Genomic DNA, 70,077 nt, shown 5'->3' with positions numbered 1-70,077 from the left:
AGGTGTTTAACTGCTTTTGGTCCTAGCAGCAAAACGGAGCAAGGACTAGATCACTAGATCGATTGCATATGTACTGGACATCATACGGGGACAGTAATGATACCTAAAGACACCAAGAATTGGAAGACCCTTTTTCATAGCAACATCCCGTCTCATTAGCAAGACAGCCCCAGCGCCATCGCTCAATTGGCTTGCATTCCCTACAGTTAAACAACAATGAACTTTTGTGTGGATACTACTAATGGACAATCACGAAGCAGGTAGAATTCACTTTTAATTACCAGCAGTGGTGGTGCCATCCTTTGAAAATGCTGGTTTGAGTTTTGACAGGACTGCAAGCGAAGTATCCGCTCGGATTCCATCATCTGCTGAGACTACGATCTTCTTTTCCTCACCAGTTTTTGGATCAATAATCTTTATAAGGTAACATTGTGTTAGCACATAACACAGAAGAATATTTCACCTTTTTAATGTCAGAAATCTTCAACAGTTAGCGTAGTTACTTGACAAAGGTAAATTAAACTACATTACCTTTGTATGAACTGGCACAATTTCCTCTTTGAATTTACCAGCAGCTGCTGCGGCAGCAGCCTTTCTGTGTGACTCAACCTACACAACAGAATAAAGATTAATAAGACTTTAAAAGCAAGAAGCATATTGTGAGACAGCAACCCATAGTCTCATATACACACAAAAACGAACCACAGAACGGGAATCAAGCAACTTACAGCAGCTTGATCTTGCTCCAGTCGTGTTATGCCAAAACGGTGTGCAACATTCTCAGATGTGAGGCCCATTGGGAGAAGGCAATCGCGTGCTTGAGAAAATAGCTCAACCTAAAACAGTAGAAAGATTCCAGACAAAAAATCAATCAGATCAAAGATGTTTGCACATGTATCTAAATATGCAGTTTTGTTGTATTGACCCAACATGTTACACTTACTTTGGGGTTCACTTCCCCAATAAGATTAACTTTATTCACAGTCATGGACTCCAAACCAGCAGCAATACCTTGATTGGAGAAAATAAAACCCAATTCATCAACCAATCCAAAACAAAACAAAGTAACCTAAAATCAGACAGCAACAAATCCTACCAATGTCATAGAGTCCTGCTTTAATAGCAGTAGCAACGTCTGCAACTGCCTGAAGGCCAGAAGAGCATTGCCTGTTTACAGTCTTAAGAGGAACAGTGTCTGCATCCAACCAACAAATTGGTCAAGGCGGGGATGATGGTTGTCCGACATCACAGGAAGATGCAACAGAGAAAATGCCATTACCAGGGAAACCAGCATAGAGTGCAGCCATTCTGCATTCGATTGCCCTCTGGGAACCAGGAGCTAAGACAGTACCGACAACAATGTCGCCAACTTCACTTGGGTCCAGCTTCGTCTTGTCTACCAAAGCCTATGGATGAGAAACAAAATATATGTAAAGTCCCAAGGATAAAGAATTCACGACAAGCAATCAATTCAGTGGTTTAACACTATAAGTTGCATAAAGTGGAACAACGTGAAAAGCACAAACCTTGAAGACAGGAACCAAGAGGTCCTCAGCGAAGGTATCCTTGAAACCACCTCTCTTGGCCTTGCAAATCGCCGTCCTGTAAGCACTGGAGGCAGAAAGGGTATGCAATGAATCATATTTCTTCCATGCTTAAGAGAAATAAGTAACAAAAAAAAACAAGAAAAAAAACAATTCTATCTACAGAATTATTTGAAACTATCAGGTGCCTAAGATTGTAATACGTATATCTACTACTCCTGTACGTCTGAACAATTATTATAGTCAACAAATGAGTCTAGCATGGCTCCCTAATGACTTCCAAAAAAGGGTGATCCCTACCGATTACAGTCAGTTTGACTAACAGGCAGAGCCCAAAATTCGCCGCAATGCATAATTGCATTCGCAGTCGCAGCCACGGGCGCGCTCGACCATACAACGTGTTTGGTTCATCCTCGGGTAATGTGACCGCAAATGAAATCAGCTCACGTGGGTTTGGTTCGTACGTAGAGGCGGGCGGCAGCGCCATAAAATAAGGGCCGGAGGCAAGCCGGTATCAGTGATGAATAGGATGATATCTGATTACGTGGTATTGCATAACGGACAGAACTGAAACAAACGTCTGCAAGGTTATCCAGTCCACCAAGTAAACAGATTACACGTTACATTTCATCAAACCAAACGCCATCTATAATTCTACACGGTCCCTCCTGTCGCTGATTCTCCTAGGAACCATCGCCGGACAAACGGCCACACAAAAATGGCAATATATCAGTGTCCAAACTTAGAAACTAACCATCACGTGATGCTGATCCAAACTTAGAACTACCGATCAGGACCACCAGATGCTGATCCAATGAGGCGAGAGGTGAAATTTTTTTGCGCTTAAACCCCCACCCGCCGACCTTTTTTTTTCGCTTAGCCCCCTCGCCCCATCCATTGGATGGGCATCTGCTGATCTGATGGATAGTTTCTTGCGCATAATATGTTACGACAAAAATAGCCGAAAACAAAGGGAATTCCCGCAGCAGTCCAGTCGCAATCAAAAGCTTTTAACAAAAAAAGAGGCCCGCCTGCGGATCAATCAATCAAAGCACAAAAGGCCAGGGAGCCGAATTTCACTTACGCGACGATGACGACGTCGTCAGCGAAGGCCGGCGTCCGGTGGTACGCCGCGCTGTCCCCCGCCGCGCACGCGCTCGCCTGCCACGCACCCACCCACACACACACAGCACCCTCGTCGGTCAGTAACAGATCTGGGGCCGCATACAACGCCGCCGAAGCGGTCGGACCAGCGATTTGGCCCGAGCGAACGAGAGAGAGAGAGAGAGAGAGAGAGAGAGAGAGAGAGAGAGAGAGAGAGAGAGAGAGAGTTCTCACGGAGATGGCGGGCGGGGCGGGGCTCGCCGCCGCCGCCGCGGGGTTGAGGTGCCGCAGCAGGACCCTCTGCCTGTCGATGGCCTTCTCCATTGCTTAACTCCTTTCCTTGGCTCGCTACTAGTCACTACTTGCTTGCTGCAGCAGCGAGCAGGTACTCTCGTCCTCGCCGAGGGTCGAACGAGGTTGTGGACTTGTGGGGTTATTTGTAGGAGGGGAGGCGAGGGCGACTGCCGTGGTGGGTGGGGAAGGGAAATCGCGGAGGTTTTACCACGAAGTTTTGTGGGGAGGAAGGGCGACGGGCCGGAGAGGAGACCTGGTGGTACGGGAGGCGTGAGTCCCGCGCGCCAGGGAGGCGGGATTGCTGCTGCGCTACTGCCGTACTGTGCGTAGCCTGGCAGAGTTGTTGCTTCTTAAACCCTGTGCTGTGCGTGTGAGGACGGATCGGGCGGACGGACGGGAGTCCTGGTCGCGGTCGCGGTCACGGTCAGTCGTGCACCGACTACCGGAGGAGAGTGTTTTCCACGCGGTGCACGGGCGGGCCCGGCCGGAAAAGTAACACCCAGATCTTCTGAAGTATCTTTCAGCGACCCCGTTCTCTTTCTCTATGAAAAATAACAGCCAATTGTTTAAACACGTCGAATTGTATATGTGGGCAAGATGTGTTGTGGTCGCTACTAGTTAGTTGTTACACAGCAAATAGCTCCAACCAAAACAAAAATCTAGGCCTCGTAGTTACAGCAACCAGTTAAATGTTTTTTTCCCCCAAAACTTCTCATATTCATGCTTCTTCCCGTGGTTTCTATTTAACGTATCATTACAATAGGAAAGAGCGAGTTTTTTAAGAGATGTCTCTGTAGTACTCATTCGATCGAGATGTTATATCAATTATTTTTAAGCGCGCTTATAAGAATACAAGATTTATCGTGGTTGAGCCTATGACGCATAGGCCCCACCTCCCAATACGAGAGACTCTTTGGCCTATGCATGGTGCGTATTATTTTCGAGCGTGATTAGAGGGTACAAGAGTTACTGTGGTTGAGCCTATGACGCATAGGCCCCACCTCTCGATCCTCCACTCCTTATCTGTATCCATCTATCGTCTACTACTCCCTCATGCTATCCTTGTCAGCAGCTCATGGCACCGTCCACGTTGGTCGTTGCCTTTTCCAGTGCCATTGCTCTTGGCGGCTACAATCACCCCTGCCCCAATCCTATATGTGAGCTATCCACCAACGCCTTTCGGTCCTTGAACCACAAGCACCGTTTGAGCCACCCGCTGATACGACATTCTCAAGATAACTACACTTTAGACAACCTTCGAATATATTAGACAAAAGCACCCAATTACTAAGGAGTCTTTCTGGAAAAAGAAAGGTCATGACACATGCCTTGTTTGGATCATTAGTTGTTAATAGTTAGCTAGTTATAATAGCTCATAGCTTATATTAGCTGGTTATTAGCTAGTTTGGCCCAACTAGTAAGGTAATTGTTAAAGAGAGAATTTCTTATTTGACACTGGGAAAATGAGTCGTTCCTTTCTTGGCCCTGAAATTTTCTTCGTTCCCTATTTGACACTGACTTCAATTTTCGTTCCTAATTTGACACTGCCGTCAAATCCGTTAGCTAACGGTGTTAACTGACCGTTAAAAAGACGTTTTTGCCCCTAGAAAAAAAACGGCAAAGCAAATTTGAGAGGAAAAAAAAACCTGCGCCCGCCTCTGATGCATGCGCCCAGCTAAAAAAAAGGCGCAGGTTTTTTTTCCTCTCAAATTTGCTTCGCCGCTTTTTTTTCTAGGGGCAAAAACGTCTTTTTAACGGCCAGTTAACACCGTTAGCTAACGGATTTGACGGCAGTGTCAAATTAGGAACGAAAGTTGAAGTCAGTGTCAAATAGGGAACGAAGAAAATTTCAGGGCCAAGAAAGGAACGACTCATTTTCCCAGTGTCAAATAAGGAATTCTCTCATTGTTAAATGGGTATTAACTAACATTTAGGTAGACGAATCAAATAAGCTATTAGCGACTAACTATTAGCTCTATGAATTCAAATAAGGTCTACGTGCCCTTTTTATTTAGCCCCGAGCAAAGGCGGAGCCTTGTGGAGGACAAACTGTACTCTGCCCTCCCCATTCTCCATGACAGTTTTCAAGCTTGTTACAAGCACACCAACGGCCTGTTCGGTTGACTAGTTTGTATCGTTGCTGGTTCGTTTATGTGAGAGAGAAGTACTGCTGGCTGATTTATATGAATAGTGTCTATGTGAGGGGGCTGGCCAGCCAGCCCTAGCCGATCACGCTGCAAATGCACCACCTCCCCCACACTAGCCCCTATTGATTACTCTTAAATTTAGTATGGGAGTATGTTGCCTCTACCCTCTGCACTCTGAGCATTAATGCAATATGAGACGGTGGTATAATTTGATAACTAAATACTATTAGAGGCCGTTTGGATCATTTTATTTTGAGAAATTGAAATCTACTTAATAAATTAGACTATTTGGCTTTGAATTTGACATTCCACCACTTTTCAAAGTTCACATATATAGCATATCTCAAATTCATAGTGTGGGAGATGGAAATTGATTCTATAGATCACCGTGTTATGTTTCTATTTTGCAACCTATAACACGCTCTTCAACTTCCTCCCCTAAGTGCAACACATAAATATCTCTAACCAACAATGATATACAAATATAATCTATATACAACTATATTAGCTTAATTAATACGTGTCTGAATTATGATTATTAAAATAGATTTAATTTCAAGGATCCAAACGGGTATATTAATAATCATGTTTAGCTCATTTCAAATTCTATATGAGCAAGTACCGTTTTTTTAGAGTACCCATTCTCACTCTCAGACATGCAAGTGCGCACCCGGATCCCAGGAAGTGTTCACCAATAGGCAATATCTATGCTGAGCTTTGATAAGCTGCAAGCTAGCCTGTTGATACAAACTTTTCATTCTTCTTAGGCCCATTACAATCAGACAATGTACAATTTAGCTTCACAAAACATAGCAATTATAAAGTTTCTTTTAATGATCATTTATGTTGTGTAACACTGAAATCCCCCCCCCCCCCAATTTCGCCTCACCCTCCGCCATTGGACCTGAGCATTTTGTGAAGGGCTAATGAAAGGCCAGAAATTTTAGAGAACTAACCGCTCTTTTTTAGTTCGAGGAGGAAATCTGGACTCTAACAATAGTCGAGAGAGGTACATACGTCACCTTTTCCTTACATCAAAATGATTTAGACAATTCAATTTGACGGGGCCGATCTTTCTAGGTTGATCATCTCTATCAAATATGGCCTAAAGTCATAAACAGACGCACGAAAATGATCTTTGATCCAGTGGTAGGGCAATCCAGTGGGACGCTACCCAACAGGGTTTAAACCCTGGTTTCACACTTTTTTCTGTATTGTTTTCAGAAAAGTAAGGTACACATATGTGTGTGATGTGAGTGTGAAGTGGGTGGCCTTTTTGCGTCTAATAATTGTATCTGATAAAAAAAAAGTCCTAAACAGACACGGGCCAGACCTAGCCGTAGGGCTCAGGCTGGGCCGGCCCACGTTCGCTCAGGTCCACTCGGAACAGAAACCAGCAAACGACATCTCTCCCCGACGTCCCCGTCCCTTCACCCATCGCCGCCGTCGTCGCCGCCGCGCTCGTATCTGCGGCTCCCCGCGCCGTATCCTGCGGAAGAAGTGTTTAACGGGCTACACCCCACCACTGCACCATGTCGGCAGCGGCGCAGGTGCTGCCGAAGGCGGTGACCTTCGTGACGGGCAACGCCAAGAAGCTGGAGGAGGTCCGCGCCATCCTCGGCTCTTCCATCCCCTTCCAGTCGCTGAAGCTCGACCGTGAGGGCCTCCTCTCTCTCTTCCCCAATCCATCTTTGTCGCCCGCATCTGCAACCTTACACGAGTAGCAGCCTAGCAGAGAGGGTTTTAGCGCTAGCGGTTCAAGTGCGCGCCACCATGACTCGGTGGCTGAAGGGGGTGGCGTCGCTGAGTTGTGGCCTTTGGGCTTGTGGTTATCTGCCAATCGCGGAATTGAGGATTTGAGATACACTGATACATTAACGCGTGAGCTCCAGGGTCTTGTTATATCTGATTAGCTGATATCGCTGATGGTACCGAATTCTGATTTTTAGTAACTGGAGATTCAGGACAGATAACACCACGTTCCCTTTTCTCTGATCAGTCATATCGTCAGGGTGTCAGTAATTTGATAGCAAAGCTTCGCTGAAGTTTCTCATCTTGCTGTGTGTTATAATCAGGAAATTCATGCAACAGTTAGGTAGCAAACATTGGAAAAATACAGATGTATAGGGGCAGGTGGACTGCATCAGTCGTTCCGGGTTAAATAACCTTGTAGCCAATGTGTTGTTTAGTTACTGATGACCAGAATTCTAAACGGAGCCTTGTGATTCTTTTCTTTTGCTGTCCTGAGATTAATACTGACTAAGAATTTGTTAATAGTTGGGGTTATCAGTGGTGGACACAGGTACACGAATCATATGTAGTTTGGTGCATTGAAATGGAAGTCCGGGCTACCCACATTTGAAAATTCAGATTCTGACATCCTACACTGAGAATTGACATTGCATCTCCAGTGTATTGCCAAATGCCCCAGAATAGCCAAACACATCATATCAAATGTCACAACAATATTTAAAAAAAAAAACTGATGGAACTCATACAAGTTCACTACAACCACATCTAAAACTTCTGATCTTATATCATGCCTTTACTTCCTCCATTCCAAATAGTTCACTTTGGTTCTGTCCTAAATCAAACTTTTCTAACTTTGATCAAGTTTTGGAAAATATATTAACATTTACAAAATCAAATAAATGCACCATCAAGGGATTTCACGGAGAATTTTTTAAAACTAACTTGATATAGTAGATGATGCCTTTTTCTATAAAAAAAGGGCGTACCCAGTGCAGAGAACTCCCGCTCTGTGCGGTGTCTGGGGGTGTCAGTGGCAAGCCTTACCCTCGCCTGCGCAATGCGAGGAGACCACGACTCGAACCCGGGACCTTCCGGTCACAGGCGGTAAGACTCTACCGCTTGCACCAGGCCCGCCCTTCATGCTTTTTTTCTATAAACTCAGTCAAAATTAAAGAAGTTTGATTTAGGACAAAGCCAAAATGAACTATAATTTGGAATGGAGGGATTGCTTCATATTACTTCATGTATTGCTATTATTTTCTTTCTTAATACAGAACATATGATCTCTTTGTACTCTTTGTCTGTTAAATTTGTATTTGGCAGTGCCAGAACTGCAAGGGGAGCCAGAGGACATATCCAAAGAGAAAGCACGAATGGCTGCATCTCAGGTACTTCCATGTTTCTGACCGCTCGCATATTGGGATATACATCCAATGAAATAACTTTCAGGTCTGATTGAAATCTGCCATCTTGTTCTTCATATAATCATATAGGTGAATGGGCCTGTACTGGTGGAGGACACCTGCCTATGTTTTAATGCACTCAAAGGCCTACCAGGTGATTTATTTGCATTGTTCTTCCCTTTGAGTTCTTGTAAATTGATTATGCAGAATTTGACATGCACATCTTTCTGCTGCAGGACCCTACATGTAAGTCCTTTTATTGCTCAAGCATTCTAACCGTACAATCTTATCCCTAAGTCACACTTAATAAACATCCTTTTCCAACATAACTCATTGACAGACTGTATCTTAATCTTGGAGCGTTCGATGCCATTACTAATGTATCTGCTCTTTGTTTGGATATCTTGCATACATGAATGAACAGAAAGTGGTTTCTTGAGAAGATTGGGCATGAAGGTTATAGAGCCAACTGATTCTCATCTCTTGTGTTCCTGGTTCTTTTGTGTTTTGACTAAATAACCTTGTGCACCATTTTTTTTATAGGTCTGAACAATCTGTTAAAAGCTTACGAAGATAAATCAGCGTTTGCAATGTGCATCTTTTCTCTTGCTCTTGGACCTGGAGAGGAACCAATCACATTTGTTGGAAAAACTGCGGTAAGATATCATTTTCTTTTTCTGGAGTTTTGAAGTCCGATGCAGCTGTGGATGAACTGATTTATTAAAATCCTTGCTACAATGCTGCTGTTGGCAAACCTGTATCTTGGGTGTATATTTTAGTAACTTCTTTTTGTTTTAGTAGCAAACCACAGTGGAACTATAATTTAGTAACATGTATACAAATTTTCTATTGGGAGCATAAAGAGAAAAATAATGAACCATTAACTCTATCAGATTGTTAGTTAGCCTTGTTCCAACAGCATGCTTGCCTTATTTCACCCAGATAATTTAATTGTATCATAGCATTTTGATGAATGCCGCAACATATTTATTTTGGAATGTCATGTTTTGAGACTGGCTCTCTTTGTGCAGGGAAAGATTGTACCTGCTAGAGGTCCTAATGATTTTGGATGGGATCCTGTATTCCAGCCAGTGGGTTTTGAACAAACGTGAGTACAGTATTTTCCTGACAGTTCACACTCCTCCTGCATCCTTCTTCACACTAATTGCATTACATGTAATGCAGATATGCTGAGATGCCCAAGTCAGTGAAGAATGAAATATCTCACAGAGGGAAAGCTCTTGCTCTGGTGAAAGAACACTTTGCATCTGCTAGCTATACAGTTCAGAGCGATGACTCAGCTTAAGTTTGACTTTGGTTCCCAGACGAATGAACGTCACATTCTGGAATGTAAACTGAACTAGTTTTAGTGGATACTGTGGTCTACTGTTAAGTTTATTCATAGCTGTACTATAGTTTGTTTGATTGTAATATACTTGGTGCCTATTATCAACTTACGATATTTCTTCACTGGATCAATGACACCTTTATCAAAAAAATGCGTTAGTTCAGCTAATCTTCTTATACCTAGGATAAAAACCCTAGTATAGAAAAAATCTATATAACCACGATTATATGACCAGCTGTATATCTTTTTTTTTACTTCATCCAAAAAGCTCTTTTTTGGATTCTTTTTTACAAGGGAATTTTGAAAATTCAAATTCTGAAAAAAAGAATAAGCAGATCCATAAAAGATATATGCTATGAATAGACCAAAAATTGCTAAACTTACAGAAGAAATTGCATTAGTGAGAAATTCATATGAATTTATGGAAGAATTTGAATTTTCCTGGAACAAGTTTATTGAAGGAGTTAGCCACTTTGATAATATGTTTAACGCCAATATTCTATTATCTTTTACTCTATTTCTATAAGATTTAATAAATAATATAATTGCTATGCTTAGTGTGTGACTCATTAGTTTTCTCTTTAGGGTCAAAAATTGAAAGAGAAAAAAAAACGTTGGCTGAACCCTACTAAAAATAGAAACATTAGAATCTGAAGGAATACATCTTCTGCCCTCGATTATGCATTGCAAAAGAACCAAAGTCACAACCTGGATAAACAAATTATCTTAGCAACCTTCAGTACCAACGCCGATAAGCCAAATGCACACCCAGATTTTCACAAGAGAGACTACACACTATCTTCTGCACTTCAGCAGCTGCAGAAGACATCAAAAGAATCGTTGCAACTCGAAGCCTAAAAACCAACCACTCTCTAGGGCCTCCTGAGCTTAACGTGGAGAGGCATCTCCTTGTAGGTGGTGACTCGTCCCTTGGCCTGCCGCAGCGGCCTTCCAAGAGATGATCTGCGCAAGAACTGGTGCCCAGGCTTCTCACTGCCAGCAGCACTCTCTGGATCGATGTTGCAGCTGCTGATGGCGAGCTGGACGTCCTCTATCTCGAACAAGTCCTCCGTGCGGTTGCTTGGCTGAGGTATTCTCATGGACTTTCTGCAGAAGAAGACCAACGATCTTTAGCAAAACTCAACTGTCAAAACTTTGGCAAGAGTTTTCAGCTTTGGTGTTTTACCGTCTCTGAGAGGCATCCCTATCCTTATCCTTCGGAAGCGCCAGTTTCGCCGATGTCGTAGGTCCTAGAGCTGAAAAACATTGGGCATTCGGTCAGACATTCAGACGAAGTCGATACCAAGGTCATGTGGGATAATCGGGTAACTGAGGATTGGGGATTATTACATCGAGATCTCAGCACCCGTTTCCTGCTGGCGTTCCCGGACCTCTGGATGCTCCTCGCACGCGATGCGTCCGAAGCGGGCTCTGCATCGACCACATCTCCATCCTTGGTCTGCGCAGCTCTGTCAGGACCCAGATGCTGCGTCCTTTGCACAGGTGCGTTGCGCCGCTGCATCGTCTTCTTTACATCCTGTAGCAAGAACACAAGAGTCGGCATCGCACACCGTTGTTCATCAAAAAGGAAAAATGACCGGACATGGAAATGAACTGATTATAGGGAGAAAAAATAGTGTCCTGGATCCGGCGTACCTCCAGTTCAGATGTTTTCGCTTTAAGGCTGGCTCTTGAGCACGCAAGCTCATGTTGCAACGCTTTCAACTTCAGTGAGAAAAGAAATGAAGGCTCAGATTCTTGCTGAACATGCTATGAAGAAATCTACCGTGTCTGACGATGTCAAACTGTACTTACCCTGTTTTTTCCAAGGTTAACCTCCTGCAAAATTAATAAACAAAACGATGAGCGACTAAATACGCCACATGGCGACTAAATATGCTTAGCTGCAAAGACTTCAACAAGAACTGAACATTCTAAGCTTTCTTGGCGATAATTGGAGGACGAAGCAGAGCAACATACCGCCAACATCTGGGAATTGGCCCGGGCAAGCTCCCAGTTGGCAAGGCGCAGCTTCTGAATCTCTGCCCCGCTCAACTGTATGATCTCGCTGCACAGACACCCAAACCAAACCCAATGGAGTCAGACCAAAAGGGGACACCCCAAGATCACTGCCCAAGAACCATGACCGGTAGAATAATTCGGCGGAGCAGAGCGCGCAGAGACTTACTCTCTCTCCGCGAGGAGCCTCACGAGTTCCATGTTCTTCTGTTCCGGTGGAAAGAGAAAAAGAAGAGCCACGTTAGCCATACACGCCAAGACAACTATCAGGAAGAAGAAGACGGGATTATGGAAGGGCGATCTTACCTTGGCTAGCTGCGCAAGCTCCTCAACACCGCCCGCGCTCGCCGGTGCCGGCGCCGCCGGGCACGCCGACTCGTCCGGCACCGGCACGTCGGCCGGGTCGCGCTTGCTCAGGTTGGTGATGTCGCAGAGCGTCTTCCTCCTCGCGGCCCTGCGCTTGGGGGTCGACGCCGCGTCCGACGCCAGCGTCTTCTTGGACAGCGCGGCCGCTGGGGACGAGACGGCCTGTTGGGGCGCGAGGACGGGCGGCTCCACCTCCATGGGCTGTCCGTCAATCATGGTGATGGGGGCGCACCAATCGATGAACAAATCGGAGAGAGAGAGAGAGAGAGAGAGAGAGAGAGAGAGGCGGCGGGTGGAGATCCTGAGATTAGGGGAGCCTTTGGGGGCCGTTTTGCGGGGTTGAAGACGGAAGAGGGGCGGCGCAACGGCTAGTCGGAAGGCAGCGCCCTGTTTGAGGCAGGGCGTATGAAAGGGGACCGGCGCAACGTTCAAACTGGAGGTGTCGCCGTGTGGCCGTGTGGGTGCGGAGATCGGACGTCAGGGTCTTGGGCTGTTTGGTTAGCCGGCTACCCGGTAAAAGTGTTGTCTGAAATTTTAATAAAAACTGTCTTGAAAGAAATTTAATAGAGAGAGAGAATGTTTTCTTGTGTATATAATCTTACTTAATATCATGAGTAATATACATAACTAAAGTAAAGGCAAAAATAAATCAAACGCTTTTATGAATCAATAATATACAAAAAATAATAATTTTATTGTTTTACTTGATAACTATTTATACATATAATTAAGGAATGGATATATAAGGAAACAAAGAAAGGTGTTTTGACCACACCTTTATATCCTGATGTTGAGACAAACAAAAAAAAAGAACAAGATTAAATGACTACATAAAAAAGCAAAAAAAAAAAACACAAAAGAGACAAATATATTACCGTATTGACAGCCCACCCGGGCAGCAGCGTGCTGCAGCCAGGTGGTCATTTTCGGTGGCCTAGCGGAGGGTGCCCTCGCCTGGCTCAAGCACAAATGGAAATATGTGTTTATGCAAGAGAAAGGCCAATTCTACTCAAATCCTTCTCCTTCACTTGGATCTAAGAAGAAGCAAGGCACAAGCTTGAGCTTGGTGACACAAGGTCACCAAACCACGAAAGTTAAGTTTAGCGAGTTCAATTCCATGATTTATCTCTCTTTATTCATGTTTTGCTCAAAGTCCAATGACTAGCTTAAACCTCTTTATGCAAGGCCACTACACAACACCAACACCAACACCTCACCTTGACACTCCTAGATAATCACCAAACACCCCTAGGAAGCATCATCCCTAAGAACAAATCCCAATAATACTAAGGACAACAATCTACATAGGTTCTGTTGATGTTTGCATGGACTGTTCGGAGGAACACCCAGACTATTCGCGAGATCACTTAGAGCCGATGCAACCTTAGGTTCACCCACAAACTGTTATCTTGAACTTTTCGCCGTCCCTCCCCCTCGTACTGTCCGTGGGAACAATGTGACCCCAACCAAGAAGAAAAAACCCTCTTCGGGAATACACCCGCGAACTATCACACCAGACTCTCTAGAAAATAATCATGAATATTTTATGCTACAAACTCTTGAACCCTAGGCATGACCACTCTATTCTATGCCTAAATACCTCTTAGTACAGCACTAAGGGACTGTTTGGATGGAAGTTTAGTCCATGTTTTGGATGCCAATTAGAAGGCCTAAACCTTAACTAATCATGGTTTAACAAAAACTAATAGAGACTAATTGACGAGTAGAACACATTAAAAAAAGAGTTTTAATTAGTCCATGTTTAGCCTAAACATTAGTCTGGTGATCCAAACAAACCCTAATCTACTCTCGGATTATCCAACAAGCTCCCCATTTTGGATTACAAGATTTATATCTCCTACAAACACGAGACACCGGGATGTAGCTGTTCTTGCCAGAAACGGAGGTGCGACTACTCAGGCTCTCTGTAGTGTGAGTGTTGCCTACTACTATTTGCATTTGCCACCACCAAAAAAGTTGCACCGCTCTTCATCAGCTGTAGTGGGCATGTAAACCGGGCATCACTCCCAGGCCCACCATGCGCAGGTGATGGGACTCCCACACAGACTTAAAAAGTACTACCGGACCTGTCACCTCCTATTTTTTTATCGAGTTAGCACCGGCGCAACTACGTGATACGCTCCCAGATTTCTTGGCATCGGTAGAAGTTAGCACCATCTCTTACAATGTGATAGAGTGACTCCTCAATCATCTCTCTCCTCTTCAAGCTTCACTTAGGCGACACACTACAGAAGGCCTCACTTGGTGCGCGCTCCTACAAAATCTAATCAGCCGAACACTCGTGTAGATGTCCAAATGCATGGTGATTACGGAGGCCTACCCTCTCAATGCCTCCGCGCGCAAGAGCTGGGACGAGAAAAGCAGAAAACAAAAGCAATGAAAGAACTACTCCCTCCGTCCCAGAATATCTGTCGCTTTCGCTTCCCGAGAAACAACTTTGATAAAATATATATTACAAAAATATTAATATTTATGGTACATAATTAGTATCATTAGAAAGATCTTTGAATCTAGTTTTTTAATAAATTTATTTGGAGATACAAATGTTGTACGTATTTTCTATAAATCGAGTTAAACTTGTGGCACGGAAATCGGAAACGACAAATAATATGGGACAGAGGGAGTATGTTGAGTAGGTGCTTTTGGGTATAGGAGCTAAAGGTGGAAGACAAAAAGAGGAGAATGAACCTAAATGTTATGAAAGCGTTTATCTTTTACCAGTAACCAAAATAGTTACTAGTAATCATAGTTATTATCATGATTGCTACAAATCTACCCCATTTGTTGCAAATTATGTCACTTTCACTTTTTATATATCAATTTTGTTATCTATCTAGATATAATATATGTCTAAATACATAGCAAAATCTATAATAAAAAAAGTCAAAGTAACTTATAATTTAGAATGAAGAGAGTATATATAGCCATCAATTATAATAAACTTACGATAAATCCATCACCAATCAGCTAAGTGTCGAAGCCAGCACATCCTCACCATGTCGATCCGGGTCGGCCTGATCAGTCCGAACCCGTGCGCGTCATGCCCATGCCAAGGCTCAGCCAAGCCTCCAAAGAAAAGCAACGAACATGATTATCTTATCCCAAGCCATGGATGGATACCTCCTTTTTTTGTGTTGGTGTGGTGAATGAATCTACGGAAGCAAAGGATTTTGTAGCTTACGTGCCGCCCATTCTTGGTCCTCGGTGGATGCAAGGGAAACGGGTTCTGGGTTTTGGCACGTAAAGATGGGACTTGGATCAGGTGCAGTTACAACTGCCACCGCAACTTTAGCAGTAGCACCCGATCGTAGCACCCGATCGTAGCACCTAGCAAAGATTCAACGTCTATGATCAACCGCACATGACCTCTGTAACTTCATAGCTGCTGATCTACTGCAGGATGACTAAGGGGGTGTTTGGTTTTTCACCCTAAACTTTAATCATTGTTCTATCGAATGTTTGACACATGCATGGAGTATTAAATATAGATTAATTATGAAACTGATTGCACAGCTTGCGACTAATTTGGGAGACGAATCTTTTAAGCCTAATTAGTCCATGATTTGATAATGTAGTGCTACAGTAACCATGTGCTAATGATGGATTAATTAGGCTTAATAAATTTGTCTCGTGGAGTACCGACGGATTCTGTAATTTATTTTTTTATTAGTATCCGAACACCTCATACGATACCCTCACGTGACACCTCCTAAATTTTAGTCACCGGATCCAAACACCCCCTAAGTAAAGCTACTGCTGTTAGCAATCTGATGGGATGTCATGGATATTTAAAAATTGTAGGTAATAAACAACATTAAAGAATATATCATATTATAATAATATAATTTGCTCTAAATTGAGAGGTTAATGTTATCTAAAGTAGAATTGTTTTTGAAGTCGTTGTAACGTAAAGTACATGGAGTACTCCCATGAATGTAACCATCAACTCTAGGAGAAAAAAATGCAAACATCAACCTAGGGTTAGTGCGATCTTTTTCCTGACCAACTGAAACATAGCAGAAATTATTTTTCACCGTGGAGGAAAATCTGGGCATGTATGATTTGTATATTATATTTGCTGTAAATTTTCCTTACTTCTTGATATTGTGTAAATGTTGTTTTCTGGCCTGGCCCTAGACGCTGGACCAAATGTTTTAGATCCTCCGGCCCAGCACAGAGAGGAACACAGGCAGAGAGCAGCCATCGTGATTCGCGACCATGAGCGCCGCGCCCTAGGACTCCTCGTTCCTGCTTCTCTCCGTAGTCCGCTCTCTCTATCGGGCACTAGGGCTCACCACTGCTAACCCTACCGCCAACCGCCATCCTCTGCCGGTCCTCTACCTCGTTGAGCATCGGCCGCCGCCCAGAGCCCCTGAAGGCTGATGCGGTGACGCCAGTTAGCCACTGCCGCACGGCGCTTGCCAAGGCCTGGCCGTTGGACGCAGTTGACAGCGCTAGCCGACTGGGCGCGGCGACCCGATGCCAACAGGCTAGCATCTGCATCTCGGCGTGACCACCGTGTGGGCTGGCTGCAGGAGGTAGGCCACACACCGTAGCTAGGCTCTGTGTCCGTGCCTCTATGAAAGTGCATCTAGCCTTTTAGTGGGGTTTGGATGATTGAATGACAACGCGATTAAAGGTCTAACCAGTTTGTTAAGTGTGGATAGGAAATAGGTTATCTCACTGGTACTTAATGAAAGCAAAAAATGATGTATTATTGGAAACAATCTAGTTCAAACACAAGACAACAATGCAAATGTTATTCATGCAAGACTTACTCAATTGTGGGATTTTTATGGCTTATGTGAAAGCAAGCACGTTGAAAAACTTATTAATGAGACATAAGTGATTGCATATGGAATGGTCTCACATTCTAAAGCTTGCTACTTTGAAAAACATTTATATAAACGATCTAAATGGATGATTGTAATACCCTCGGTGTTACACCATAATAACCTACTTAACCATGTCATGAGCATCATATTTATGTGGTAATGCATGTGATAAAGTGTGTAGATAAATTTCTTGTAACCTAAAATGAATAATAAAAATGTTAAATGAAAGTTGATTCAATAGCTCGTGTATATCATGTAGGGTTGAAAACCAATTTTTATTGAGTAAAAATATTATAGAACATGTGTGTGGTACCTAAATAAAGCTTAATGTACAAACTTTGTAGATGGCAATGCAACCTTTACTGTAGAAAAATAACATTGCTAGCCAATACTTCTAACAACCTAGAAATGGAACTTGGAATCAAAATTCAGCTTAAAGACTCGAAAGATTTTTAAGTATATAGATAGCAAGACAATGCCATAGTTGGGAATTTATTTTGTGGAATTGAGTTAAGAGGTGGTGTCATGTTTTAGCTCGGGTTGGTAGCCTGATATGCCCTTTTGAGCATGGTGAAGGTGGTTTGGTTCCAAGAGCAACAATTTAGTTTTTATAGACGCTTTAAAATTCGTGCACGACACGATTTCGGGCTGGTTGGCCAGGTGGGCGCGGTTACCACATCCTGGGGGCGCGACGTCGCCACGCTGGCTCGCCCCGCGTGCGCACGTGCGCTGCCACGTGTGGTGGGCCAAGGCCGCCTCCGGCCTAGCCATGGCCTGGCAATAGCCGGGCGCTGCGGGCCGCTACTTTGCTGCTCCACTTGCCACCATGCCGTCGTCACCGCCGTTGTCGCCTTGCCGAGCTACTAGGGCACACTCATTGCCGTACTTAGCCGCTGCCGTGCGATGCTGCTGCCACCGTGATGCCGTGCTACACTGCTGCTACTTGCCTTGCCACCGTGTGCACGTGGGCTATCCTGACTGCTCGCGTCGTCACCTCACCTTAATGGCACTACGACCGCATAGGCCGTGCCCCCACCTGCCTCCTCGCGCGCGTACGTGGTCTAGCCGTGTTGTCGGGTAGTGAGTGCGTGGACGCTACCTCGGGTTTGGCCGACCGCTTGCCGCCAAGCCAAGGACGACCAGAGCTCGGACCCATCTCCTCTCCCTACCGCTTCCATCATCGGAGCCATGCCCCACGCAATTAGCCAGTGAGAGATCACCTTAATCCAATTCAGCGCGTCTGCAGTTCCGTCACCAAGCCCTCTTGCTTCCTAACCCCACCTAGCCTTGAAGCGTGCACGACCAAGCTCCAATTTGGAGTCTTCCCCGCCATCGTGCCGATAAGGCCACGCTCGGCCATAGCTGAGGGCAGTCCTCTACCTGTCCGTCCTGAACCAATTCCAGTGCACCGCTAGCTTCGCTTCCATCCTATCTTTACCCTGCGCATCTTAGCTAAACCTCTACTACTTCCACGGCGTCACTAACGTGACCGTGTTGTCGCCCAGCTCGGCTGCATGTGGCCAGCCCTCCTCTGTCATCCTCCACTCCAACCATCACCTCGGGTAGACCCGTGGTAGTTTCCTGATGTTCGCTCGCCAACTGTCTAGGCCTATAGTTGCTCGAGCTCACCAGAGCAGTTACAGCCTTCCTAGACGAGTCCCGCCACCCCTCACCACCATCTAGTGTAGCCACCATGGTCGAGGATGGTGACTGACCTGATAGGTGGGCCGACACATGTCCCAGGTGGCCGGCGTGACCACGCTATGTCATCATCGGCCGCGCCGCTGTGCGCTGAGCTAGGGGTGCACGCGGGGGAATTCTAGAAAGGTCTTGGGTTAAGTAAGAGGGTCTGAGAGAGGGGGAAATAGTGTTAGGACTTAGATGTGATTCAGAAGGAAACCGAGGATCTTGTTGCAAAAGCGCCCGCATGCACGGACTTCCCTGTCGTGGGCCACCTCGTGTGCGTGGGCCGCGTTGCACGAGCCTCGCATGTGGGCCGCGCGGGAAATTTGCTTTTCTTTTTTCTAGGGAATTAGTAAGAGTTTTCTAATTTAATTTCTGAACTGATCTTTGGTAATTAATAGAAAATCATGTAGGTGTCCAAAAATTATGAAACAAATTTTGTTAGGTTCCTAAAATTATGATCTATCTGTTGATGTATTTAGTTCATATTTATATGTGTTGACACTAGAAGCTATTAAATCTTTTGAAAGTGCTTCATATTATTAAGTTAATCATTGTAGGATTTTTGTCGTAAATTGGTGATAGCTTTTGTCCTAAAATATTTATGGTAGCTTCATTGTATTATTATGTGCTCACTGTAATTTTTATGGTCTTAGAATAGACTAAGCATTGCGGTAGTTAAATGTTCTTTGTTTCAAAATACATTAAATCTTTAGTAGAAATAAAGATATACCCTTAATTTACAAAGCTAAGTGTTTGTTAGTGAACTCAACATTTTGCTTGGTGAAGATGATAGTTAGCTTAGTATCTTAGTCATTAGAGCTAACTTAGTAGCTTGATAGGTGTATTCTTATTTTAAGAGTTGCTGTTGCCTAAATACTAAATAGCTGCATTACTATAATCGCATGCATATAGAGAACGAGTCGGTAGAGATTGTGATCATCGGCGAGCATGAGTTCGAGAAGATTGTCGAGGAATACGAGGAGGAGGTCCCAGAGCTGCCACTGACTAACTTAGCTGACACCATGCCTGCCCAAGGCAAGCCCCGATGCATAATTCCTATTTTTCATATTCACCGTATATATATGTGTTGTGCATTTTTGTTGCAGGAATTTTATGGAAACCACATGCATATATATATATATATATATATATATATATATATATATATATATCTACCCTATGAGTCCCACTAATATAGGTTCGAGTAGCTACTATGCTTAGGGTGTCGGTAGCGTGAGTAACCTATCGTTACTCACAATAGGTGAACATTATTACTCTCATAATAAAATGATGAAGATAAAAATGGAGACCGAGAAGAGATATGGTATGGGTATTGGTGGGTGTAACAAGTTGTGTCCCATGGTCATGGGGCTTAGCTTGGTTAAGCTATTTTCCCTGTCTGTGTCGATTGAGGACTGTCCGATGCTGTGGATGGTAGTCAAGTCACAGACTTATTATCCTAAGCACATACTTGCTTATGAGAGCGGGAAGGCTCATTGCGCTCTTGTCATGGGTTCTGACTCTTTCTGGACCAACTGATTGGAGGTTTAAAAAGGTGGAGGTCTAAGCACCACACTGAGACCAGGTCTCAAGTGTGGAGGCTTAGAGTCCAAGTTTGGATAGGGACCTAGACCCCTCGATAGGAGTGGAATGGGTTGGTCACGTTTGTGCCTAGGGTACAAGCGGGACGTGTGTTTCGAGGCACCCAGCTAGGATACATTGGTTCGCAAATCGCCATTTCTATGAGACAATACGACTTGGCTATGGTCTAGCACCACAGTAAGAACTTGAAGATGAAAGATGGCAAAATAGTTCTGATTGCTCCCCCTTGCTTGAAAGTAGAATAGGTGCTTACCTAGAATGGTTAGCTAATATAGTAATCATGGCTGCTAATAAAACTTGACCTTAAGGATGTACTATTAGTAATGCTTTTCGCAAATAAAAGAAAACAACAAACCATATTGCCTATCGTATCCTTGAGAGTTGGGAAAGTATTTCCATGAGTCGGGTAAGTCTTACGAGTACATTGTGTACTCAGGGTTTATTTTACCCCTGTTGTAGGTGCAGATTGAGGAGTAGCCTTATGTGGAGGATTCTTCTAGTGGGTACAGATGGATCCTTGTATCGTTTTTGCTAGTGTTTATTTTAATTCTGTTGTTTAATTATCGCACTCTGAACTCTGGTATTATAATAAATAATTTTTAAGAACTCTATGTTGTATGAAATGGATTAAGTGATGGAAGCTCGTACTCATTATTAGATTCTAGAGGTAAAAGATGGATTGTTTCGAGTTCTCCTTTGGGGTGGGCTCAACAGAACTATTCGGTTTAGCCACTTCTAGGGTGCTTAGTGTCTAGTGGAAGATAAGCGCCTCTGAAAGTGTGTTATTTTGGGCAGTTCTGCCACAATGATTCAACACTAAGTGTGACTTGATGACTAGAGATGGTGCAAATAGCAAGGAAAGGCTTCGAGGTACTAAGCAAGGGTGAAGGGCAAGTGACGGCTTAACGACCGAGAAACCTAGCTAGAGTGAAGAAGGAAGTACTTGCATTTAGTTGGTACCAATCAAATCATGTCGGACACATTAAAGTGGAGAATCAAATCTTGAATGTATTAGTGTAAAGTGACTTGATACATTTGGAGTCAACTCACATTTATTGAATGCAACCAAGTCACATGCTCAAGATGGCTATGCTCAAGGAGAAAATCAAGATTGACATGATTGACATCCTCACTTGATGATCATTGAAGTATATGGCATTTCTGTTCAAGGGAAATCAACTTAAGCGCTTTAAATTTCATTTTCATTTGATCTTGAGTTTATAGGTATGCCTACTATTAGGAGGGATGCATCATGTTGATAGATATTTATTCACAAGTGCTCAAGCCAACCCATGTGAGTGTTTTTGAGAGCCAAAAGAACTAACCCGTCTTGCTAAGTCTGTCAATACCAGACGTGTCCGGTATTTGCCCAGGCACAGTGATCTTCTCGGTTTTCTTGGGTTGGTTCGTCGGGAGTTCCGACACAAGTCGGGAGTTTCGGGAGTCGAAAGTCCCGGCAATCATCGGGAGTTCCAATGCCTCGTAGCTTTACTAACGTTATGTCCGTTGGGGTTGTACGACCAATAATGGACGTGTCCGGTATTCACCAGTGGCTACATAACGGCTAGTTTTTCAAAGGGGCTATAAATAACCCTTAGCCTCCACCTATGGAGGCTGCTGAATCTGCTGACTCTCTCCCATGTTTTTGAGCCTTAAGAACACTCTCCAACCCTCTCTTAGTGAGTGATTGATTCAAAATTGCAAAATCCATCTTGTGGGTTGAGAGAGATTCAAATTTGAGAGCAATCCACCCTTGAGCACTTATGCATATTGTCGATCTTGTGATTTTCATTTGTTACTCTTAGACTCTTTAGTTCTAGATAGCTAGGCGTCGCCGAAGAGCATCCAAGACATTGTGGTGTGCCTCGAAAAGTTTGTACCAGTTCGATTCCATCACCGCAAGGGAAGGAATCAAGCTAATGGAAGGAGGAAAAAGGGGTTGGAAAAGACTCCGGCTAGAGTGACCTTTGTGGTCCTCTAGAGCTAACCTTCACTGGGTCACTCGCAGCCCCCTCAATGGAGATTAGGACTCGATAGAGTCCGAACTTTGGTAAAACAAATACCATGTCTCAATCTTCTTTTTCATTTGGTATTTGTGATCCTTGTGTGTGTTGCTTAAGCTTGTATATAGGTTGCTAGATAGCGCCTGCAGCTTGGAAGCAAGGAGGAACCAAAAGGAGCATTTCAGGGGCTAACGTGCCTAGCCCATGAATATCCATACCGGACGTGTCCAGTATTTCACCCCTGTGCTAAATTTGTTTATTCACTGCTCAAACTTTGTATTGCAGGGTTGTAGCTCCTAGATATACTTTATATACCTTGTTTACTCTATTGGCTAACTCGTGAGGGGTTTATTTCTCTGATTAGGAGTTTCCAAGTGTTTGGAAACTTCAACACTAATAGTTTCTGCATTTTGAAGGGTTAAATTTTTAGAAACACCTATTCACCCCCCTCTAGGTGGCATGCTCGGTCCTTTCAATTGGTATCAAAGCAAGGACTCACTAAAAGCTTCACCGTTGTGAGAAAAGGATATCGACGCCTAACGAGTTGGAGCCGGTGCTTCTCTAAAATGATGGTTCAAACTTTCTATCTTGGTTAATTCATGTACTCAATGCTTTTAGGGATATTAGTTCTCTTGTTGAGCATATTGTGGATGCAAGCATCCCTCTTCCAGTAGTTGATTGGAGCAACTACAAAAATATTCCAAAAGAGGAAGAGAGATGCGTGCAACTTAATGCTCAAGCAATTAATATCATGTTGAGTACATTGAGTGCAGAGGTTCTAGATGAGGCAATCTTCAATGGACAAACACCTCTAGAGAGTGCTCATCTCATTTGGATTAGACTCATTGATTTGTATGGAAAATCCAAATATGATGATGCATATGAGCTCGAGTCAATGGAAAGTATGTCCATTATGTCCTCATGTAGTGAAAAGGCCCCACAAGACCTCAAGCACACCAAGCCAGAGCAAGAAGTGCAACCAGCAGATGCTATGCTATCTGGCTACGCATACCAGACGTGTCTGGTATCTATACCGGATGTGTCCGGTATTGCTGAGACAGCAAGGCAGATAACAGACTCTTGCAACGATGATCAAGCTCGATGGAGGCCAAGTGATGAATCATGTTCAGTATCTCAAGACACTCATCACTTGTGTTTCATGACCAAGAAAAGCAAGAAGAAAGCCTCCAAGAAAGATCAAGTGAAGGAGAAATCACAAGTAGATGATCAAGATGAAAGTGATATAGAAGTAGAAGACAACTACAACCTTGATCATCTCAACTGCAAAGACAAGTTCATCATCATGAAGATAGTTGAAAAGAATAATGAACTTGAAGAAGAGAATGAGAAACAAGAACAATCACTTTAAAAGTAGGAAAAGTTTCTCATCTCCAAGTTGGAAGAACTAAAGGCATTAAATGAAAGGTATGAATAATTATTAATTGAGCATGCTTTAGTTACTAACTCCTCTTCTAGTGTGACACAACTAGAAAAGGAAAACTTTGAGCTCGAGACAAGATTAGATGAACTTTCAAGCAAATACAATGTTCTCCAAGCCAACCATGTTCATCTCAAGTGCTCACATGAAAAGTAAGTGGAATCACATTTCATGCTTGAGGTGGCTCAGGAGGTTGTGATCACATCGGTAAAATCATTTCAACCTTCCACCCACACACTCACTTGCACACCCTCTCAATTAAATATTCCTTGTACTAATGAGTGTGCTTCTCAAGCAAGCCAATCTTTGATTGAGCAAAATCTCTTAGAAAATAATGAGCTCAAAGAAAAAGTAGAAAGGCTAAGAAAGGATGTGATTTGGTTGAAGGATAAGGAGGAAGCACAACCTTCTTAAGATAACCGTGAAAACATGGTGAAAAAGCTTGAGAAGAGTTCAAACCTTGCTCCCTCCAAAACCCAACAAAAGAATCACAACTCAAGTAATGTCAAAGCAACTAAGAGCAAGAAACATGAAAAAAATTATGCTATGGTTGTGGATTGTATGGACATGAGTGGACTATATGTGCACATAAGAGTTGGGCCAACAAGATTGAAGTTGCCGATCAAAGGGCTTCTACCAAGGTGGCCAAGCAAGTAAAGATCAATGAGCCAAGTGCTTGTCTCATGTGCAAGTTGGGCCATCCTACCAAGCATTGGCCCTTGTACAAAGAGGCAAGAAATAAGGCCCAAGTTACAACAAGAAGATGATATGGATGCAATGAGATGAGGCACATGATTGATAGGTGTCACAACAAGCAAAATAAGCATAGAGCAAATCAAGGCCGCATATGCTATGCTTGTAGGAGAAAGGGGCATCTAAGCTATGATTGCCCAAATGGTAACATTCCTAAGCCGAACACATTTGGTTATGATAATATGCTTAGGATGGCTACAAATGGAGTTAGCACTAGCAAGGTGATATGTTCACCACTAGCTAGTACTAAGGCCATTTGGGTACCTAAGCACTTGTTGACTAACGCAAAAGGACCCAACAAGAGTTGGGTACCAAAGTGTGCTTAGAATGTTGATGTAGGTACTTAGTGGTGAGATGAAGCCTTCGGGGTGGTTGAGCGATCAAATTGGAAATATTCACTCAATCTATCAACCAATCCTAATCATAATCTCTTATACGGTTGACCCGAAGAACAATAATTGATCATATCCTTTGCTTCATCATTCACTATTGGTAATAATTACCTAAACCTTGTAAGATAGCCACTTTGTGTAGAACTTGCTCAATAGCTCACAAATAGGCATATTTGTGAAATATTGAAAGTGGCTAATTAGATCTATTTGAGAATCCTAGTGCTTGTCGTACGGTGCTTTTAATGGCTCTCTTATAGAGCAATTTATTTGTTGAGATGCAGGTATACACAAGAAGTATTATGTTGCAGAACCATCCAGAATAGCATGCTTATGGAGGCGCTCGTCTTCCACCAAACACTAAGCACCCCAAAAGCAAGCTACAATGGGCGGTATCCATCGGGCACACCTCAAGGGAGAACCCGAAAGATCCACATTTTTCCTAAGGATCCAATAATGAGAACGAGTTACAATACTAGTCCATTTCATACATCAGAGTTTCTTAAAAAGCGCAATATTACAATACCAAATATCAGAGTGCGGAATGATAAACAACAGAATTTAAAAATAAACATCTAGTGATAGGGACGAGGATCTGTCTAAGCCCACCAGAAGCATCCTCCACACAAGGTACATCTCATGCATCACCTGCAATAGGGGTAAATAAACCCTGAGTACACAATATACTCGCAAGACTTACCCGACTAGTGGGAATAATTTCCCGACTCCAAGGAATATGAGAAGCTTTATGGCTTGCTAGTTTATTTTTAGCAGAAAGCAATACTAATAGTGAGTCCTTATTTAGGTTGTTATTATTAGCCACATTAAGTTATTATCTATGTAGTCTATATAAGCACTTATTCTACTTTCAAGCAAGAGTTGAGTAATCAGTTCCATTTCATCACCTTCCATCTTTCAGTTCTTACTACGATGCTAGAGTTAAGACAAGTCGTACCGACTCAGCGGTGATTCGTTAACCAATGTGCCTAGCTGGGTGCCCCAAAAACACACACCCCGCTTGTACCCAAAGCACAAGCAGGGCTAACCCATCACTCTCCTGTCCCGGGTGTCTAGGTCCCCATCCAAACTTGGACTCCAAGCCCCCACACCTGAGTCCTAGACTCAGGGTGGTGCCAGGACCTCCACCATCTCTGCCTCCAATCAGTCGGTCCGAAAAGAGCCAGATCCGTGACAAGAGAGCAACAAGTCTTCCCTATGCCCATACCCAATTATGCGCTCAGGACAATAGATCTGTGACTTGCCTAGCATCCATTGCAACGACCAGTTCTTAATCAACATGAACAGGGAAAAAGTATAACCAAGTCATGCCCTATTGGCCATAGGACACAACCCCTTACACCCACCAGTATCCAAACCATATCCATGTTCGGTCACCATTTTCTTTCCACCATTTTATCATGAGTGATCATATTTTATCACATATTTGTGAGTAACGGTAGGTTACTCATGCTACCGATATCCTGAGCATAGCAGCTACTCGACCTGTACTAGTAGGACTCATGGGTAGATATATTTATGCAAGTAGTTTCCCATAAAATGCATGTAACTTAAATGCACATCACACACACACACACACACACACACACACACACACACACACACACACACACACACACACACACATATATATATATATATATATATATATATATATATATATATATATATATATATATATATATTCAGCGATCATTAAAAATAGGGGTTATGCACCAGGGCTTTCCTTGGACAAGCGATGGGTCAGTAGGCCCAGCACCAAACGGCTCTGGGGTCCTTCCTGCACGAGGATCTCCTCCTCATACTCCTCAATGACCTCGTCGTACTCCTGTTCGTCGATGGGCACGACTTCTACCACCTCGTGATCTACATGTATGAAGTGATGATGTAATACTTAGTAATCTAGCCACAACAGCTCTTACAATAAAGTACCTCTGTCTAACTACTACGCTAGTGCTACCGACCACGGTATTAAGTTATCTATTGCTATCAACAAGTATGAAGCATGACATTTATCATTATCGCAACTACAACTATCCTTACTCCTAATGCTGATTTACGCTATATACAGTAAAGCAAGGATAATCAGCCTGTTTGCTTGCTCGTAAATGATCGTAAATTTCCAGCCAGGAACAGTATTTTTCTCTCATACCAAACCAGCCAGCAGTAAATAATCCACTATCATTTACGGCCTCCCGAACAGGCTAAATAGCTACTCTACTTATCAACCTACCCTAGTGCTACAAATTTTTATAGTGAGTACCTACCAACCTAGCAAGCCTACTGTAAAATTCTTATATCTATAGATATCACCAATCTTCCACAAATATTCCTATAATTATTAACCTACATAATATTAGCTCTCTAGTTTTGAATTTATGACCCAACCCTTATCATAGCTAACTGCAATCTAACTGTACTAACAAGTAGATGGTATTTTTGTAAACCTAACAAAATTAGTCTCACTATTTTTGGACCACTACACAATTTACTACAAATTACCAAAGTTTAGCTAAAATCTTTATTGAATAAACACTTCCTATTTTACTGGAAATTAGAAAACGCCATTCTATTGCGTGGCCCACTCGGTTTGGCTTGGCCCACCCTGGCTTCCCACCCACGCACAGGCGTAGAGACTAGTGCAGCCTGCACAGCGTCGCGTGACGCGGCCCAACGCAGACGGCCCACAGCGGAGCCACGCGTGGCTGGCGCATTTAGCGAATAAGCCCTCGTTCGTTACCCTATTCTTAAAACTAACATGAGCACTATTATACTGAGTCATAGATTTTTCAGCTGCCACCCCCTCCTTTCCCTTCTTCGCCGCGACGACGTCCCTCGGCACCCGTGCACGCATCGGCGCGATGGCGCGGCACCGGGCAGCCACGCTGGCCACACTCGACCCCCCAATCCCAACCTAAGGAGCCGATGCTCACCTTGACTTCAATGCATAATGATTGGAGGTGATACGGCGAACGGGGATGCTATCCTGAGCTCCCTCCCCGGTGATGGCCCTTTCCCTGCGACAGCGGACGTGTTCCCGTGAGCCACAACCTCAACAGCGTGAACCAACTCATGGGTAGGCAATAGAGACTCACCCCATGCTCACCGGTCGTGGTGGCTTGACCGAAGACGGCTCAAGTGGGCTTGGCCACATGCACCCGGTGGGCCTTGCGGCGGTGGCTATGGCGAGACTATAGTGGCAGCGCTAGGCAGGCCACGGTAGGGTGAACTAGGGCGAGCACGCGGTAGAGTGGAGTAGGGCAAAGGTGCGGTGACAACCAACTGGACAGCGATGGACGTGGGTAAAGGAATTTCACGGTGCGGTTGCGGGTCTTAAAACGATCGACGACGATGGAACGGTCCAACTAAGCATGGCAAAGGCTAGTGAAAGCTCTAGTTTGGTTTCGGTAAATTGATGAAACCCTATGTGCTAACCTAGTTTATCAAGTGATCATGAGATAGGTAGCACACTCCAAGTGGTGAAGCAAATGAAGATCATATCATGATGAAGATAATGCCATGATGATGATGAAGTGCTTGGACTTGGAAAGAAGAAAGAGAAAAATAAAAAGCACAAAGCAAAGGTATAAACCATAGGAGCTATTTTGTTTTGGTGATCAAGACACTTAGAGAGTGTGATCACATTTAGGTTTGATAGCCGTACTATTAAGAGGAGTGAAACTCACATTGGAATGCGGTTATCAAAGTGCCACTAGATGCTCTAACTCATTGCATATGCATTTAGGATCTAGTAGAATGCTGACACCCTTGAAAATGTTTGTGAAAATATGCTAACATATGTGCATAAGGTGATATACTTGGTTGTTGGCATATTTGAGCAAGGGTGAAGAAGTTAAAGGTGAAAAGGAGTTAGTCTTGCTGGTCACTGAGTGACCGGACGCTGGTCTCAGAAGGACCGGTGCGTCTGGTCAAGTGTGGTAGCAAAGACGCTAGCGTCGGTCAAACGACCAGACGCTAGGTCTTGGATTGACCGGACGCTGAGGTCTAGGGTCCGGTCCTATTGTCGGACAGCGCTGAGGAAAGTCACTGTGTGACCAAATGCTGTCAGGGTCCGGTCAAGCATGACCGGACACGTTCGGTCGAAGAAATCTATTTCTGAAACCTTACTGGAAACGACCGGATGCTGGAGGCTGAGTGTCCAGTCAGTTTGTGCGTTGTGCCAGGTCAACAGATGACCGTTGAAATCTAATGAACACTATTTGAAGCAGGGGACACGTGGCGTGAATCACGTGACCGGATGCTGAGGGCCAGCGTCCGGTCGATCGGACTGGAGTGTTCGATCACCCCACATTGTGCCCAGTGAAGGGGTACAACGGCTCTATTTCGTGGAGGCTTCTATTTAAGCCCCATGGCCAGTTGAAGCTCACACCTTTGGCCATTTGCATTGACATAGCAACCTTGTGAGCTTAGCCAAAGTTCTCCCACTCATCTCCATCATTGATTCATCATCTTTGTGAGATTGGGAGCGAATCCAAGTGCATTGCTTGAGTGATTGCATCTAGAGGCACTTGGTGTTTGTGTTGCGCTGCGCTATCTCGGCGTGGCCTGACGACGGTGGAACAGGGGAACGTAGGCACGATGGCTTGGCGCTATCGCCGTAGAGGCTAGCAGGGTAGAGGAGACATTGGCGTAGCATGGCAGTGGACACTGACGCACTGGCAAAGTAGGCAATCACCCCATGCACATGCAACTGTGTGGCATCAACGGCAATAGTGCTGAGTAGGCGGTACTCATGAGCGCGCCTGGTGAGTGGTGACACCAGCTCGGCGAGCGGAAAGGCGCAAGTAGACGTGACGGCGCAGTGTGCGTGCGTGCACGCGTGGTGTGCTATGCAGCCACGACAGCGCGAGCTGCAGCACAGGACCCGATGGCTCAGCTGACACGTGCGAGGGTAGGATGCAGGTAGGCATCCAGGACGCAGCACTATAGCAGCGGCGGTGCTAGCTGCGCGCCCATGTGTGGTGGCAGGCGGCCATGGCCCGTTGTGCAAGGGCCATGCGCATGCGTACGTGCCTAGGCATGGCATTGGGAGCACGGCTGGCATGGCAACACATGTTGGCAAGCCAGCAGTGGTGCCAGGCCAAGCAGGGGGTGGTGACTGCGCTTGGAGGTGGACCATGTGCCGTGCATGTATTTTAAAGTGGCCCAAAAACTCACATCCGATGCTACAACCGCCCAACCAGATGTTCTACATAGAAAAGGGTACCTAAGGCTAGCCAATCATGCCAAAACATCTCACCACTTCTTAACCCGGTCGCTCTACAAACTTTGCTGAACATGGGTTCGTCGACCCCTTTTTAAACCTACGCGAAATGACTTAAACTTCGAACGGTTTCACGTCGAATTCCAATTTTGACCTACTAGGTATATTAGCTAGAGAACCTCGTCCTCAACCACACCTATTTCATCATCGCCTATGAAGTATGTACTACAAACTCTATCAAAGTTCGCATAAACGTGTTGTAGCATTTTTGTTCGATAAAAATTCACTTAGAATACTAAACAACATGAAACGTAACATCTGTTTCTTGTTTCGGATAAACTTTTCAAGTGCTGGACATTGATTTATGCATCCTGTTACACACTATTGTAGATAAGTATGATGCTCATGCATCATTTTAGCAAAAATAGTACAATATAACACCGAGGGTGTTACATACTAGGACCTAACGAAGAATCGCAATCCAAAAGGTTCATTGTTTCTGTCCTGAGTATACCTACCGGACATGTTCGGTATTCCTAGGGTCAGAACAACAAGTGTGGTTGCTACTGAGTTTTGATCATTGTGACTTCATATATTCTTAAGATCACTCAGAAGCTTTGTGATTCATTATACCTAAGTGGTTTGTGAGTGTTTCTCAACACAATCCAAATATGACACCTTTTCTATGTGTTGGTCAAAATAGGAAATTGACTCTCTCATGTTCATAATTGAGTAAAGTGCTTGTGGCAAGTTATTCAAATTACTTGTGGCACTTATTAAGGGGGAGCTTATATTTCTATTTTGCACCTTTGGGGACTAACAATAGAGAGTTTGCTCAGTTTCTTTAAAGATAGGAGCAGCAGTAGGGTCAGCAGCAGCAGGAGCAGGCACCAGAGCACCCTGACACCTTACCTCTATAGGCTTAGGTGCCTACTCACTCTTAGCCACATCCTGTGTTGCAGATGGGTATGCTTCAGACTGGTGGGGTGACCTTATAGGTGGATACAACTACTATGGGCATGGTGGATACTACCCTTCTGGCGAGGGTGGTTCTCGTCTAGCTGGTGCTCCATGTTCTGAGGATGAGGATGATGGTCAACAGGATGACGATGATGATGATGAGTGATCTCATGTGTTAGATATAGCTTGTAGCCCCTTTGTTTACTTTGTTGATCTTTTGAGGACCTTTGTGGTGACAGATGACAAAGGGAGAGAGAGACCGATTGAAGCTTTAGACGTGTGTTTCATGCTTTATCTTTATTCCTGGAGATATGTACTGCAGAGCTATAGTTTTCTTTGTCTGTGAGCTTCATTGATGTATCATTTTGAGTTGAGATAGATTATATGTGCTTTATCGTTGTATCATGTATGAGATGAGATTTGTACTTCATGGATGTATCTTTTGAGACTCATGTGACAAGATCCTTATCTTGCAATATAATCTATCTTAGTGGTTTGTGGACTTGAGAAAATTTATGACGAGTGCTATGTGTGTGATATACATGTGTTGTACTTATTTTTATAAGGACCCTACATGTTTAGAATGGATTTGAATTGTGTGATGCCTTTTTACTTTTCTTCTTTGTGTGATATATCTTATCATATGCATCACAGATTTATTTTGTCACACAAACTTGCACTCCACGGATGCAATGATTTAGGGGGAGTCTTCTATGTGTTTAAATATGTGCAATTAACATTTGAGGTCATTTTGTGAATTTCATTCGTAAGCACATATTAAGGGGGAGCCTCTCATAAATCATTGAACCCAAAATTAATATTTAATATCCTCTTATAAGATTTAATCAAGTTGTCATCAATCACCAAAAAGGGGGAGATTGAAAGTGCATCTAGCCCTTTAGTGGGTTTTGAATGATTGAATACGACGTGATTAAAGGTTGCTAAGTGTGGACATAAAATAGGTTATCTCACAGGTACTTAATGAAAGCAAAAAATGATGTATTGTTGGAAACAATCTAGTTCAAACATAAGACAACAATGCAAATATAGTTCATGCAACGCTTACTCAATTGTGGAATTTCTATGGCTTATGTGAAAGCAAGCACATTGAAGAACTTATTAATGAGACATAAGGGATTGCATATGGAATGGTCTCACATTCTAAATCTTGCCACTTTGAAAGATATTTGTACAAATGATCTAATTGGATGATTCAACACTAAGTGTGACTTGATGGCTTGAGATGGGCAAATAGCAAGGAAAGGCTTCAAGGTACTAAGCAAGGGTGAAGGGCAAGTGATGGCTTGATGACCGAGGAACCTAGCTAGTGTAAAGAAGGAAGTACTTGCATTTAGGTTGTACCAATCAAATCATGATGGACACATTAAAGTGGAGAATCAAATCTTGAATGTATTAGTGTAAAGTGACTTGATACATTTGGAGTCAACTCATATTTATTGAATGCAACCAAGTCACATGCTCAAAATGGCTATGCTCAAGGAGAAAATCAAGATCGACATGATTGACACCCTCACTTGATGATCATTGAAGTATATGGCATTTTGGTTCAAGGGAAATCAACTCAAGCGCTTTAAATTTTGTTTTCATTTGATCTTGAGTTTATAGGTATGCTTACTATTAGGAGGGATGCATCATGTTGATAGATATTTATTCACAAGTGCTCAGGCCAACCCATGTGAGTGTTTTTGTGAGCCAAAAGAACTAACTCGTCTTGCTCAGTCTGTTAATACCGGACGTGTCCGGTATTTGCTCAGGCACAGTGATCTTCTCGGTTTTCTCGGGTTGGTTCGTCGGGAGTTCCAACACAAGTTGGGGGTTTTAGGAGTCAGAAGTCCCGGCAATCGTTGGGAGTCCTGACGCCTCGCAGCTTTACTAACAATGTGTCCGTTGGGGCTGTACAACCAATACTAGACGTGTCCGGTATTCGCCATGGGCTACATAACAGCCAACTTTTCAAAGGGGCAATAAGTACCCCTTAGCCTCCACCTTTGGAGGCTGCTGTCAATGAAATATGGTCGGCAGTCTACCTAGGAGTATGTCCAAGGTAGTAGATTATCGGTAGACAGATGCACAAGCTACAAACAAGATGGTGATGCAAGACAGACATGAGGTTTTATCTAGGTTCGATCGCCGTGAAGGCGTAATACCCACATCCTGCATCTGATTGTATTGTTGTATGTCAATGAGATGTTTTGAGAGGGGTCCCCTGCCTGCCTTATATAGTCTGGGAAGCAGAGTTACAGATCTAGAAACTAATCCTAACTAGTTACAATTACCATAGGTGGTTGCATAAGGATTCCTATTCTAACCGACCAGGATCTTGCTTGATCTCCAAGTCTGCCTTGATATCTTGCGTAGGACTCCGAGCAGATTGGCCGGGCCACGTGTCGTCTTCTAGTGGGCCAGACCCCATGGTCTGGGCCGGCCCAAGCCTAGCCGTAAGGGTATAGGGGTTAATACCCCCATAGCTAGTCCCCGAGCACCATGTATTATGCTGCGACACGCCGTTCGATCTCCTTCGGCTAATGCGATCCGTCTTCATGTCATCTCCAACAGGTTGAAACATTGACCAAGCGAATGTGCTAGTATTCTGGTTAGAATAGAGAGCAGTAGACCACGATTATAGCTAAAGATTCTGGTTGTCCAAAGAATGCATGGTGCTCAAAAGAAAAAAGAAAAAGATTTCTTTCCTGATCAAGTGTGCCCACTTGTATTTCTGAAAAGAAATGTAAGTGACCCTTACACAGTAGTAGTTATGACCAACAGTCAGAGCGTAGGGGTCGATAAAATTAGCACATTCACCGCAAGGTGAAGTGTGCCCACTTAGTCTCCGAGCCTGGTAGTAGGTGATGCAGGCACGTGGTGCTAGGGTCTAAAAAGAATTCCTAATTAAGTTGAGAATCCAATCATCGTACAAGCGACACGAGATGCACCGGCAGGTGCATCGTACTGATGTAGTCCCCGAGCTTGCTGGAAGGCGAGGTATCAGCCTTGTAGCAAGGTCTAAGTGAGAAAAAATAAATGCCTCTCAACTATATGTGAGTACTAATCACATGTAGCCGAGGAGAGCGGTCTCCGAGTAATAGTCGTAGAGTGATCGGGGCAGTCCCTGAGTGAAGCATGGGTAAACGAAGAATCCCCAAGAATAACTGTAGTCAGTTTAGTCCTTGAGCACGAGGGCGATCGAGACAGTCCCGAGCATGAGAGTGGTCGAAACAGTCCCCGAACACGATGGTGGTCTGGATAGTCCCCGAGCACGATGGTGGTCTAGATAGTCTCCGAGCACGATGGTGGTCTGGACAGTCCCCGAGCACGATAGTGGTCTAGACAGTCTCCAAGTACAAGGATAGTCGCGACAGTCCCCGAGCATGAGGGTGGGTGGGATAATCCCCAAGCACAAAAAGTGTGGCAAAAAACCATATGCCACTTGTACTATTATTTCATTTAGTTATTTTTTTTTGCTCTGACAAGTCCGATCTGACACGTATGGTTAAAGAAGTAGACGGGTATAGCACATCATACTATCTTTTTGTCTTGTCAAGCAAACAGTTGCGTGGCACCTGTCAGTAGGTTCGTTAGCGTGGGCCCTCCTACACTGGCAACAAAGAGGCGCATATATTGGCATAGATCACGAGGCTGTGAAAACAACCGTCTACGGCGTATGCGCACATCTCCCAAGAATCCTGGGCAGACGAAACGGCATAACTCTTGGGTTAAATATAGTATAGGATAGGTAAGTTACTATTTACTGAACCCTATTGCCATTCACAACTGCAGCTTTCTTCTTCCTCTTGCCAACCCTAATACATCCAAAATCACCACCAATCAATCCACTGTCATTTCCCTGTTTGAAAGGTCCTAATATGGCTAGAGAGGGGATGAATAGCCTATTTAAAATCTACAAATCAACTAGAGCAATTTGATTAGTATGATAAATAGCGTAAGCAAACTTGCTCTAGCTCTACAAGGGTTGCAAGCCACCTATCCAACAATTCTAGTTGTAATGATTACTTAGGCACACAAACTTGCTATGTAATTACTCTCTAAGAGCTCTCAACCTTGCTACTCTAAAGAGCTCAACTAGATGAATATAAATAATAAAGCAAGCTCTCAATTCTAATTACACTGAAGAGCTTGTGTCAACTAGTTTGCAAGAATGTAAATAAGTGAGTAAGGTGATTATACCAACATGTAGGGGATGAACCAATCATAAGATGAATATATAGTCAATCACCAGGAGAATGCCAAAGACAAGAGACAATCGATTTTCTCTCGAGGTTCACGTGTTTGCCAACACGCTACATCCCCGTTGTGTCGACCAACACTTGGTGGTTCGATGGGTAAGAGGTGTTTCACAAACCTCGTCCACATGATTGGACACCGCAAGAACCGACCCACAAGTGAGGTAACTCAATGACACGAGCAATTTACTAGAGTTACCTTTCGGCGCTCCACCGGGGAAGGTACAACTCCCCTCACAATCACTGGAGACGGCCACAAACAATCATCAACTCGTGCCGATCCTCCACCGCTGCTCCAACCGTCTAGGTGATGGCAACCACCAAGAGAAATAAGCAAAATCCGCAGCGCAACACGAATACCAAGTGCCTCTAGATGCAATCACTCAAGCAATGCACTTGGATTCTCTCCCAATCTCACAATGATGATGGATCAATGATGGAGATGAGTGGGAGGGATTTGGCTAAGCTCACAAGGTTGCTATGTCAATGAAAATGTGCAAAAGTACACCCTTGAGCTGGCCATGGGGCTATAAATAGAGCCCCCATCAAATAGAGCCGTTATACCCCTTCACTAGACAAAACGCGCTCTGACCGGATGCTCAGGTCATACTGACCGGATGCTGGCCCTCAGCGTCCGGTCGCCCGATGGACGCCACGCGTCACCAGCTTTAAACGCTGTTCATCAGATTTCAATGGCTACGAAGCTGACCAGACGCTCCGATAAAACTGATTGGACGCTGAAGCCCTAGCGTCTGGTCGTTTCTAGTAAGCTCCCTAAGGCATATTTTTTCGACCGGACGTGTCTGGTCCACCTTGACCGGACACAGACCAACGTCCGGTGCAATACCCTTGTCACTGTGTCGCCATGTTAGTTTGACCGGACATAGAAACCAGCGTCCGGTGCATCTCAGGTGCAGCGTCCGGTCAGTTGACCAATGCCAGCAACTTCGCGATCAACTCATTTTCACTTCTAACTTCTTCACCCTTGCTCCAAAGGGCCAACCACAAGAATTTGCATCTGGCGCAATAGAAAATAGGCATTTCATTTTCTCGAAAGCGCCGAATCCCACCGAGCTTGCGAGGTGGGAGGGAGAGAGGGACCCCAAACCCATCTCATCCCTGCAAACACCACCTCCTATGTAGATGTGCCAACACTACCAAGTGTATCACCTTGTGCACAAGTGTTAGCATATTTTCACAAACATTTTCAAGGGAGTTAGCACTCCACTAGATCCTAAATACATATGCAATGAGTTAGAGCATCTAGTGGCACTTTGATAATCGCATTCCGATACGAGTTTCACTCCTCTTAATAGTACGGCTATCTATCCTAAATGTGATCACACTCTCTAAGTGTCTTGATCACCAAAACAAAATAGCTCCTACATTTTATACCTTTGCCTTGAGTCTTTTGTTTTTCTCTTTCTTCTTTTCCAAGTTTAAGCATTTGACCATCACCATGCCATCACCATTGTCATGATCTTCACCATTGCTTCATCACTTGGAGTAGTGCTACCTATCTCGTAATCATCTTGATCAACTAGGTTAGCACTTAGGGTTTCATCAATTAACCAAAACCAAACTAGAGCTTTCACCGTTCACCAGCAAGGGTAGAGTCATGGTGAAAAGTGATGCATAGAAGAAAGCAGGGGTCATGGCGAAGGAATGGTGGAAATCGAAAAGCAATGAGCAGACCATTGAAGACCTCGTCACCATGGGGGTACTCCACAACAAGGAGCTCGTAGGATGGCATGCACCGAAGGGCGAGGGGTACCCCAATCCACAACTAGGTGAGATCATGGTGTTCAAGGATTTCTTTAAATGGGGATTTGGGGTTCTGGTACATCCGTTTCTTTAGGGGCTATCTTTACTATGAGATTGGGATTTGCAATCTGCATCCCAACTCGATCCTCCTTGTCGCCACTTTCATACATCTCTGCGAAGCATATGGCGGCTTCTAGCCCCATTTCGATTTTTTCTGCCATCTTTTCTGTCTACAGAAGAAAGGAAGGGGCGGTTCGAAGATAGCTAGGGGTGTGTACCTCAACCTCCATGATGGCATGAAAGCCCAGTACCTGCACAGCCCATGGAACACGTCGCTAGATGACTGGTACAAGAAATGGCTCTACATTCACGAAGAGCCGAACATGATCACGTTGTGTGACATGGGGTACATTCTGGAGAAGAGGACAAGCTAGTCAGAGAAGCCTAAGCACCTAGAACAGATTCTAGAAATATTTGGAATGATCCTATGGAAAAAACTGGATGGTCCGAGCGTGGTCGGGAGCTTCATCAGCCGACGGATCCAGCCTTGCCAGAGGAGGGTACATTCTGGCTATGAGTATTAAGGTAGCATGGACCCGACGAGGAGAGGCAAGGGGCGCTTGACAAAATTGAAGTCAAAGCTAGAATTGGCGAGCTATTTAACTTAGCTGACCCAAATTATGCCAGAATGAGCGGCATCGAGCACGCTTTCAAGCTTGCCCGACCTCCCCCAAAGGTAACTCATCTTGCCTTGTACCCATAGTCTTATATTGTGGTAGGATAAGTGGAAACTTACTGTGTTCACTCCCATTTGCTACCTAGATTAATGGTCGGGATAGAGCGACAGTGTTTATGTCACCACCCCCTAGAGTAGAGTGGCCATAAGGAGCTGATCCCACCACCCAAACCAGCATCGAGATCGAGGATGAGGACGTCGATTGGGCGGTGCTCGGAGTGGGAGAGGAGGCAGCAGCCAAAACCACTAGTAAACGACCGGCTGCCCCCAAACAGTCGATGAAGAGATCAGTAACCACCCTACTCACCAGGGGGCACTAAATATCAATGAGCTCGAGGGGGACCCGGAGGAGAACCCGGCCGGCAAGCATCGGTAGGCGATTTTTGCCTGGCCAGACGATGGCACAGAGGAGGGAGAAGATGCAGACATAACTAGAGTCAATGGAGTAAGGAACAAGACCGGCGACGGGAGCGACAACTCGACCGAGCACACCACCAACCACCTTAGCAATTTGCATTTAATATGATTGCTTTCTGAACTTATCTCAGATGTACTAGCTTAGCGTCCACCGAAAGTCTAGACCAGCTAGCCGAAAGTGGCGTGGCACCGCCAATAAGTGTGGAGCAGACTGCCCAATGGCCGACCATCGAGGAACCCATAGTAGATGATCCGTCAGGGCCTCAGCAAGCAAACAGTCAGACAACAGTCCCCGAGCAGGTGGTCGAGGGAAGAGCCGAGCTGGGCACAAGTGCTCCGAGCGTAAAACCTACTGAGGGCAACACCTCAGCATCGAGGGTAACAGAGCAGACCAAGGAGCAGTGGCCGGAGGTGAGAGCACAGACCATGTTTATCGACACAGCAACCCATGGGAAGGCTGTGGTGATCACAGATGCTGCTGACGTCGGACCAGCATCGGGACCCGAAGAAGAGCCCGAAGAGGACGAAGTGGAGGAGGTCCTGGGCCATCCATAAGACAAGTGACAACATGTGTATATGTCGCATTGGCGGAATGACCAATGGGTTGTCCATGAGGAAATCCTGGATGTCGAAGAAACCAAGAAAGTTGAATGGGTGGTGAAACGGCTTGTGACGGAGGTACCGGTAAGCTTCGCTTCACCCCCTGATCTTGTTGTCTAGTCGTAGCTGTCTTACTTAGCTATCTACACACAAGACTTAATGAAGACCGCAAGGTACCACAAGAAATGCTTCGACTAGATCGAGGGGATCGCTGCAAGCAACAAGGAGCTAACAACGGAGGTGGAACGCTTGCGCCAGCGACTTGAAGCCACCAATCATGAAAAGACATTGCAAGAGTCCTAGAACCAGAACCTGGTCATCCAGCTCAGTAATAAAGAGCGGAAAAGAGCAAGTAAGTAGCCATTTTATCATACCTACTACTAACAAGTGCCGTTGCGTTGTTGGTAGTAACAGCTGTAGTGCAGGCTTAGAAGCTGAAGTGATCCATCTCTGAGAGGAGAACAGTCGTGTGGTCAGGGAGTGTGATTGCTTAAACGAGGACAACAGTAAACTGGCACAAGACTAGTCATAGCTTTGAGACCACATGACCAAGATGACAGAGGAGCTGAAAGGTAAGTTGTCCAACCACCTTTGCTCATTTTTGTTGCCAACCATAGTTTGGCATAGTATAGCGTCTTAACAGCATTTGCGGTTTGCAGTTATAAAAATTAATGCAAAGAAGCATCTAGAGGCCGTGATGAAAGACCGTGACGGCTAGAAGGCGCAATGCCAAGAGATCACCAAAGACCGTGACACCTAGAGAAGCCAGTGCCAGGAGGTGGTAAAGGGCATTTTGCTAGTCCTTAACCTCATTGATCCAGCGCTAGCAGAAGATGTGCTAAGAATACCATAGCTGGGATTGATTGAGAGATGCCAAAAGGTATGGGGATGGTTCCAGGAGTTTGTGAAGGAGGCGGGAGAGTACGCAGGTGCACATGTGCTAAGCATGGTACATGCTCACTACCCCTTGATCAATCTCAAGCGCCTGGAGGCTGGATACCCAAAGGAGGTAGGTCCAGACAAGGCCGAGGAGCTACGGATGACCTAGCTAGACTTGTCGGCAAAAATAATTGGCGATATTAACCTGTGTGGAGGTGCGACACCACCCATATAAGGAATGCCGTCAACAAGTCAGCTAGGAGCACCATCATTTTCAAGCCAACTGGTGAAGCCTACGGTCTTGACCAGCCAGACATTGGCGGGGCCATCTTCTTTAGCTCGATCAGTGCCAGAGTCCCCGAGACCCTTGCACGATGTCAGGCCCGGCGAGCAGCAGGTGCCACGTGCCCCGACCAGCCAATAGTATAGGCTATAGCTGTAGAAGAAGATGTAGTTGTGTTATTGTAAACTTGAACCTTTTCAAGTAAGCTTGTAATAACGTAATTGTATATCAACATAAGCTTGTTTGTTTTGTAGAAAATGTGTTTAAGCTCGGATATCGTGTTGATGTAACTAAGTTAGAACGTGTTGGCGTTCTGTTTAGTTGTACTAGTTTAGTCGACACGTCATCCTAAAAGGTTTGTATGGCCCTAGTTTGTCTTTTGGTCGGAGTGTAAGGTGCGTAGCTTGTGCACACGTAGAAACACACAAGTCAAACCAGAGAGCACCTGCTGATCACCCGTAGCGTAGAGAGCGGATCCCGTGCACGCATTGGGAGGAACCGGAGATAGGGCCTGCTCCGAGAACCCAAGAAGGAATGGTGGTCAGTTTTAACTGGTAGAGTTAGAATAATAAAAGACTTCAAAGTGACACATTAGAGTGGTCAGAGAAATCATAATAGCTTTATTGAAATAAATCGAAAGTACAAGAGGGGTACATATCTTAGTAGTTAAGCATAGAAATGCCTAAGCTTGTCGATGTGCCATAAATTGAGTACGTCTGTTCCATCTAGGTGAGCTAACCTGTAAGATGTAGGGCGTGTAACCTCCTTGATCATGAAGGGCCCTTCCCATGGGGTTGCGAGTTTGTGGACGCCAGCCTGATTCATCTTCCACTTCAGGACTAGGTCCCCAACCATGAATGACGTTCTTGTTGTAGTACCTGCGCAACACAGCAAGGTATTTGGCTGTACGTACACAAGAATCGAGCCGCTTCTCTTCTGCACTATTCACTTCTAGCTCCCATACTTCATTGGCCTTGTCTTCATCGAAGTTCTCTACCTGTGCTGATCTGAAGGCTATATCTGCTGGGAGCACTGCCTCAACGCCATAAACCATAAAGTATGGTGATACGCCGGTATTGCGACTGGGCTAGGTTCTGAGACCTCAGACCATGGCTGGTAACTCTTTGAGCCATCTTCCGAGAGCTTTGACATTCTCTCTATACATCCTCTTCTTAAGTGCGTCCAGGATCATACCATTTGCCTACTCGACCTGTCCATTAGCTCTAGGGTGTGCCACCGAGACGTATTTTACTACTATGCTCCTTTCATCGTAGAAGTCCCAAAAAGCGTTCCCGGTGAACTGAGTACCCAGATCAGTGATGATGCTGTTGGGTATGCCGAAGTGATGGATTACCTGGTCGAGGAACATGATAGCCTTTTCTGAAGATGTCTTGACCAGGGGCATGTACTCTATCCACTTGGAGAATTTGTCGATTAGCACAAAGACGCATGTAAATTTCCTAGGGGCCAGTTTGAAAGGCCCGATCATATCTAGTCCCTATCATGCAAAGGGCCAAGAGGCTGGTATAGTCTAAATCTCGTGTGCTGGTACGTGGATTCTCTTGGCGAAGAACTGACAACCTTCATAATGGCGGACTAGCCTCTCTACATCGGCTACGGCCGATGACCAATAGAACCCTGCTCAGAAAGACTTGTCCACCAGCGATCTCGAGGCCGCGTGATTGCCGCAGGAGCCAGAATAGATTTTGTCTAGGAGATGTTCACCACCCTCCTGGGTTATACACTTCATCAAGATTTTCTCCTTCGCGTTCTTGCGCCATAATTTGCCATCGACGAGAAGATACTGCTTATTGCGACGCATCAGGCGTTCATTTTCTGTCTGATCGGTGTAACCACTGCCATCTATTAGGTATTTGATGAAAGGTACTCTCCAGTCGGGCTCCTTAGTGGTTGGAGGTGATTTGGTGGTGTTTGACGTCGAAACCGTAGCCACCAATAGCTAGTCTGGAGGCTTGTCGACCATGGGATCCTCTTCTTTGATGGAGGGCGTGAGACGGTCTTGAACAAATACGCCATGTGGTACTTTGGATTGGGATGATCCTAACTTTGACAGCGCATCTGTTGCTTGGTTTTTGTCCTGGACCACATGTGTGTACTCGATGCCATAGAACTTGCCTTCTAGCTTTCTGATCGCTTTGCAGTATGCGTCCATCTTTTTGCTGGTCGTATCCTAGTCCTTGTTGAGTTGGTTGATGACTAGAGCCGAGTCTCCATAGACATAGAGACGTTTGACACCGAGCTTGACCGCAATGCGCAGACCGTGTAGGCATGCTTCGTACTTGGTGGCATTATTAGACATCGAGAAATGAATCCTGAGGACATATTGGAGCTGCTCCTTAGATGGTGATACAAAAAGGACTCCTGCTCCTACGCCATCGATGTTGAGAGAGCCGTTGAAGTACATCTTCCAATACTCGGTAGGCCCCTGAGAGGCAGGTGTGCTTAAGTCTGTCCACTCGACGATGAAATCGACAAGTGCCTGAGACTTGATTGTAGTGCGGCTTGCAAATTCCAAGGAGAAAGGGCATAGCTCCATTGCCTATTTGACGATGCGCCCATTTGCATCCTTGTTGTGAATGATGTCTCCCAGAGGGTACTTAGTCATGACCACCACACGATATCCGTCGAAGTAGTGTTTCAACTTTTAGGATGTAATTAGTATGGCGTAGATCAGTTTCTGAATCTATGGGTACCTGGTCTTGGATTCATTGAGCACCTCACTGATGAAATAAATTAGTCACTGTACCTTGTAAACATGATCGGGCTCGTCATGCTCGACCACTATGATAGTGGAGACCACTCGATTAGTTGTCGCAATGTAAAGCAGCAGGGTTTCATCTTCTCTGGGAGCAGTGAGAACCGAAGGGGATGTAAGGAATTGTTTCAGCTGTGTAAAGGTAGCGTCTGCTTCCTTCGACCACTCAAACTTCTCGGATGCTTTGAGCAGCTTGAAAAATAGTAGTCCTTTTTCGCCTAATCTTGATATAAAACGACTGAGGGGAGCCATGCATCCAGTAAGCTTCTAAACATCCTTCACCTTTTTGGGTGGCTTCATGTCCGAGACAGCTTTTACCTTCTCTGGGTTAGGGCGTATGCCGTCGTGACTGACGACGTTGCCGAGTAATATACCAGATGGAACACCAAAGATGCACTTCATTGGGTTTAATTTCTATTGGAATGTGTTAAGGGCTGCAAAGGTACGTTACAAGTTGTCAACAAGGGTGTATGCTTCCTTGGTTTTAACAACTACATCATCAACATAAGCCTCAATGAGGTCGTCTTTTATCTCGTCTTTGAGGTAGGCCTATATGGCATGTTGGTAGGTAGCCTCGGCATTCTTGAGCCCGAACGACATGGTCATGTAGCAGTAGGCGCCGAAGGGCGTGATGAAGGATGTCTTGATCTGGTCGTCCTTTTTGAGAGCGATCTGGTGATAACCAGAGTAGCAATCGAGAAAGGAAAGCAACTCGCAACCGGTAGTTGAATCTATGACCTCATCTATGTGAGGTAAGCCAAAGGGGTCTTTAGGATAGTGTTTGTTGAGATCAGTGTAATCAACGCATATTCTCCATTCATTATTCTTTTTGCATATAAGAATGGGTTGGCTAACCACTCTGGATTATACACTTCTTTGATAAATCCGACTGCCAAAAGCCGTGTAACTTCTACCCTAATAGCCTCCTTTTTGTCACGAGCGAATCATCATAGCTTCTTCTTGATAGGTTTGGCCTTGCCATCAACATTTAAGGAGTGATCGATCAAGTTCCGAGGTACACCAGGCATGTCAGCGGGTTTCCATATGAACACACTCACGTTGCTCCTCAAGAACCTAATGAGCGCGTCTTCCTATTTAGGATCCAGGTTGGCCCCAATAAGGGCCATTTTGCTGGGATCACCATCGGCCAGCTGGATCGCTTTGTGCTCTTTGGACTTGATGTTCTTGCGTGGGGCCTCGAGCTCTAGGATCTCCAGGTGGTTAGTTGGGGTCTTCTTGGCATCGAGCGTGGTCTCAGCCATGCAAATAGAGAGGTCGTGAGCCTCTGCTATTTTGAAGCTACCATCCTCGTAGGTGTAAGCTACGTATACGTTGCCCTTGAGAGTTAGAACCCCCTTCTCAGTAGGCATCTTGAGCATCAAATACCTATAGCGAGGTATGGCCATGAACTTGGTGAGCGCTGGTCGGCCAAGGATAGCATGGTAGGTGCCTTCGAAGTCAGCGACCATGAAGTTGATGTTTTCAGTGCGGAAGTGGTCTGGGGTACCAAATTGCACAAGTAGCATGATCTGCCCAAGAGGTGTGGAGCTCTGTCCGAGGAGAACACTCTAGAACTGTGCCTCGTATGGCTTGAGATCAGCTTGGGTTATCTTTAGGGCTGGCAAACTATTCTTGAACAGTATATCGATGGAACTGCTGCCATCAATCAGCACTCTATTGAACTGAACCTTGTTGATACAAGGATCGAGATCCAGAGGAAAATGCCCTGGCTTAGGTATTGCAGCCCATTGGTCCTTTCTGCTGAAGGAGATCTCGTGGTGAGACCAAGGAGGGAGCCGTGGATCGGCGATGAGGTTGTCGGTGTTGGCCACGTTCAAGCAAGCATGGGCGAGCAGCTTGCATTCTTGTTTGGTCACAATGGACACTTTGCCCCCAATGATAGTGTGGATGCGGTCAGTTGGCTTGATGTACTTGTGACGGGGATCTATGTCTTCATCATCGTTGTTCTCGTTACGCTACTCCCCTACATTGTTAGGCTTGTTGGATGTATCCGGAGCCTGTTGGCGCGTGTAGATAGATTTGAGAACACGACAATTCTCCATGATATGGTTTGACTTGGGATGGAGCTGGTAGGGTCCTTTCAATGCTTTGGCATAGTCTTCTTCATAGTTGCGACGTCCGCCACCTTTTTTAATAGTGTTGACTTCGCTGTCATCTCCCCGAGCAAGCTTGCCCATGTAATCGTCATGGCGATTACGCTGGTCACGGTGGTCGTGGGAATCGTTGCGCTGGTTGCAGCGATCAAAATTATCGTTCTGACCACGGTTGCCGCAGTAGTCGTCGTGGTGTGGGGGTGGTTGGAGCGTGGAACCCTTGTTGCTTCTTCGATGATTATCTTTTTAGCATCATCGGCATCTGCATATTTTTTAGCAGTGGCTAGAAGCGCTGTGACCGATTCAGGTCTTTTGCGGAGGAGCTTGTCCCTTAGGGCATCGTGGAAGCGGAGACCAGTGATGAAAGCTTCGATTGCCTCATTGTCGGAGATTGATGGGACCTTGATGCGCATCTCCGAGAAGCGTCGGACGTACTCGTGTAGTGGCTCATCTTTGCGATCTCGAATCTGCTGCAGATCATATTTGTTGCCGGGTTATTCGCAAGTAGCGATGAAGTTGTCGATGAAAGCTTGCTTGAGCTCTTGCCAAGAATCAAAGTAGTTCACCGACAAGCTGACCAACCATTGGTGGCCTACATGGCCGATGGCGACTGGGAAATAATTAGACATGACATGCTCGTCAGCCATGGCTGATCTGCACGTGGTTTCGTAGAGCATGACCCATAACTCGGGGTTCTCCTTGCCGTCATACTTCTGGAGTTTTTTGAGCTTGAAGTTTTTGGGCCATATGACTTGATGAAGGTGAGGAGTAAACTGCTTCAGACCCGGAGGGCCATGGGTAGTATCATATTCCATACGGCGATAGCTTTCGTGGGATGCACGATCATTGGCCCTTTGGTTAATGCGATCGCGCAGATCGCGTTCTTTGAGTGAATGGTGGAGATCGTTATTGCCGTCATGGCGATCTCGATTGCCATGCTGGTTGACCCTATGATCGTGGTTATCATGGCGATTATCGCGATTGTCTCGTCAATTATCGTCCCAGTTGTTGCGGCGGTTGTCATCCCGACCACCATCATGACCACCATTTCCGCCTTGATAGTTGTCTGATGGGTCATTGTTGCGCGAGCCACGTTGGTTGGGTGACTGTGGGCGACTTGAGTACTGGCGACTACGGCTTGATTTGACTGAGACGGATGGAGTCTGGGCTTGGTTTGCAATCTCTGCGGTCTGGGCTATAGCAGCCGTCAGGTAGGCTTGTACATCATCACGAATTGTCTAGATTTCTGGGGTATTGGGTAGTCGTTGCATTGTCGCCATAGCAACAGTTATGTTGGCGCTTGGAGTCCTGAAGACCTGCTTTTCCCCTACCCTATCAAAGGCATTGTTGAGATCGTGTGGCTGGAACCTTATGCGTTGTGCCTCCTCTTTTGCCTTGACTTTGGCTTGTCTGCGATTAAACCAGTCAATATTGCGTGCTTCGTGTGCTAGCCTTTCTTGTTCTATTTCGCCAACTATCGGTGGTTCATCATTACTTACAACATTGATCAAGTCTCCTCACCTTGGTGGGAAGGATGAGAATCGTGGGAACCCCGGGGCGTGGTCTCGGATATCCAGATCGTATTCAACTCCTTCATTGTCATGATGATGGAGCTTGGTGTGGATGGAGCCATTAGATGCAATGCCGGACGGGGAGCTTGAGCCACCCTCTTGAACTATGTGGACCGATCCTTCTTAATACTCCTCAATCCAGACCATGTTGACGAAGTTGCGCAGGCCATAGGGCTGAGCCTGGTAATTCTCCATCAAGGCTTCGCACTCGGAGAGCTGGAGACCCATCGCGGGGGCTAGTCGGCGACGAACAGAGCGCCCTTTGGGAGTAGATGTGACCACGAGATCCGTACCGAGTAGATCTGTTGTGGGTAGTTGTTACCTGCTCGGTAGGTTGATTTTGAATTGAATCTACCAGAGCTAGGGTTTCAGCAAGCTTGGTGCCGACCTGATCGATGGAGTCGAGCAGGTCGGTGTTGTCGATCTGCCTCCCTTTGTAGCAAGGAAGTGGACGATGGGTTGTCGGCGTGGCTGAAGACGATGCTGGTGTGGCCAAATCTAGATCCAACGTGGTTAGAGCCATAGCTGATGCTGGTGAAGCAGTGGTCGACGCAGATTGGATCTGCGCCTCCTCCGTGGTCATGGCGATGAAGTTGTCGGAGCCAGTGGTCCAGGTGATCTGGCCGATGGTGAACGTGAGGCCGTTCGGCATAGCCATGGAACCGAGGATGATGACCATCTTGTTTGTCTGGAGAGCAGTACGCACACCCCCTACCTAGTGTGCCACTATCGACGAAATATGGTCAGCAGTCTACCTAGGGGTATGCCCAAGGTAGTAGATTATCGACAGACAGATGCGCAAGCTACAAACAAGATGGTGACGCAAGACAGACATGAGGTTTTATCCAGGTTCGGCCGTTGTGAAGGCATAATACCTACGTCCTGCGTCTGATTGTATTGTTGTATGTCAATGAGATGTTTTGAGAGGGGTCCCCTGCCCGCCTTATATAGTCTAGGGAGCAGAGTTATAGATCTGGAAACTAATCCTAACCAGTTACAATTGCCATAGGTGGCCGGATAAGGATTCCTATTCTAACCGACCAAGATCTTGCTTGATCTCCAAGTCTGCCTTGATTCCTTGCGTGGGACTCCGAGCAGATTGACCAGGCCGCGCGTCGTCTTCTAGTGGGCCAGACCCCGTGGTCCGGGCCGGCCCAAGCCTAGCTGTAAGGGTATAGGGGTTAATACCTCCATAGCTGCTGATTCTACTGAGTCTCTCCCACGTTTTTGAGCATTGAGAACACTCTCCAACCCTCTCTTAGTGAGTGATTAATTGAAAATTGCAAAATCCATCATGTGGGTTGAGTGAGATTCAAATTTGAGAGCAAGCCACCCTTGAGCACTTGTGCATATTATCGATCTCGTGATTTTGCATTTGTTACTCTTGGATTCTTCGGTCCTAGACGGCTAGGCGTCGCTGGAGGGCACCCAAGACATTCTGGTGTGCCTCGAAAAGTTTGTACCGGTTCGATTCCACCACCGCAAGGGAAGGAATCAAGCTAATGGAAGGAGGAAAAATGAGTTGGAAAAGACTACGGCTAGAGTGACCTTCGTGGTCCTCTAAAACTGACCTTCACTGGATCGCTCGTAGCCCCCTCAACAGAGAGTAGGACTCGACGAAGTCCGAACTTCGGTAAAACAAACACTGTGTCTCAATCTTCTTTTTCATTTGGCATTTGAGATCCTTGTGTGTGTTGCTTAAACTTGTATACAGGTTGCTAGAAAGTGCCTGCAGCTTGCTAGATAGTGCCTCCAACTTGGAAGCAAGGAGGAACCAAAAGGAGCATTTCGGGGGCTAACGCGCCCAGCACGTGAATATTCATACCGAACGTGTCTGGTATTTCAGCCCTACGCTGAATTTGTTTATTCACTCCTTTAACTTTGTGTTACATGGTTGTAGCTCCTAGATATACTCTATATACCTTGTTTACTCTGTTGGTTAACTCATGAGTGGTTTATTTCTCTGATCAAGAGTTTCCAAGTCCAACACTAATAGTTTTCGCATTTTAAAAGGTTGAATTTTTAGAAACATCTATTCATCCCCTCTAGACGGCATCCTCGGTCCTTACTGCCTGATTGTGAGTCTGTGTATCATGTTATTGCCTCTGGGACTCTGCTCTCTGTGGCTCTGTTCATTGCCAATGCAAAGCAATTATGCAATCGAAGAACACCGACTGAAGCTGGGTAATAGCACATTCTCAAATTTAAGTGCTATTTTAATGTTCTCTTTCCGATCTAGTAGAAATTGCAATGATTAATTGATTATATCATTTTTTAGAGTTGCAGAATGAAGAGACAAGGGCAAACCAAACCTATTTTCACGTTTCCACCACTTATACTATGGATTCAAGTATGGAATTATGATAATATTATAAACTTATGTATTTATGAGCTGTTTTGTTATCTATCTTTATTAGAACTTGTATTTTGACTCTATATGAATGCTATATATACGCTTGTACAGTGGCCTAAGGCGTCAAAATTGACGAGCTCCGCCGGCCAAGCCTCCAAAGAAAAGCAACGAACATGATTAATCTTATCCCAAGCCATGGATGGATATCTCCTTTTTTGTGTTGGTATGGTGAATGAATCTACGGAAGCAAAGGATTTTGTAGCTTACGCGCCGTCCATTCTTGGTCCTCGGTGGATGCAAGGGAAACGGGTTTTGGGTTTTGGCACGTAAAGATCTTGCACCTCCAGATTATACTTTCCTTCGCTCCACTCAACAAGACATGAGAAATCGGAAACAACAATTATACCACACTACGGAATGGATCGCGTCATTCAAAAAAAAAAGTAGAGAAACAAAGAAGCACTCAATTTTGCATTTATCTACCGTTTTGGTGCTAGCATCTCCGCCCCACGCAACTCTCTCATCCTCAAACCCTTCCCTTTACGTCTTTTAACAAGCAAGCAAGCAAGCAATCTCCCCAAGGTGATTCCAAATCACCACCTCCCTCTTTCTCTCTCTTCCCCCGGTTTCAGGTTTCTCCCTCCCCTCCCCTGTCTGCGCCTCAGACAGACCTCGGTTCGTTCATCCCCTTCCCCATTCACACTCGCTGCTCCCATAACCACTTGCCCCCGCTGCCATTGGTGCCCCAATCCCAAGCTCCAAATCTCAGGAGCTTCGTCCCGGGCCCTGAATCCATGCCCCCACTAGCCTCACCCCGCTGCCACTCCCCTGCATTGCTATAAATTCCACTGCATCTTGGCTCTGGCCCATCTAATCCGCCAAGGAACCATGGCCCGAGCTCCCAAATCCACCGGCATTGCCCTCTCCCTCCTCCTGCTGGCAGCCGCCGCCGCCGCCTCGGCCCTCCCTCTCCTCAACTCGTCGCTCCCCGACCCCGCTGCCGTCGTCGCCGACTTCCACAGGTACAGTTCACCCAAATTCAGTCTTTTTCAAGCCGTTGCTGCTGCAAAGCTGCGGCCTTTATAAAAGGTGGGTTCTGCTGATGCTGAATGCGATGCCCTGTCGTCTATCTCCGGCAGCAAGGTGGCGACGTCGCGGCGGCGTATGCAGGAGGCCGGGGCTGCCGGCGGCGGCGGGTGCATGACGGGCAACCCAATCGACGACTGCTGGCGGTGCGCGGGGACGGACTGGCGCCAGGACCGGCAGCGCCTGGCGGACTGCGGCATCGGGTTCGGGCGCAACGCGCTGGGCGGCAAGGGCGGGCCGGTGTACGTGGTGACGGACTCCTCCGACCGCGACCCCGTGAACCCGGTCCCGGGCACGCTCCGCCACGCCGCCATCCAGGAAGGCCCGCTGTGGATCGTGTTCGCGTCGGACATGGCCATCCGCCTGAACGAGGAGCTGCTGATGAACAGCTACAAGACCATCGACGGGCGCGGCGCCAACGTGCACATCGGCGGCGGCGGCGCGTGCATCACGCTGCAGTACGTGTCCAACGTCATCATCCACAACGTGCACGTCCACGACTGCGTCCCCGCCGGGAACGCCAACGTGCGGTCGTCGCCGACGCACTACGGGTGGCGCACGCGGTCGGACGGCGACGGCATCTCGCTGTTCGGCGCCCGGGACGTGTGGGTGGACCACTGCGCGCTGTGGCGGTGCGCCGACGGGCTGGTGGACGCCATCATGGGATCCACGGCCATCACCGTGTCCAACAGCTACTTCGCGCACCACGACGAGGTGATGCTGCTGGGCGCTAGCGACGCGTACCTCCCGGACTCCGGAATGCAGGTCACCATCGCCTTCAACCGCTTCGGCCCCGGGCTGGTGCAGCGGATGCCCCGCTGCCGCCGGGGGTACTTCCACATCGTCAACAACGACTACACGTCGTGGGAGATGTACGCCATCGGCGGCAGCGCCACCCCCACCATCAACAGCCAGGGCAACCGCTACATCGCTCCCGCCGACCCAAACGCCAAGGAGGTGAGCATGCCATGCCCCTTCGCCCTCGCCATCAGAGCTGCTGCTGGCTTCTTGCCGTCATGCCGTGCCGTGTGCTCGCGCTGCTTTGGCCGTTGCCGTTCTGGCCTTCTGGGTTACCTACGTGCTGCTCTGTTCTTTGCTCCGCTTGGGGGGCAGAGGCGCAGAGCACGGGCAGCAAGCACGCACGACTTTCCTCGCGTTGCCTTCTCCTGCCTGTGTCTTTCCAATGTTTTTTTTTGGGCTTGGTTTTCATTCTTTTATTTTGGATCGTGACCACTGTCCCAAGTCCCAGCCTTGTTTTGTTTGTGTTTTCCAACTCAAAGTCGAGTTGCAAGAGAGAGAGAGAGAGAGAGAGAGAGGCATTTCTAGGCATGTTTGCAGCATTTTGACCTGTTTGTTCGATCCGGATTGAAAGAGGCCGTTGTTGTTGCCTGGGGCTGTGGGGAATGTTTGGTGGCGCATCTTCCTCATCCTCAACCCTTTTTTGATACAAACACCACCTCGCATCATGTTTTCCCCAATTGCCCAATCGGTGGTCCCGGCCAGTCTGCCAGTGTCCCCATCCCCAGCAGCAGCACCCGAGGCGCGTCACGCGTGCAGCTGGCAGTGTTCCCGTCGCCCGTGCGCGCGGGCAGCAAGCAGCACGGGAGAGTTGGAAGTTGATGAATGCGACGGTACGTGACGTGCAATGTCTCTGTGTGTGTGTGTGGCATGGCACTATGGCAGGTGACGAAGCGGGTGGACACGGCGGAGGGGCAGTGGGCGGGGTGGAACTGGCGGACGGAGGGCGACATGATGGTGAACGGCGCCTTCTTCGTGCCGTCCGGCGAGGGGCTGGAGGACATCTACGACAAGGCGTCCAGCACCGACCCCAAGTCGTCGGCGCTCGTCGACGTGCTCACGCAGAACGCCGGCGTCCTCGGCGATCCCAGGTACGTACGCCGGATCACGTCACCGTCACCCCGTGAACTCTTCTTGTTCTTCGTGACTGCCGTGGGAGCTTTCTCTCTCCCTCTGACCCTCCTCTCCTTGCTGGAATTCGGAAATATCTCTCGGACGGGTGGACCCCGCCACCACTGGTATGTGGGCCCGCGTAAGGACGCCATCGCGCGTCTTTTTATACACGGTGCTTTTGACTTTTGTTAACTTCCTCCAACGGCCATCGGTCTGACGCCCGGACTGGGGCCCTGCTAATGCTAGTGCTCGACAGACTGCTCCGCGCGCTTCACGGCGGCCCGGACCATCGGTTCTTTGTTCCTCGGTCCTTTGTTCTACATATATAGACGCTCTGGCCTCTGGGCGAGAGAACTCTCCGGCGGAATTCGCCGTTCCGGCTCCCGCGTGCGCCGTGCGCGTGGTGGAAAGCTGGAAACAAAACCCCTCCCCTCGTTTATATGGCTTTCCCTGATCCATCAAAATCCTGCCGATCCAGTACACCAGTTCGAGCAGTGCAGTTCACTGCAGAGGACGCTCATCCATCCCTACCGGCCACCGCATTCCTCCAGACCAGACGACAAACCTGGGTCCTTGGTGCATGGGCGGTAGTAGAGTAGTTTGCCTGGCCGTGCTAGTTCCAAAATTTTTGGCAAAATGGGTACCGTAGCATTTTCGTTGTTATTTGACAAATAGTGTCCAATCATAGTCTAATTAGGCTTAAAAGATTCGTCTCGTGGATTTCGTCTAAACTGTGTAATTAGTTTTATTTTTTATTTATATTTAATGCTTTATACATGTGTTCAAAGATTCGATGTGACGAGGAATATGAAAAATTTTGTAAAATTTTTTGCAAACTAAACTGAGCCCAGGCTTGGCAGAGCATTAGACTTCCAAGGGATGCCAGATGCTCCAACTCCGATCCTCGTGTCCTTCACATTTCTTCTAGGGCCACGTTTAGATTGCAAATATTTTTAACCTGATGAACAGTAGCATTTTTGTCTTATTTGATAAATATTGTCCAATCGTGGACCAACTAGGCTCAAAAGATTCATCTCGTGATTTTCAACTAAATTGTGCAATTAGTTATTTTTTTTACCTATATTTAATGCTCTATGTAAGCGGCTAAAAATTGATGTGATGGAAAGAGAGTGAAAAAACTTAAAATTTGGAGGTGATCTAAACAAGGCAATTCCTTTCTTTGCCCCTTTCTCTCTGCACACCTGTGGCCCCCTCCCCTTCTAAAAAAACATATACCTAGACAAAAAGATCCTTGCACGCTCAAGAGCATCTGCTGCTATTTTGCCGGGAAGCGAGGACGAAATAGTCCCCGCCGCCGCCGGGTAGTATGCATGGGACATCGAGTGCGGCGGTAGGCAGTCGTAGTCACTCTGCGCCTCCACATGCGCGCCACTGGTCGATGGTTTTGGTTTTGTCCCCCGGATCCTGCGCTGTTTTGCATATATAAACAAATTAACAATGCCCTTTTGTTAACTTGTCCACTCACCCTTGTCCTGTTAGTGTGTGTGAGTGACCTTGTGCTGTGGAATGTGGACCAGCACCGTCGCCGGTTGGGGTTGGGGAGAGGCTGCTCTCGGCGGTATGACTGGCTATGATGATTCCGGGCTCCGATGGTCACTTTGATTCCAGACCACTCAGACCTGTCATCTGAACAAGCAACGAGTCCATGCACATGGCCTAGAATATAGCAATTATCCTTCTACTGGTACTGGGATGCTATACACTTTTAGCGTTCTTGATCCCAATAGTGTCCTTTGCTAAAATAGTGAATCTTGCTGCTAGCATCATTGTTATCCTAGTACAAGTGGCCTTTTAGGAACGGTCCAACCAGAACGACCGAATGGTTCACTCCTGCCCCCACTGTCTCCCAATGGCGAGAGTCCATGTCCAGCCCAGCGAAAAACTTGTGGCTTTTGGCTTTTTCGGACGTTGTATTCCATCACCCTCCCTCTCCCAGTCCTAGAGACCACGTTCCTCGGAATCGAATTCCTATTCCTTGTGCGCTCGTGACAGCTGTGGTAGATATCTAAGCTTCACCAGCACTTAAACGCACTGTCACGTTCAGTTTGCACTTGTAGATGCTATTCTCGCGGTGTATATTTGTTTATGCATGTGTTTTGTTTTTGTAACGAGCAGTGAGTTACTCATTCTGTTTTGGCAGGAACGACGCCGAAGAAACCGGGTACAGGGGCGTCGACTACGCCGGCGTGGGGACTGGCGGTGGCGGCAACGGCTACGGCTACCTCGGGATGGTCTACGCCAACGGCGGCGGCGATCAGAGATGCAGATCACACTCGGCGCTGTCATTGATTTCTTCAGTTATCACCCTCATTGCGCTCGGATGCTGCTTGCGCTTGTTGTAACATATATATATCTAGCAGCGCTGAAGCATCACTATGATTCTCAATTGGAAAGGTAGTAGCAAAATGGGAGAAGGGAAAGTTTGTAGCTGTGGGGTGGTAGTAGTAGTAGCAGCAGCCTAGTAGGGAGGTAGGCAGGCAACAGAAACCATGTGTAAAGTTGCACATGGGTGGGAGGATATTGCCAGGCTAGTCACTGTACTTCTTACAAGGAGAAATGGACGATTCATTCTACCTCTGGTCTCTGGTCTCTGGTCTCTCTGTGATATCTAAGACATTATAATTCTGGGAATAAAAATGAAATGGAAAAGCAAGTTCAACCAACAAAAAGGTGACAGAGAAGTAGCACCATGATTAAATCATGGTTAGCCACATAATAACACTATAACACTACAACACTTGTTCAAAATTTCCAAAACTCACTGCTTCGTCGACTATATAAAAGCCATGGCATATGAAAAATATAAAAATAGCAACAGAGCATCTAAATCAGATCAGGACTATAAATTCAAACAGAGTTTCTATTGCCGCTTGCACCACTGGTGATACCGATCATATCTAGCAGCGCTGAAGCATCTGGAACTACCTTTCTACCCTCCCATCAAGTGCATCACAACCACGATCTAATCTAAGAGCTAAAAGTTGGCTAAAATTATGACCCAAATAGCTTTGTTTGAAATTCCCACCTTCAATAATTCAGTGGCAACAGAACATGCGTCGTGATCATTCTAAACGTATCATGGCATCAGAGAACACAAAAAGTGAGCAGGCAATCCCAATTCATTCATCTTCAACATAACATAAATAGTTGTTAATCTTGAGGTTGTATCTGTCAGGTAAACTCTGAAATCTCATTTTCACCCAGTGTTGACAAGTTACAGGGAAGATATATGAAAGGAACCAGCATCCTTAGTCTACAGTTACAGCTTGCACATTGACCAGACGGTACTTTCCTTTGCATGTGCTTAACCAGATGGTGGTGGAGGCGGTGGCGGCATAGACATGGGAGGCGGAGGCATTCCACCTTGTTGTGGCGGGGGTGGGGGTGGCATCCACATAGGTGGTGCTGACATACCAGTGGGAGGAGGTGGCGGCCTTACCATGCCAACCGGAGGGGGCATCATATTTGGTGGTGGTGGCCTCACTGGGAGCCTGTACTGGAGTTGCGATGTCATGGGGGGCGGCATAGATTGTTGAGGCATAGATTGTTGAGGAGCGGGCCAAGCAGGTTGCCCATGCATCTGCATTGGAGGGGGGAATTGTCCAACAGGTGGAGGTGGTAGTCGAATGTGTTGAATCTGTCCCGGAATTGTGCCATTGCCATAAGGCCGTGGCACAGGGGGACCACCATTTGGAAGACCTTGGGTCGGCGGACCACTTGCAAACATTGTGTGTGGCCTATTCTTCTGAGATCCTGGATTGTTTGCTGCCAGCAGTCGCTCTGCCAATGGTAAACAACATATTAGATCATTGTGAGTGTAAAAATATTCATGAAGGAACTCTAGAATGTAAAAGGATAAGTCAGTTCAAGAATTTCATATGTATCCAGTTTTTAAGAGCTAAAATAACTTCTTCGCGAACTAGCTCCTGTTTGGCGGAGCTTCAGCTCAATTTTTTTTAAAGCTGAACCAAGCAGATCTCAAGACCAAGAATGGAAATTTGTCTTGGATATACATATAATACAATTTGCTTGGAGACTGTTTGGACTAGGATGAAATATAAGTATTGAAGTGAACTGAAGAGTAACCCATGTGCTGGTAGCCAGGGAATCAACTGGATCAATTAGACCACACATTACCTGCTGGTGTGCCATGGCGCTCTCCTTTCGTGTCTTTCTTGTAAGCATAAGAGACAGTGATTGGCCGGTTGCATAAATGTTGGTTGTTCATGGCCTGAAAAATATAGCAGAGAAAGTAGCATGAAACAAATGCCAGACAGCCAGAACCACTGCAAATTGAAATACAGGAAATCAGTGTGATGGATACATTACCTCTATTGCTTGATCAGATGATTCAAAGGAGTCATAGCTCACAAAACCAAAGCCTCTAGAATTTCCAGTTTCAGGATCTCGCATTATCTTTGACAAAAGAAAAAGAAGATCAATAAATTACTGCAGGTGACAACTAGTTTCATCAGAAAATAACAGACACTGCATACAGATGATGTGTTACTCCTAAAACCATCAATTTTATAATAGACACATGACATCTTACAAGACGACTGGTTAGATGAGTTTATCTCAGGGACATGCACAGAATACCCAAAAAGATCTATGAGCAATATCAAACGGGATAATCTCTCAGCTATTATTGTATTTTGTACAAATGAAAGCAGATAGTGCTATCATCTGATGAGCGCTTAATAATTTCAAAATGACTAAACACTGTTACACAGAAGTTCCAGTGACACAAGACCTTGAAAGTAATTGAATTATGAAATGACTATAGTGAATTCATTTGATTCTATGCATAAACTATCACTTGTATTTGCTTCAGGCGTTTATATAAGACTGCTGCTCGTAAATCAGATATTATGCTTGGCTGCTAGATCATTAGCAGAAAACAACAAATCAATATAACTTTGCATGAAGATAAAAGTTGCTGTGTGTCACCTTAGGATTAGTTACAATCACTCCAAATGCACTGAAGGTATCATATAGCAGCTTCTCATCAACATCCTGTTAACAAAGCAAACATGAAAATATTACTCAGTATTCAGATGAATTGAAGAGCGGATAATAAAGAAAGTAGGATTTAGGCCTTCACCGGATCAAGATTGCCAATAAACAGATTTGCTCCAACGTCCAAGCTCTTCTTATCCTGGGAAGCCTGGAATAAGAAAACACAATCATTTTATGTTCAAATGATACTTGTTTTTTCAAAGCCATAATGATAAAGTACTACAGATGAAGGGAAAATACCTTGTTTACTCTTATGGGCTTACCATATAGTTTAATCATGTTCAAAATCTTAATGGCCTGTGGAAAGCAAACAATTAGATAAAAGGGTAACTAAATATGGATGTGGCGATCTGCTAGAGGAAATATAAGAGGTCAACTATGACTTCGCAAAATAATAGACTTACATAATCTGCATCTTCCTCACTCCTGAATTCTACAAATCCATATCCCTGGTGTAAATTCGTAACTCTGTCTTTTGGGACATACACATTAACTACAAATGGAAGAATGTTAATTCTGTTAATAAAACCAAAAACAAATGTATTTGTTTGATATCCAAAATAAAAAAACTTCAATTACATAATAATAATAATATAGACCGTCAAAAACCAAAAGAAACCAAGAATACGAAATGCTGAAAGGCAATTATGCAACAAAACACACAAATGCTATTATAGGGCAAGACAAAAGTGTTACATACAGAAAAACTCTCATCTCACTACAGAAAAATATATACATAAAAAGTCCACTTACCAACAGGGCCTGCTTGGACAAACAATTCCCATAGAAGCTCCTCGGAAACCTATCAGATATGGAAGAACTATCAGCATCAGTTCATGGATTTACAGAAACCGGAGAAACAATATATGACCATATACTACAGGATGTTCATTGTTTCCTATACAGGAGAAGGAGCAAAGTTGTGCTCCATCAGGTAACTGTCAATGTGATTACTATGTGTATTCCGGATCTATGGTTCTATTTGTATAGAGCGTACAGAGAAATTGATATGAATCTGAAAGAGTAAACAGCAATGTTCATCCCAACCTAACAAATAAGCAGTACACTTCACATATAGTCTAGATGCAATGTACTTTAACAACAACGATTGTAACATTACCACCTAGCAAAACACGCACAATTTTCCCAGCGACCGTTCAATCGCAGTCTCATTACTTGTTAACATCTAGCGTCTGCCGTCACTCACGCTGTCCTTGCAAAATGGTTGCGCCACCGCCACTGTACCTTCGATTAAGGAGCAGCGACTTACTCATCCGGTCACCAGTTCACACAAGTAATTCTGTGCTTTAGGGATATTTTATCGTGGGCGGGGATCTACTAAGCGTCGCAATAGCGAGAGGTTGTGGGGAACCCTAACCTGAGGGTCGAGGTTGCCGACGTAGGTGGTGGCGTCCTGGTTGCGCTCCGCCGAGTGCTGCCCGAGCAGGTTCGCGCCCACGCCCGGCGCTATGCGGGTCGTCATGGCTGGCTGGCTGGCCCCTCCGTCGCCGCTGCAAGGAGCGGCGGGGTCACTGGATGGCGGCGGAGCTGGACGGGGCGCGGAGCGTCGCGGCGGTGCCGAGGTGAGGTTTTGGTTGAGGTTCTCGTGTCGGGCCTGAGTCCCTTGATTACTGGCCCAGTTTCCACCTCGAGTCGGTGCGGAGAAGGCGGTAAGTGATTTTGGGCCAGGCTGTTAGCACCGTGGTCCATGGGCCTTCCAAATGTTTAAAGACGACCCGAAATGAAGAAGATAAAAACTTTGCAGCTCTGAAAAAAGATAAAGCAAAAAAAAAAAAAAAGATCACCAACTAACCTACACAGTAGATTTCAATTTGAAAACCTAAAATATTTGGCTGAAAGATAAAAAAAAACAAGTTAAGAGAAGTAGCACTCCCAATTCATTTGCATAATGGCTACAATAGTTGCATGTGGTGAGGTGGTTTAGTTTAACGAAAGGGGCTAGTACGAATCTTCGGAGCACCATTTAGCAAGTTTAATAACATAGAAATACATTTATCAAAGTTTATGGATCTAAGTGTTACCTCTTGACAGTTTTAGAGTCCTCTTATGCATTTAAATATTCTTTTAATGTGATTTTTATTGCATATGTTAGATTCAGATATCTTATTTCCATCATTTTATCCTATATTTTTATGCTATAAAATATGCGGCTTACAAATAGTTAGTGTGTCTTGCTTTTTCTCTGTGTTTTGCAAAAAAAAAAAAAACTAGTAGGCTAACTTGCTCTTATATTATATATACAGTGGTCTTGAATGCTTGAAATATATAATGAATCAATGATTCTTCAATTTTGATTTTAAGCTTACACTTAAATGTGGCTTTACCTGCCAGAGGTTAATATACCTATAATCACGGATTAATTCAAGGCACGGTGATTTCTAGACATTGCCATGGTCCATGGACCTTTCATTTGGTATGCATGATATTTATTTGAAACAAGAACTGATTTTTTATTTAATTTCTGTGTGTTCATAGAATGTAGAGATACTTGTAAAATTGATAAATGGAGAGGATAGCAAATATACCCCCGGTTAAAGGAAAAAATAACGAAGTTCCTTGGCCAACCATAGTGGCGAAGCTATACATTAGTGTAGGTGCGCTCACAGTACTGAGTAGATCAATTTCCCACCGTGGTTGACTTAAGTATACAGTATACGAGGCAGGTCCATCCTCCTCTGATTCTGTAACGATACTAGTGCTACGAGATCACTTTAGAACTGAAAATATGTACGTGGATACAAACTACGGCGGAATTGGTAGTCGCCGGCAATTCTCGAGCCGCAGCTCAACGCCAGTTCCGACGCCAACCAAGTAAGTCCCCTGCTCTTCTCCTCCCCTCTCTTAATACTCTCTGTTACAGCTGCCAAGCAGCACACGCTGAGTTGGTGAAAGCTCTAATTTGGCTTTGGTAAATTGATGAAACCCTATGTACTAACCTATTTACTCTAAGTGAATATGAGATAGGGTAGCACATTCTAAGTGGTGGAGCAAATGATGATGATCAAGATGATGGTGGAGGCCATGGTGATGAAGTGCTTCTGATGCATGCGCCCAGCTGCAAAAGAAAAAGGTGCAGGTTTTTTTTCCTCTCAAATTTGCTTCGCCGCTTTTTTTTCTAGGGGCAAAAACGTCTTTTTAACAGCCAGTTAACACCGTTAGCTAACGGATTTGACGGTAGTGTCAAATTAGGGATGAAAGTTGAAGTGAGTGTCAAATAGGAAACGAAGAAAATTTTAGGGCCAAGAAAGGAACGACTCATTTTCTCAGTGTCAAATAAGGAATTCTCTCATAATTTTTACACGTACAAATACTTTCAGCATGATGATACCGTTAGTTCGCAGGTTCCTTTCAATCTCCCTCATGTTTAGGTTAATCCCCAATCTCGACAAACAATCATCCTGCATCGAAACATTCCTGCTGCATACTTTTAGTGCATAAATTACATCCTTAATTTTTCCCACTATATGATTCTAAAGGTTTACACACTATGCAATTTGGTGTCTTGCTTTCGAACACGTGCATGACTAACTTTTGTGCTTATTTTCTTACCATCGGCCTCTGCGACAGAGTACATGAATTTGGTTTTACATGCTAAGCACCGATTGCATTTATTATTGTTTTGCAGGCTGCCATCTGCATGCGTGGAGGACTAGCATGTACATGTACATATGTTTTGGTGACATGGTGCAGCCTGCCAGAACCATAAGGCTCATGGACCATACATTTGATGACAAGGTAGCACCACCTGTGCCTTAAGACGTTTTGCCTCTACATATACATCATCCCCCGTTGATGATATATATTCAGTTTATACGTTTCAGAGCGACATAAATATTTAACAGTTTTTTTAGCTGCAATAAACAATCTTATCGATCTATCCGTGTTTTAAATAATCTCGTCGACATAGTTTGATGCACTACAGCTATTAATTTCCCAGATAGCTAATCTTCACAAACACACTCTTTTTTTGGGTGCATGATCAGACCATGCTTGCTGAAAAACCAACTCAGTCATGCTTCAGTTTCAAGGCTGCCTGCAGCAAGGTAATAATATGAGCATCGTTAGTTTCGTGGTTGCATGGTTATTATTTTCAGCACCCATATCGTTATTATTTTCAGGTAGAATGATGTCTTTGGTTTCCTGTATGGTTCCGTAGCCTGCTGTCAAATGCTTGCTACCCAAGAATACGTACCTCTTCCAATGCCATATTCAACCCCCTAATTAACTGCATATCTGGACAGCACTATTCTCATAATCATTGTGCAAAACATTACAGATTTTTGGGTGTGACCTATAAGGCGTACGAAATTTGGAAATAAACCAGCATTTTAACATTACCTCTACATTCGGTACAGACGGTCAGATCAAAGCACATTTGTGTTCCTGCTTTGTACCTGATTGATACAAATACAGGCTAAGATTATTATGACTCCTACCCATGTTTCAACATAAGCACTATTGCTTACCTTGTGTTGAGATAAATTATGAGCTTATCGATTTCAGGTTGTGCATTGTCTTGTTTGTTTTGCTGTCTCCTAGGTTTTCAGACTAAAAAAACTTCTTTCACGGCCTAATCTGGGCGCTGAGCATTAGAGGTCACAAAAAAAAGATGTTTTAGTCGATAAAGATCTATGGTAACGTAGCACCATTTGTGTAGTATTGCTGAATCCTCGTTTTTTTGGGTTGTATTCTATAGCAGCCAGTCAGTCATTCTTTGTACCTAAACACCCCACAGTCCTATGTATAACAAATTTACTGGAGTGATACCAATTGCAATCTTTTATGAATCCACTCAAATAGCATTAGATGATAGAAGTCATTTAGTACAGGAAAAAAAATCTAGATGACAGAAGTCATTCAGTATAAGAGAGTATGGTTCCAACAGAGATCATGTGCCTTTATTTATATTTTTTCCAGGGATTTTAGCATGCTTTTTTTTAGTAGATTAGCCAATTTTCCAAGCCTTTTTCCTTCTCAACCAAGCTAGAAAAGTGGTTTGCGCTCTTTATAGTATGTTGACCTGATTTATGAAGTTACTAAGCTTCTACCAGGAAGGTAGCACGATCTTGTGGATTATGAAACAGTTGTATTTATTTTAACAAGAGATTAAGCGTTCTGTATAAATGAAGAAGGTAGGATGTTAAGATCTGGAAATAGTTAATTAGTTGCTTCTGTATGCATTTAAAGTATTCAAGCAAGTTCAGATGCCTCAGCACAATTCACAAATCGGCTACTTTTATTCAAAAGGTGTTTTGTCCCACACCTGCTGTACCAAAACTTAACAATAAATATATGGCTGATTGCTTAGGTGCAGAATTCATGGGTGTAGGCCACGAAGACGCAAATACACGCGTAAGGTAAATGCCATGTCCTTCTTCTAGTTTCTAATTTCTATGTGACTCTAGAGAAAAAAAAAAACTCATGCTTCATGGTCGGTGTGAAAACAGAAGCTTTAGAATATTGCTCATGCAGTGTGAACACCTCAAATAGTTTATTGCATTGCCTTCTATTTTTTTGCTACGAAATGTCATCTACCACATCAATCATTTCATGTTTACAATTCTCAATAGTTTTACCATGTTAAATATAAAAAGAGCACCAATCGTTCTATTTTTGTGCATGACATATCTACATTAAACTCCTAATATTGTTTTCATGCAAATATTAAACATCCTCTTTACCTACGTCTTAACCAGGTGATTTGCCGGTGCGCGCGATGGCACGCATGATGTACTAGTTGCCATAAAGGTACAATCTCATAGTGATGGATGTGATGATGAACATGATAACAAAAGTGGAAGTGATGATGAACCCACTAAAGATGAACTAGTTGATATGTTAGAAGGTACTCAGAAACATTTTGATATTAGGAGAAAGGTGTGACGCCGTCACATAGAAAAATTTCCCGCATGCGCATGGGGCCCGCGCGGCCTCAAACCGTTGAAAATCCGAAGGCGACCAAAACGGAGAGCTTTCTTCCGCGTGATGAGAACGGAGATCTCACTTTAACCAACTTAAGCCATCTGCTGGTGGCCGAGCTGGAGGCGTGATCTCGCTTCCGTGCCCGCCGTCTCCTCCATCCGACGCGTACATGGCCCGCCATCCTGATCCGCAGCAGACCAATAGGTCGGCGGCCCACGCGTCCCCGTCAGGCTGTCGTCCCGTTCCCGTGGGCGCGCTGCTGTCGACCATCATCGTCGACGCGGGCGGGACAGCCGTACAGGTTCGTTCAATTCAACCCGGCAGCTGTGGTGTGGGTGACCACCTGCCAGTGATTAGTGCGCTCAACTGGGCTGCATGCCTGCATTTGCCTTTTCGAACTCACACATGACCTGACCGGGTGCGAAATGCGAATGCAGCAAGTGCATGCATCGAGCCAGGGCCGCCTGTTCCGGCTGCGTTTTTTTTTTCTTTTCCTCCCTTGTTCTTTCCAATCTCTCGTTTACGTTCCGTGTGCCCAGCCAGCTAACTAAGGTGTGTTTGGTTTCCTTTTAGTCCATGTCACATCGAACGTTTGGATGCTATTTAGTAGAACTAAATATGAGTGAATTATAAAACTAATTACACAGATGGAGACTAATTTACGAGACGAATTTATTAAGCCTAATTAATACACCATTAGCACATATTTACTGTAGCACCACATTGTCAAATCATGGACTAATTATGCTTAAAAAATTTATCTCGTAAATTAGCCACAATCTATGCAATAAAGTTATTTTTTTCGTCTATATTTAATACTCCATACATGTATTAAACATTCGACGGAGAGAAACTAAAACTTTCCGGTAGAAACCAAACACCCCCTGACATAACCACCCCCGGGATGGGATGGGCGATGCCGATGGCAACTATCGTATCCAATCTATCCCATCCTATAAAACGGAGCGGCCCGCCCTCCATCATCTGCAGTCGCGGCGTCCAGTCCTCGCGCGCTCTGCTCGGAGCCGAGCCCTCGCACGGGCGGACGAGCGGGAGCTTCGTTCTCCCAATCGCCCCTGCCTTTTTCTTGCCCTGCCCTGCCCTGCCGCCGCGCTTAGCTTCGCTTCTGGGAGATTTTTAGGCCCGAGTCACTCACAGTGGCACTAGAAGGACAGGCGTCTGGGAGATTGGAGAAAAAGGGAAAATGAGAAAGGGATACATACGACAGAGGCACATTTCACCATCAGATTGAACAGGGTCTAACTGCTTCCAGCTGATTTGAGTGCTGCATAGTTGAGGACCTGGATATGATCAGTGCCGTGTTTGCTATCTATAAGATCAAGTGACGTGTCACAGCAGGTGTCTTGACATAGTAGCGGTGAATTTGACGTCGATCGGCTAAAGCAATCATATTCGATTCTTATTCTTTTTCTGGATAGTAGGGTACGCATGTCTGGTTGCTGTTTGTCTTCAATTAAGCAGGAATATAACGGCCACCCAAATATTTCCTTGTCCCATTTCTAAACAGTGAAGAATTTTGTGGCAATTTGGGTCTAGTGTTTTTAACTTCTGATCATTGGTTAAAAGTTACTCCAAAACAACATTGGAGTATTTGGTTTTTTTTTGGAGAGTAAGGTGTAAATGCCTGATTCTTGTTCTCCTCAAATTCGTCCGGCTATCCACAATAAATGTTCCTATCCTGTTTCCTGATAACGCATATATGTCGTTTCAATTCATGTAATTATATTAGCTCCGTTCACTTCGCTGAAAAAACAAGCCGAAACACTGTTCCAGCTGATTTGTTGTGAGAGAAAAACACTGCTCCGGCTGAAAAAAATAAGCTGGAAAAGACGGATTATAAGAGAAACGAACAGGGTCATTATCCATTTCATTTGTTTTTTTTTTTAAATCTGAGTGACCATAGACACCACATGCATGTTCTTCTAGATAACGATTTCAGTAACTGTTCCCTTTGATCACTGAAATCATATGAATCAAGACTATGGAATTACTGAAACTGATCTACAGGCGATCTGTTCTCTCTGCTCCAAAGAACAGGATGTAAGTTGTCTACCAAAAAGTACTACAACCAATAATGTCTCAGGAACATTCATCTTTGGTTGTACAAACTGCATGAAAACTGTTCATTTCCATCGACAGGTGCAACAGAACTGCTCCAACTGTGGGGCCTGCATGGGGAAATACTTCTGTGAAATATGCAAATTCTTCGATGATGATGTAAGCGTACTTAAATCCCAGATGATGAATAAGAATCTAAATTTTATACGTCAGTTTCTGCATTTACATAAATATCCCGTGCTTCCTAATCTGACAAACATACTGATCTGTTCCAGATCTCAAAGGGCCAATACCATTGTGATGGATGTGGCATATGCAGGTAACTACCATACTGACAGCTATGTCTTAGACTTACCGCTCAGAAGTCTAAAATTTTGCTAATTGTTCAAAATGATAAATTTGGATTCCTCGTCTTCTTTAACGAGAACCGGTGGCGTCGATAACTTTTTCCATTGTGATACATGTGGTAAGTTTATGCACGAACTTCTTTCTGCTAAGATAAGATTCCATTACATGCTGTGCAACAAAGATTTCACTCACACCCCTGGTTCCCTTGTTGCCATCCGCCAGGGTGTTGCTACAGCAATGTCTTGAAGGATTCGCACCGCTGTGTCGAAAGAGCAATGCATCACAGCTGCCCTGTCTGCTTCGAGGTTAGAGACCCTCTTTTCAACGAAACATCACTCTGAACTTTCCGGTTTCTTGATCTTGAAAAAGATTTCCCTCCCTGCTTTTACAGTATCTGTTCGACTCCACAAAGGATATCAGTGTGCTGCAATGTGGGCACACAATTCATCTGGAGTGCATGAACGAGATGAGAGCGCACCATCAGTAAGTGTGCCGTTCTCTTTAGAGTTCAGAAACTGTGTCACCTGACCTGACAAGTGATAACATCCTCTTTTAGTCAAGATGATCTCAGCCTTGTTTGATCTTCGCAGCTTCTCGTGCCCGGTGTGCTCGAGTTCTGCCAGCGACATGTCCGCCACGTGGTGGAAGCTCGATGAGGAGGTTGCGGCGACGCCAATGCCTGACATCTACCAGAAGAAGATGGTAAGAAACTGACCTCTCTCTGAACCTTGTTCGTCGTCCCGTTACGTCTTTCCACAGTCTTTTGTAATGCACGGCTGTTTGACGAGCCTGAACCTGTCCGATGCCGATTGCTGAAGCTGAACAACAAATGAACACTGCGGACGCAGGTATGGATCCTGTGCAACGACTGCAGCGCGACCTCGAGCGTGCGGTTCCACGTGCTGGGGCAGAAGTGCCCCGGGTGCAGCTCATACAACACCCGGGAGACGAGGGCCGCGTGCCCCAGGATGTGAGGCGGACGAGGCCGAGTCACAAACTCCAGCCTCCAGGGGAGATGCCGTCCAACGATTAGCGGCGATCGTCCAGCAGGACGTTTGCGGCGCTAAGGGTGACGCGGCGAGACCAAGCCGGGCAGTTCAGTCTTCAGTTTGGGGCTGCAGCATTTGCAATATTACTGTGATGCGTCCATGAGTGCTGACCAGGCACACCTGTGTGGATCATGGCCGGCGCAAGGGCCGTAGGAAAGCTGCAGGGTTTGGCAGATTAGTGGGGCTGTTCTCTGTTCAAGTTTACTGCGCGAATGCAACAAAATTCCAACGTCGGCCGTGAGTTCGGCATGTAACCGAACCGATTATTTCTACAGAATCTATTAATACAATAACATGCAGTTTTATCAGCACCACAAATACAAATAATTGCTCCTCTTATGGCAGAGTACCTGCCATTGCCAACAACATAAAATTGTCCACGAGGCACGAGAAGATGGCCCTGTTTTGAATTGATTATAATCGGATTCCTGGACGCCCAACGTGAGAAACCGGAAAATTCCACCGAACAACCCGCGGTGGCCATGATTCTCGCGACCGCCGGTGAGAAAAAAAAAACAAGAAATTAACTACACCGCCGATTTCCCAAATCACGGCCACAGAACCGTAGATGGGATACCGCACCGCGAGGTCGTAGATCTCGATTCCAAATAGGGCCGATTAGGACGCAGTATCATGAAGCAGTTGCTGGTCTTTCAGTTTCCTAGAACACCTCGAGTGCACGTGAGAGTGAGAATCAAACCGTAGGGGTGGAAAATGGAACCGAGCACAAAGCCGCAACTGAACCGGTGGTGTTAAAGCTGCATAAAAAACCATCTCTCAACAAGAAGATAGTTGACCAGGAGCGATAGATTCACAGACCTAGCTAGAGCTGACACGCGGAGAGGAAAGCAAGAGTAGCGTGCCCACGAGACGTAGCGGCCGTCGAAACGCTCTGCCACAACAGTATTTCAATAGAGGAAAATTGCTTTCAAACTGAGGCCTTATTTAGATGCACATGAATTCGTCTCAATCTATAGTCCTGTTTGGTTCCTACAGTCGCTCTTAAAATTCATGTTACATTGAATATTTGGATGTATAGAGTATTAAATATAGACTAATTACGAAACTAATTACACAACTTGCGACTAATTTGCGAGACGAATCTTTTAAGCTTAATTAGTCCATAATTTGACAACGTGGTGCTACAGTAAATATATGCTAATGACAGATTAATTAGGCTTAAAAAATCGTCTCACAAATTAGCTTCCATCTATGTAATTGGTTTTGTAATTAATCTATATTTAATGCTCCTTATTAGTATCTAAACATTCGATGCGACATGAATTTTAGAAGCGACTAAAGAACCAAACACCCCCTATATGTGTTGAGGTCTTGTTTGAATGCATATGTATTCACCTCAATCAACATGTGTTGGAGTGTAATGGAATATAATTTAGTTTAATTTCACTCTAATCCACTTCAATACACGTGGATTGAGATGAATACATGCGCATCCAAACAAGGCTTGAAGTGGATTGGAGTGGAATTAAATAAAATTTCATTCCATTCCACTCCAACACATGTGGATTGAGGTAGATACACATGCATCTAAACAAGGCCTAAGGGTGTGTTTGAGACTCCACGAACTCTGCTCCACGAATTCCACCGTAGAGCAGTTCTATAAAAAAAACCCGCAGTTTGTTGAACACTCCTTTTATTACTTCACTTTTTTCCCTCAAATAGAGTGCACGGAGATGAACTTGTTTGGCTAAAAACAAATAGAGCGGATAAAAACTCCCTAAGTTGCTGTTATTTGAACGACTGAACTTGTTGGAAAGGCTCATCTACGAATTGCCTAGTTGTTATTGCTCTGGCAGGAATTGAATGACATGCTGGGCCGCTTCACAACTACTACTAGGTATTGCTCCTTCTGTTGTAAAATACTCTCTCCGTTAAAAAAAATATATAATTATGAAAATCGTGCCGGTTAAATGGCTTAAGTTTGATCAAGTTTATAGTAAATTGTATTAGCATTTATGTCTCTAAATAAATTTATTATAAAAATATATTCTATAACTAATGTACTGGTATTTATTTTGTCTCATGAATCTTAGCACTTTTTTATATAATTTTAGTCAAATTTTGAATTCTTTAACTCCTCGAAATGTGAAAATTACATTCTTTTGTGGATCGAGGATAAAAAAACGTGGAGTGTAGTAGTCCCAAACATAAGTTGCTCTTATTTGAACGACTGAACTTGTTGGGAAGGCTCATCTAGGAATTGCCTAGTTGTTATTGCTCTTGCAGGAATTGAATGACATGCTGGGCCGCTTCTTAACTTCTACTAGGTATTGCTCCTTCTGTTGTAAAATACTCTCTCCGTCTAAGAAAGAATATAATTATGGGAATCGTGCTGGTCAAATGGCTCAAGTTTGACCAAGTTTATAGTAAATTGTATTAGCATTTATGTCTCTAAATAAATTTATTATAAAAATATATTCTATAGCTAATGTAATGGTATTTATTTTGTCTCATGGATCTTAGCATTTTTTCATATAATTTTAGTCAAACTTTGAATTCTTCAACTCTTCGAAATGTGAAAATTGCATTCTTTCATGGACGGAGGGAGTATAAGTTATTCTGATTTTTTCTAAATACATTATTTTTGCTACGTATTGTCGATGGCGAAAAAGTGATGGGTCGATCCCCACCGCCGACACGTAAGCAAGCCAAGAGAAACCGTATGGAGCAGATCCCAAACTCTCTCCAGGGAGGACAACGGACTGGATGGCCGTGACCAATGGGTGCCAGTCAATTTGACCTTGCAATTGATAATGAGACACGATTGATTAATAATTTAAGGTGAAACATGCCGGTGTTTTGTCCAGACAGTTCCAAATGTGCGGTTAAGTAGCCGATGAGATAAGGCTATCGACTAGAGAGTCGATATCAAGCATGTTCGTGATGCATGGATCTAAATAGTCGATGATCATGAAAACATGCGAAAGGTGTAAAAATTAGACGTGGAAGCATTCATATTCAATGAGAAACATACTACCTTTTAACCAAGACAAAAACAAGTACAAGCAAGTAAATAGACAATATATTCTCAATGTGCGGGCTATCTCCTAAAACAGCCGATTCCGATGTTAGTAAACTCTTGACATCCAAGCACTCAACCATTGAACATGGATAAGTTCATACACCTATCAGATTTAACCTAATACCTCTAATAGTGGGGGTTCGAGCTGGACCAATGCAACCATGATAAAGATAACAGGTTAAACCTTCAAAGGATACGAATCTATACGCACTCAACAGAGTTGTGAAAACATGCTACGATCAAGGAAGCGTAGGCGATTGACTAAATAGCCGATGCGGACACAACATGCAGCCAGAGGCTATGTTTGACCATAAGCAAGATTTACTGTCGATGCAGAAAGTGACCAACATGTAAATATTTGTGATCGGATGTGGGCTAGCACTCAATGACATAGGGTTTATACTAGTTCAGGCAATGTACTCTACGTCTGTTTGAGTCGGTCAGTGACTTTATTCCTGAGCCCAGGTTCTTGAAGTTTGTTGTGGGGTTACAAACGAGAGGGAGAAAAATGAAAGGTGCAAGAGGTCCGATCGGACTCTAGTCTAAAGGGCTGAGAGTGATGGGAGCTCCGCTGTGCACTAAGTGTTCGAACGCTTGTTGTTCGTTGGGATCCTTGGTTGTTCGGATCGTGTGTGTGTTGTTCGAGTTGTTGTGAACTGATCGATCTCCTTATTGGGAGAGAGCGCATCCCTTTTTATAGATGAAGGGGACGACCTTTACAAGAGAGAGAGAGAGAGGGAGTGAGAGTACGCATGCCACTAAGTCTTGTTGCCTACGTCGTCGGGTACAAGATGATTGTAGGCACCCATAACACTATTGATGTCAGACGCATGTGGGAGATTTTTACCGTGTTCTCCACGTAGCGCAAATGATGGCGCCTACAACACTATTGATGCCCAGAGGCATGTGGGGGAGCC

The 70,077-nt window shown here is 45.0% G+C and overlaps 6 protein-coding genes across 6 annotated transcripts in view; 3 read left to right on the top strand and 3 right to left on the bottom strand.

Moving 5' to 3' along the window:
* The window catches only part of LOC136538998 (3-ketoacyl-CoA thiolase 2, peroxisomal-like), a 4,454-nt gene extending 1,203 nt beyond the window's left edge, over positions 1–3,251 (bottom strand). Inside the window, exons 1-10 of the mRNA XM_066530923.1 lie at positions 2,883–3,251; positions 2,629–2,705; positions 1,527–1,611; positions 1,280–1,406; positions 1,097–1,195; positions 944–1,011; positions 729–836; positions 532–609; positions 282–414; positions 104–200 (exon numbers count right to left, since the gene is read on the bottom strand). Of these exons, the coding sequence (XP_066387020.1) occupies positions 104–200; positions 282–414; positions 532–609; positions 729–836; positions 944–1,011; positions 1,097–1,195; positions 1,280–1,406; positions 1,527–1,611; positions 2,629–2,705; positions 2,883–2,972 (962 nt within the window). The 5' untranslated portion in view covers positions 2,973–3,251. The remainder of the gene's footprint in view (positions 1–103; positions 201–281; positions 415–531; positions 610–728; positions 837–943; positions 1,012–1,096; positions 1,196–1,279; positions 1,407–1,526; positions 1,612–2,628; positions 2,706–2,882) is intronic.
* A 3,206-nt stretch (positions 3,252–6,457) lies between these two features.
* On the top strand, positions 6,458–9,723 carry LOC136538997 (inosine triphosphate pyrophosphatase-like). The gene is made up of 8 exons (XM_066530921.1): positions 6,458–6,745; positions 8,165–8,229; positions 8,335–8,398; positions 8,481–8,490; positions 8,669–8,700; positions 8,788–8,900; positions 9,276–9,352; positions 9,430–9,723. The coding sequence occupies exons 1-8, from the start codon at positions 6,622–6,624 to the stop codon at positions 9,548–9,550; spliced, it is 606 nt and encodes a 201-aa protein (XP_066387018.1). The 5' UTR covers positions 6,458–6,621; the 3' UTR covers positions 9,551–9,723.
* A 547-nt stretch (positions 9,724–10,270) lies between these two features.
* On the bottom strand, positions 10,271–12,283 carry LOC136538996 (SHUGOSHIN 2-like). Its single transcript, XM_066530920.1, has 8 exons — positions 11,918–12,283; positions 11,781–11,818; positions 11,573–11,660; positions 11,408–11,431; positions 11,249–11,317; positions 10,943–11,129; positions 10,779–10,848; positions 10,271–10,699 (listed from the first exon to the last, which is right to left on the bottom strand). The coding sequence occupies exons 1-8, from the start codon at positions 12,191–12,193 to the stop codon at positions 10,465–10,467; spliced, it is 987 nt and encodes a 328-aa protein (XP_066387017.1). The 5' UTR covers positions 12,194–12,283; the 3' UTR covers positions 10,271–10,464.
* Positions 12,284–49,192: 36,909 nt separating this feature from the next.
* Positions 49,193–54,243, top strand: LOC136538995 (probable pectate lyase 5). The gene is made up of 4 exons (XM_066530919.1): positions 49,193–49,683; positions 49,801–50,704; positions 51,431–51,636; positions 53,820–54,243. The coding sequence occupies exons 1-4, from the start codon at positions 49,550–49,552 to the stop codon at positions 54,019–54,021; spliced, it is 1,446 nt and encodes a 481-aa protein (XP_066387016.1). The 5' UTR covers positions 49,193–49,549; the 3' UTR covers positions 54,022–54,243.
* A 537-nt stretch (positions 54,244–54,780) lies between these two features.
* On the bottom strand, positions 54,781–58,323 carry LOC136538994 (uncharacterized). The gene is made up of 9 exons (XM_066530918.1): positions 58,077–58,323; positions 57,452–57,500; positions 57,103–57,191; positions 56,939–56,995; positions 56,784–56,846; positions 56,630–56,695; positions 56,009–56,095; positions 55,817–55,910; positions 54,781–55,459 (listed from the first exon to the last, which is right to left on the bottom strand). Exons 1-9 carry the CDS (start codon positions 58,179–58,181, stop codon positions 54,984–54,986), a joined length of 1,086 nt encoding a protein of 361 aa, XP_066387015.1. The 5' UTR covers positions 58,182–58,323; the 3' UTR covers positions 54,781–54,983.
* Positions 58,324–62,810: 4,487 nt separating this feature from the next.
* Positions 62,811–66,042, top strand: LOC136536644 (E3 ubiquitin-protein ligase RZFP34-like). The gene is made up of 9 exons (XM_066528867.1): positions 62,811–62,970; positions 64,641–64,702; positions 64,802–64,879; positions 64,996–65,039; positions 65,146–65,186; positions 65,291–65,373; positions 65,460–65,551; positions 65,659–65,770; positions 65,917–66,042. Exons 1-9 carry the CDS (start codon positions 62,811–62,813, stop codon positions 66,040–66,042), a joined length of 798 nt encoding a protein of 265 aa, XP_066384964.1.
* The last annotated feature ends 4,035 nt before the right edge of the window (positions 66,043–70,077 follow it).

The sequence above is a fragment of the Miscanthus floridulus genome, chromosome 2, assembly GCF_019320115.1.
Source record: "Miscanthus floridulus cultivar M001 chromosome 2, ASM1932011v1, whole genome shotgun sequence".
Lineage (NCBI taxonomy): Eukaryota > Viridiplantae > Streptophyta > Magnoliopsida > Poales > Poaceae > Miscanthus > Miscanthus floridulus.
Note: the sequence above shows the minus strand (reverse complement) of the source record. Positions and strands in the feature narration are given on the sequence as shown.

Bases quoted from the DNA above. Each gene is read 5' to 3' on its own strand.
- LOC136538997 (XM_066530921.1), top strand. From the start codon at position 6,622: ATGTCGGCAGCGGCGCAGGTGCTGCCGAAGGCGGTGACCTTCGTGACG. The intron at 8,701-8,787 runs GTTATAGAGCCA...TTTTTTTTATAG, and splicing joins TGAGAAGATTGGGCATGAAG to GTCTGAACAATCTGTTAAAA. The intron at 8,901-9,275 runs GTAAGATATCAT...CTCTTTGTGCAG, and splicing joins CATTTGTTGGAAAAACTGCG to GGAAAGATTGTACCTGCTAG.
- LOC136538996 (XM_066530920.1), bottom strand. From the start codon at position 12,193: ATGATTGACGGACAGCCCATGGAGGTGGAGCCGCCCGTCCTCGCGCCC. The intron at 11,819-11,917 runs GTAAGATCGCCC...CCACCGGAACAG, and splicing joins AGCTTGCGCAGCTAGCCAAG to AAGAACATGGAACTCGTGAG. The intron at 11,661-11,780 runs GTAAGTCTCTGC...GTGTCTGTGCAG, and splicing joins AGGCTCCTCGCGGAGAGAGA to CGAGATCATACAGTTGAGCG.
- LOC136538995 (XM_066530919.1), top strand. From the start codon at position 49,550: ATGGCCCGAGCTCCCAAATCCACCGGCATTGCCCTCTCCCTCCTCCTG. The intron at 49,684-49,800 runs GTACAGTTCACC...TATCTCCGGCAG, and splicing joins GTCGTCGCCGACTTCCACAG to CAAGGTGGCGACGTCGCGGC. The intron at 50,705-51,430 runs GTGAGCATGCCA...GCACTATGGCAG, and splicing joins CCGACCCAAACGCCAAGGAG to GTGACGAAGCGGGTGGACAC.
- LOC136538994 (XM_066530918.1), bottom strand. From the start codon at position 58,181: ATGACGACCCGCATAGCGCCGGGCGTGGGCGCGAACCTGCTCGGGCAG. The intron at 56,996-57,102 runs GTAAGTCTATTA...TGCTTTCCACAG, and splicing joins GTGAGGAAGATGCAGATTAT to GCCATTAAGATTTTGAACAT. The intron at 56,696-56,783 runs GTGAAGGCCTAA...CTTTGTTAACAG, and splicing joins TTATTGGCAATCTTGATCCG to GATGTTGATGAGAAGCTGCT.
- LOC136536644 (XM_066528867.1), top strand. From the start codon at position 62,811: ATGGCCCGCCATCCTGATCCGCAGCAGACCAATAGGTCGGCGGCCCAC. The intron at 65,040-65,145 runs GTAACTACCATA...TTCTTTAACGAG, and splicing joins GATGGATGTGGCATATGCAG to AACCGGTGGCGTCGATAACT. The intron at 65,374-65,459 runs GTTAGAGACCCT...CTGCTTTTACAG, and splicing joins GCTGCCCTGTCTGCTTCGAG to TATCTGTTCGACTCCACAAA.